At 37.8% G+C, this 71,499-nt stretch overlaps 4 protein-coding genes and 2 pseudogenes across 8 annotated transcripts in view; all 6 read left to right on the forward strand.

Annotated features, from left to right (window-relative positions):
* LOC148733022 (sushi, von Willebrand factor type A, EGF and pentraxin domain-containing protein 1-like) overlaps positions 1-1,851 on the forward strand; it is a 7,485-nt gene extending 5,634 nt beyond the window's left edge. Inside the window, exons 11-12 of the mRNA XM_088757946.1 lie at positions 299-466; positions 1,254-1,851. Coding sequence (XP_088614072.1) covers positions 299-466; positions 1,254-1,642 — 557 coding nt within the window. The 3' untranslated portion in view covers positions 1,643-1,851. The remainder of the gene's footprint in view (positions 1-298; positions 467-1,253) is intronic.
* A 9,253-nt stretch (positions 1,852-11,104) lies between these two features.
* Positions 11,105-40,310, forward strand: LOC111332875 (sushi, von Willebrand factor type A, EGF and pentraxin domain-containing protein 1-like). 4 transcript variants are annotated; one of them, XM_088756716.1, is made up of 20 exons: positions 11,133-11,315; positions 16,345-16,527; positions 17,909-18,082; positions 18,286-18,459; positions 18,634-18,801; positions 19,574-19,759; positions 20,897-21,064; positions 28,054-28,221; positions 30,026-30,193; positions 30,955-31,122; positions 31,275-31,454; positions 31,865-32,050; positions 32,885-33,052; positions 34,111-34,275; positions 34,424-34,603; positions 35,013-35,198; positions 36,034-36,201; positions 36,570-36,737; positions 38,050-38,217; positions 38,979-40,310. In XM_088756716.1, the coding sequence occupies exons 1-20, from the start codon at positions 11,255-11,257 to the stop codon at positions 39,368-39,370; spliced, it is 3,579 nt and encodes a 1,192-aa protein (XP_088612842.1). In that variant the 5' UTR covers positions 11,133-11,254; the 3' UTR covers positions 39,371-40,310. The 4 variants fall into 4 exon arrangements, with proteins under 4 accessions (XP_088612845.1, XP_088612842.1, XP_088612843.1 ...); XM_088756719.1 differs by lacking the exons at positions 38,050-38,217; positions 38,979-40,310 and adding an exon at positions 36,901-37,159 and having other exon boundaries at positions 11,105-11,315; XM_088756717.1 differs by lacking the exon at positions 32,885-33,052 and having other exon boundaries at positions 11,135-11,315.
* Positions 40,311-47,579: 7,269 nt separating this feature from the next.
* On the forward strand, positions 47,580-55,283 carry LOC148733023 (P-selectin-like). The gene is made up of 5 exons (XM_088756786.1): positions 47,580-47,823; positions 52,749-52,931; positions 53,292-53,465; positions 53,648-53,821; positions 53,977-55,283. The coding sequence occupies exons 1-5, from the start codon at positions 47,736-47,738 to the stop codon at positions 54,150-54,152; spliced, it is 795 nt and encodes a 264-aa protein (XP_088612912.1). The 5' UTR covers positions 47,580-47,735; the 3' UTR covers positions 54,153-55,283.
* Positions 55,284-55,426: 143 nt separating this feature from the next.
* On the forward strand, positions 55,427-58,599 carry LOC148733024 (protein lev-9-like). The gene is made up of 3 exons (XM_088756221.1): positions 55,427-55,475; positions 57,393-57,548; positions 57,782-58,599. The coding sequence occupies exons 1-3, from the start codon at positions 55,427-55,429 to the stop codon at positions 58,015-58,017; spliced, it is 441 nt and encodes a 146-aa protein (XP_088612347.1). The 3' UTR covers positions 58,018-58,599.
* A 3,513-nt stretch (positions 58,600-62,112) lies between these two features.
* On the forward strand, positions 62,113-64,032 carry LOC148733025 (P-selectin-like; annotated as a pseudogene).
* Positions 64,033-65,638: 1,606 nt separating this feature from the next.
* On the forward strand, positions 65,639-69,263 carry LOC148733026 (sushi, von Willebrand factor type A, EGF and pentraxin domain-containing protein 1-like; annotated as a pseudogene). Its single transcript, XR_016000364.1, has 6 exons — positions 65,639-65,720; positions 66,427-66,488; positions 66,650-66,743; positions 67,029-67,199; positions 67,713-67,881; positions 68,197-69,263. The product of XR_016000364.1 is annotated as a sushi, von Willebrand factor type A, EGF and pentraxin domain-containing protein 1-like (transcript).
* The last annotated feature ends 2,236 nt before the right edge of the window (positions 69,264-71,499 follow it).

Raw genomic sequence — 71,499 nt, forward strand, 5'->3', positions numbered from 1 at the left:
ACGTGGGATATGCATGATCCATTGTCAGTTACGCAAAGACTTCGAGATACTTGTCAGTATCGCTTAAATTAAATTTCCACCAGTCATTCGTCTCATCCCATAACTTGTCCGGATTACGTTTAATTTGTTAACTTCGAATTCAGTCTTAGTGTTGCGTGTATTCTTGAACTTGGTTTAATTCTTTCGTCAGCTATCTTTTCTTTCATTCATTCTCACCTATCGCTCTTTGCCTATCTATACGCCATACATACACATTAATCTGCTTATTTGTTTATGTGCTCATTTAATATTCTTTTAGGTGTACGTAACAAGCCAGGAATACTCATGAACGGAAGAGTAATTGGACGAAATTACAGCTACGGTTCTGTGATCAAGTTTGAATGCGATAGAGGCTACGAGTTACGAGGGTCACCCATCACAACCTGCAGAAAAGGTGCATGGGAAGGGCAATTTCCAGAGTGCGAGAGTAAGTTTAAGCGTACCGTAAACAATTAAGACAATTTCGACTTATTAATATATCCACTGCCACCCATTTGGACCGTGACTCCTACGAACCAACATAATGACCCGCTCCCACTTGGCTTTTTAACTCAGTTGGTAGAGCACTGCATCGCTATCACAGAAGTCATGAGTACCAATCCCGCACAGGCCTGAATTTTTTCAGGCATTATTTTCACTACTGCGTATGTAGTGTTCATTACTGCAAGGATCGCTCTCAGAAATATCCCCTTTCAAAAGGATCAATTCGTTCCAGTTAAAGCGATAAAAAATTGCTTAAACAAAGAAAATGAACGTTACGCTCGACGCGTAAGGTTTTGAAACTATTAACTCATTACACCCTTACATCAAAATACATATTCTCAATACTCTTCTCTCTACGTTACTTTTGATACTGGTAAGGAGTATTTGTTTTCCAACCAAGCTTCTCTGAGTTGGCAATCGTTTCCTCCAATGACCTAGCTGCATTACTACAAAGAGAAATTGGGTGATTTTCATTCTTGGGGTTTAAAAGGTTAACGGTGGCCAAGTTACATTATAGCCCTACCCCCTTTAATTTAGTTTAATTTAATTTAATTTAAATCTAATAGATTAGTTGTCTCTTCTTAGAAAGCTGTCAGGGTCGACGGTTCCTGTAAATAGGTTGAGCAGATTAAACGAACATGAGATTTTGAATAGAGTATTTATGTTCAAATTCGTAGTAACATGCTTTTTTTCCGAAGTTTTCTTATTGATAGTCAACTCTTGTTTCTTAGTATGTATCCAGGTTGGAGCAATATTTTGGGGATTTTGGGCCGTGAACAAGGGTGCAAGGAACTACTGGAGAGCTATGATCACAAGAATAAATTCGACACATGTAGGCTTTGCATTACTTGTCGATATGGGGAAAACGCGCAGTTACCTAAGGACTGATCAAGTCCTCATCATAGATAAAGTGCCATCGATAGGGGACGTATTACCTAACTCGCCAGTAATAGCCAATCAGTTCAATGATCATAACTTATGGTGGTATCGAACTGGTCATGCTACACACACTTCAACAACTTCTGTATTAATAAAGTTTGACAATGGTGAAGAAAAGTGGGTTCCCCTGGAAAGAGTACGCTTAGTTTCTCGCCCACGCTTTTGTTTTGATGTGAAGTAAATGTAACAACAATGGACTGCTAAAATTCTGCGAAGAGAAAAGATAGTTTTTCCTTCTTGGAAAAAAATTATCATAAAACCAGTACCCTGTGTAAGTTGCGGTTGAAATGTATCGAAATAAAGTAGTTTTACAATATATTTTTTTCTGAATAGCTTTTTCATTGTACTTAAAATCAAGATTGAATTAAAATTTATTAAGAGTTAGATAAAGTGACTTGACCTTTCATTTACTTTCTAATTAGACAGAAACTTGCTCATTTAAACGTTGCCATTTTTGTTGCTCAACCTTGTGCAAAATAAAAACTTCATGACCGAAACAATTCTCGTGACGAATGAATTAATGTAAGGTGGGAAATAAATAGGTTAATAAATAATCTGCAGAGCTGTAGGTTTCGGTTAAAAAGTATTAAGATCAGTAACTTAAAACTCTCAGTGTCTGGTGAGTTTCAACATCGCAATAGCAATTCAGCATATAGCGAGAAATTTTACTGCTTTCTGGGTAAAATGTCCGAATGATATTTCCGATATAGGCCCTAGATTATATAACAGGTAATAAACATTTTTCTTGGGGTCTCTGCCAGAGCAATTTCAGACCAAGAAAAGATGAAAATAACAGGAAAAGGATACGACGAAGTCGAAAGATAATCAAGATGAGGGTAAATGGCGTCAATAAAGTAAAACAATTTCGAGCTTTGTGACCCTTCGTCAACGAGGTTACCACGGGTTTCTATAATTTGGTCGAAGTGCGCTCCCTCCTTCAATTTTAGTTTCTGAAGCATACTTCAAGAGAATGCACTTAGAATAACTCATTCAAAAAATTATCTCACAAAATTGTTTTGGTAAGCGAAACCAAAACACTCGTCAAACTTAAATCTTACCAACAAGATATGTCACGGAGCGAATGAAGAGATGTACCAATTGTAATACAATCAAGAAAAATCCATTTGTCGCGGCTTTTGGAAAAATTAATTGAAAGGAACAGTGCTGTTTTCAACTTATCAAACGATTTTTCTGTGCGAAAGGAAGGGAAATAAAAAGGGGCTAAAATTCCTATCTTCGTACTAGATATAATTTACGTGCAAGCTTTAGTCCAACGCAAACGGACGGTAAATAAGCCATTTCCCACTAAGGTGATAAATTAAGCTGAGATTGTTAGTCATTACCACAGTTAAGTACTAATAACAGCCCTTGAAAGGAACTTTCACCAGCACTTCACGATCAAATGTTACTCCTGGGTTCAAACCTTTCACTGTAAAAAAAGCTATCTTTTTCAAAGTGCAGTGTCTAATAGCAATGTTGGCAACTTTTATGTTAGAAATAAGGCAGTGGTTCGAATCCCGTACAGGCCTGATTTTTTTTTTTTTTTTTCAGGTCTGATTTTCGCTATTGCTTAAATAGCGCTATCTACTGCGAGGATCGTGCACCATATGTGGTTAACATTATCATAATTGCAATGGGAACAAGAGACTTAACCAAAGCCTACTTTCTCCAACAAACTCCTTACAGGATTTACGAAAGTAAACGAAATGAGAGTTCAGTTTCCCCCTTCCCTTTATTGCAAATGTCATGGTTTACTTACTCACCATTCTAAAAACTCTGTATTAGGGGCCTGAATAGACAAAACAAACAAAAAAAGGAATAAACAAAGGGAAACAAATAGTTACCTTTGATCTGATTTGTATGTAATATAATATATAGTGAGGGACCCATGTTTAGTGGCTGGTGAACATTTTCCTGTTATAAATCAGAGACGTTTCCTTGTCAGTTGGATCGTTGTCAGGAGAAATAATGTTGTATTACTAAAGAATTTCTTCTGAGGGTTCTTAATGACCTTACGAGCAAAATCACATACAGTACGCCCGGACAGCCTTTGGTTTTTCTTGTGTATAACTATCAGAATGCTGCCTATAACGTAGGTTACACTAGCATATAAATATAATTTCCTTGCAAAAACTCATTTATAGCTTTTTTATCATTTAACTTATCTTTCTCAACTCTGAGTTCTTCACAATTTACTTTTGAATATGTACATAATGTATACACAATGTGTTAGAATTAAACAACTTCAATAAAGTTATCAAAAAAAAAAGAAGATTCCTAGATCGTTTCTTCGTTCAGTTGCTTCCCAATCCTGTTGTCTTCCTTGTGCTTGTCGTTGACCTCATCCTCCTCGTTCTCCCCCAACCCCACCCCCAACCCCACCCCAACCCCACCCCCAACCCCACCCCCAACCCCACCCCCAACCTCACCCCCAACCCCACCCCCACACCCCACCTCCTCATGTGGCTTAGATCTGATCTGTTTAATTCCAAAGAGCGCTGAGAAAAACAGTGGTAGTGAATTTGGTATATAGGTAAGTCCCTGATATCAGTCACGGCAGCTGTGCGCAGGTCGAGTGCAAATTCATTGTTAGTGGATGGTGCAATACCAAAATGAAGAAAAGAAAAAGAGAACTGAGACAACACATTTTTTAAAAAAAATTTACCCAGAACCCGATGTAGATAGACAGTTATAAAGTCACTAAGTTTGTTTTAATTAAAACAAAAAACACTCCAGATATTTCATTCATCATAGAGGTCATCAGATTTATTCAACTGTTACCGTCCATTTTTTTTTTAATTAAAACATTTAATAATGAGAGTGCGAGCTGGGAAACTAAATCAACCAGTTTGCTTCTTCTTAGCTTCCCGGAAAGAGAAGTCGTTGCAGGAAGTGGCTGCCTGACTGAATCGCTTATTTGATTCGCTTCCTTTATTCATGTGATGAAGGTAAACAACACGGCGCCTGTAATTAAATAGTATAATTATAAGACTTATTTAAGGATCCGTGACACCAAACGCTGCTGCAGATACTGCCCCTTTGATATTTACTTTCTTATGTTAAATTGCAACGCTAAAGGAAGTTGGATTGCATTGCATCTAAAAACCTGCAAACGTGTCTTTCCACATCCTTGTCTTTGAGCAACTCATATACTAAGGAAGTTAGATTTGACAGACTTCCTTATGAAACGTGTAGGGCTTGTTTCAGCGTCCTTTGTATTCTCGTTTATGATCGTCTCATACGGTGAGTACGAAAAATAATATCGACAGTATCAGTCATAACAAGTTTTAACAGAGGTACTATTGATAAAATGTTGATTAAGCACACGTTCAAAGGTCCTTACCGGAGATCTGAAGATAAATAACCCTCCATATGTTATGCCTAATAAGCAACAGTTAGCGCTAATTTAAAAGTCGAACGATGACCCACGTACGCAACAGTCTGAAATTGTAATGTTATCCCATAACCTAAAATTTTTGAAACTTGACCCATGGAGTTGACCCGTTTTTAGTAATTTAAAGAGAGAGCGTTCTACCGTTTAAACTCAGCAAATTATGTAAACCGAAGGTATGATCTTTTCAGTTACATCCTTTGACCAATACTTCACCGATTCCCTCGTACATAAATCACAAACCATCTCGCTCTTAAAAGAAAAATCACCCCGCGCAAATAACTTCGCAAGAATGGATCTTTTACCCAGTTGATCGCTGAGTTTTGATTGCCACTTGCGTTAGTTTCGATGTTAGCGATGGACGGGAAATTTCTCTTTAAAGCCTTCTTTTATCCAAATTGCTGCAATGTAATAATCGCACCCAGGGCACGAGTCAAAGACATTCAAATAAAAGCGGCATTCAAGTTCTTCGTTTCCCCGAAAGAAAAAGGGTCTGATGGACCAGGAAAAAATCGTTTAGCTGTGCCATCGCGTATGTCTTGCGTAACATAACACGCACTTACTTTACTCTACTTGTAGACAGATGTTTAACTTACAACAACGAAAAGAGCTTTAGCGCGACCCAACCCTTAATGAGTCCTAAATAGGTTCAAACATGTTTTGGAATTCGCGGTCACATGATAGAATTCTAATTGACTAAGCTATGTCGTACCCAATGGGAAATATTTGGCTCTCAGTCTTCAGGCATGTCACGACTACGTGTTTCCCAGGCCGGCCCTCCCACTCAGTTAACAAGTACCTCTTCATAAAATAAAATGTGATGTTTGCATAATTAACATTCGCAGAAGCAGTACTAAGTGATCCTTTGTTGCAACTTTGATAGCCTCCTGTCCCACCCTTGGACCAGTAAGGAGCAGAGTCGTCACACGGAAGGGAGGTGGTGAAGTTGAGATAAAGTGTCATGCTAATTATACGTTGATTGGATCCTCAAGATTGAGCTGCATAAATGGAAAGTGGAATGACAGTATTCCCTCATATGAAGGTATATCTGATGCACGAAATTCCCACCAATCTAGGATTAAAGGAAAAAAAAATTTTCACGGGTTCCTCTTGGGAGACTCCACTTGGAAATAATTTCAAGTAAAAATAAAAAAAAGTCGAACGGTGCCCCTGCAATTGACAGAAACATGAAATACGAGTCCTTAAAGCGCCACGTGTTGGATTAAATAGAACCATAAGCGGGGACCCTCGAAAGATCAAACGTAGATTGATCACGTGCAGCCGATTACAGCTGTAGCGTCTTTATAATATAATATCCATAAATTATCAAGTAACCTTAATTAAACACCAAATTCTCGTAACCAATTTATAAGGAAATGTGTAGCAGCTAAAGGGGAGAATTAACAATCAGATTTTGGGAGTTACAGGGTTAAAACAAGTTCCGCTTTCAGTGACCACAACACAGGTGGAAGACAATAAATCGGCAATTGGGACTCAGTCAAAGATGACCACAACCGTATATGTGCACGATCCTTCGCAGTAAAGCACTATTTGAGCAATAGTGAAAATCAGACCTGAAAAAAATTTCAGGCCTGTACGGGATTCGAACCACTGACCTCTGCGATACTAGTGCAGCGCTCTACCAATTGAGCTAACAATAAAGGTCTGATTTTCACTATTGCTCAAATAGTGCTTTACTGCGAAGGATCGTGCACATATACGTTTCATAACCGCAGTTCATACATATGTTTCATATGTTTGTTGTTGTATGACCACAACCGTTTGATAAAGGTTAATACTTCAGTGCTTTAGGCGAACAAATTTCCGAACTTTGACAACCGTCCTCTTAAAACGGGGTGACCGCTTGATACAATGCCGCTTAACCCTTTAACTACCAGAAGTGATTTACAAGTAACTTTTCCCTGTAATATCACTAACTTATCAGGTAACCTTGGTTGAACACCAAATTCTCGTAAGCAATTTACAAGTGAATGTGTAGCAGCTAGAGGGGAGAATTAACAATCAGATCTTGAGAATTGAAGGGTTAAAACAGGTTCGACTGTATCATAAGTCAAGTTCAACGTATGCTATTCTTTTTCTAATAATATACATGAAAAAATTTCTCAGTTCTGATTGATTAAGATGAATGCAGTTTTCAGTTAATTCAGTGCAAAAGAGGGTTAATTCAGTGCAAAGAAAGAAACTAGGCATTCTGATTGGTCAGTAATTGGTCAATTGCACCCGATGCGCGCGCTTTTCTTCTGCGTAGTTATGAGGTATTTTTTCATGTATATTATTAATACATAATCACAGGATTTTCTCGTGCAATTTGGAATGAATAAGCACTTGTAAGTTTTTTTAAAGACCACAAATTGCACTCGCTCTACGGACTTATGTAATTTTGTTAGTCTTTGAAAAAATTTACTCGTGCTTATTTATTCCAAATTGCACTCGAAATCATGTGATTACCTATACAAATTTGCTAGTTGCATGTAACAGATTTGCATGGCAAGTCATATGTTAAAACTGTACAGAAATATCAAACCTAGATACCACCCTGAAATCAAAATGCTTTTCCTTTCATTCACTGAATTTTTTTGCTGTTGTTGTTAATTATCGAAAGTTGCGGATTGTGGCCCCTTACAAAAGCCAGATCACGGAGATATAATCGAGCAAGTAGCGTTTACCTATGGAAATAGAATAGTCTTTGACTGCACAGAGACAGGTTACGAAATGAAAGGATCAAAAGTAAAGACATGTCAAAGTGACGGAACATGGAGTGGCTCTCCTACAACATGTGAAAGTAAGTAAGAATTAAATTGATAAGTTTTAAAGAAATCACGATTAGGATCACGATCATTATTTAAATAACAAACTTTGCTTTGATATAAAATTGTAACCTTACCAATTTGGCAGACTGAAAGACAGGCAGAAAGACAGACAGAAAGACAAACATACGGCGAACTGATGGATTGGTCAACAGATGAATTGATTGATCGACTAACCAATTGATCTTTACAGTTGTTCAATGTGGCGATCCTGGAACACTTCAAAACGGAACCCAGACGGTAACTAAACGTTACGTGTACGGTGGATCTGTCAAATTTAAATGCAACAAAGGTTACACTCTGGTAGGGACGCGCATCATCTACTGCCAAGCGAACAAACAATGGAGTGCAGCTGTTCCGCATTGTCGAGGTCTGAGTTATTTCTTGACATTACTAGACAGACCTACTTTCTTGCCCTTTCCTAAACACCCAACCGTGAAAAAAATTACCATAATTTAAACGAATCAAGACACCTTCTCGGATCTTCAAGGAAGCATTCTGGTTTCATACCACTTTAAATACAGTCAAAGCTGTAGTAAACGGTCAGCCACGGGCAAAGGCTGCTTTATACAGGTTGACCCCTTAGTAAAGGTTCAACGGAACAGAGGTATTATAAAAAAATAATGAAAAATTATTACATAATTGACCGCTTACTGTAAACTGACTCGCTCAAAAATACTACTAACATTGATTTTGGGAGATAAACATGGATTTAATAGAAATATTATTCTCAGTTTCATTTGATTGTTTCTTCTTTAATTGACCGTTCAATAGAGGTAGAGGTCGATCAGGGTTTGACACTAACTTTTCAACTTACTAGCCAAGTAGCTAGTGACATCTTAGATGCTACGACAATTTCAGTTTGTTTACCGGCCAAACTGACTAGTGGAAATCGAAAACCCTTGGTCAAAACTGAATTTATACTAGTCTATGGCTAGTGGGCTACCGTTAGTGTCGTGTCCTGGTTGGTTCAAACAGGAGGTTGGGACTCAGTAAACAATGACCACGACCACTTTATAGAAATGACCGCTTAATAGAGGTGAAATCTACATTGATTCAGAGAGAAAGAAAATCGGGACTTTGACAACCGACAACCTCGTTCCCGGGGGTCTCTCATCTTCCTGCCCCCTGGAGCGAGTGAGGAGAGACCCTGGTTTAGGCTGGTCACGTGTCTCCCAGATTTGAGGAGATTTCAAATTAGCGGTTTGATGGAGGGGCAGATAAGTGGGATTTTCTCTCCACTTAGTCCACTGGCGAGCGTAGCTTATAAGCAATCAAAACAAATTACATGTGAAGCCCTTCGAACCGAATCTCGAATGCCACTTAATGGCCATCACCTCTGTTGCGGAGGCGACGAAGTTTCTTTTGGCGGCCTCTCAGAAAGGTGAGTCATTTTTCCGAATTCTTCCCTTAAAATTACAAGTTTTGCGTAAAATTTGCAAACATTATTATAAAATAAATAGATTCCTAAACTGTCTGGTTCATTTTTGTTTTCATAATTAGATTTACTGAGCATATAGAGGGTTTTTGTGTGAGCGTCAAGTCTTCAGAAAGGAATCCGAAAAGCAGGTAAATCTGGGTAAATTTCCTCGGACAGTATTGCTTTATTTTTCATTTTAACCTTCATTTTTATCGTGTAAAATTAATCAGTGGCAGTTTAGGACCGCTTTAGAAAATGATTTTGCATTATTTATATTATTTTGCGCCATCTTTGTTCGAGCTAAAATCTTTCGTACTCTTCATAAGGTAATTCTAAGTTCTTTGAAAAGCTGTGTCATAGAAGAGCACGAATTCTCCGTCAGAAATGATGTGGACCAAATAAGAGCCTGTTAAAAGCTCTCGGATCTTCTTAAACGACGTCATAACAGCAAAACCGCCTGATTCCAGCAGATATTCTCTGACTAAACGTGTTTGTTGTTATTTGTTTCGGCGACCGCTTCCACAACGCAAATCTTAAGGCTCGTATTTCCCGCGCAAAGGTGGCGGTCACGACCCACGCCCTCTCGGACGTGACCGCGTTCTTAAAGGCAGCCGCGTCCAGTATCTTAAGGTCCCTAATTTATGGCCGGCCGTTGAGACAAGAACAATTTTCTCCGCATCTATTATGTAGGCCTTGAAAAGACGCTTGAAAAATGAAAAATGTTATTTCTTTCAAAACGGTGATCAGTGAAAGTCAGAGTTTTATCGAAACGGTGAAGCGATGTACAGAAATATCACAATCTGTTTCACGCACCCTGGCTATGATGCAAGGGAATCTGAGAGAAGCCGTCGTGGTCTAAATTTCGTAAAAGCACCAACGCAAATGCAGTCTTTGGCTGGAAAAGAGGTGTACGAAACCGCTGACTTGAGTAATGGCATGAGCACTTGAGGATTACCCAAAATGGGTAATCGCAAGCGGAAATTCTGTCATAAACGTCCGTGATAAACGATTCATTGCGTGGCAACTTTTATTTCCATCATGTGTTTGCTTTTGGGGTATTTCGTCTTTTCATCGGTTTCCGTTGTGATTGAAGTAATTAAGCAAGCGAAAAGCGACTTTCATGTAGGATATTTGGTTCTACATGAACTCTCCAGTTTAAAAACCGGAAATCAAAGCTATAAGTAAGCGATTGACAACAGTCGAACTATGTCTGATATACTGACACAATATGTTAGAATTAAACAACATCAATAAAGTTATCAAAAAAAAAAAAAATGAAAGATTATTAGATCTTTTCTTCGTTCAGTTGTTTCCCAATCCCTGTTGTCCTCCTTGTGGTTGTCCTCCACCTCATCCTCCTCATTCTCCCCCACCCCCACCCCTACCTCCTCGTGTGGCTTAGATCTGCTCCGTTTCATTCCAAAGAGCGCTGAGCAAAACAGTAGTAGTGAATTTGGTTTATAGGTAAGTCACTGATATCAGTCACGGCAGCTGTGCGCAGGTCGACTGCAAATTCATTGTTTGCGGATGCTGCGATAACAAAATGATGAAAAGAAAAAGATACTGAGGCAACTCATTTTTTACAAAAAAAAAAAAAAAAATCACCCAGAACCCGATGTAGGTAGAAAGTTATAAAGTCACAAAGTTTTTTTTAATTAAAAAAAAAAAAACAAAAACAAAAACACTCCAGAAATTTAATTATTCATTAAGGTGATCAGATTTATGCAACTGTTTCCATCTATCATTTTTTTAATTAAAAAATTTAATAATGAGGGTGCGAGCTGGGAAGCTAAATCAACCAGTTTGCTTCTTGTTAGCTTCTCGGAAAGAGAAGTCGTTACAGGAAGTGGCTGCCTGACTGAATCGCTTGTTTGATTCGTTTCCTTTATTCGGTGATGAAGGTAAACAACACGGCGCATGTAATTAGACAGTATAGAAGACTTATTTAAGGATCCGTGACACCAAACGCTGCTGGAGATACTGCCCCTTTGACATCTACCTTCTTATGTTAAATTGCATTGCTAAAGGAAGTTGTATTGCATTGCTAAAGGAAGTTGTATTGCATTGCATCTAAAAAGCTGCAAACGTGTCTTTCCACATCCTTATCTTTGAGCAACTGATGTACCGAGGAAGTTAGATTTGACAGGCTTCCTTATGAAACGTGTAGGGCTGGTTTCAGCGTCCTTTGTATTCTCATTTATGATCGTCACATACGGTGAGTACGAAATATTAACTTCGACAGTATCAGTCATACCAAGTTTTAACAGAGGTACTATTGATAAACTGTTGATTGAGCACACGTTCAAAGGTCCTTACCGGAGATCTGAAGAATAACAACCCTCCATATGTTATGTCTAATAAGCATCAGCTAACGCTAAAGTCGAGCGATAAACTACACAACAGTCTCAAATTGAAAGGTTATCCCATAACCTGAAAATTTTGAAACTTGAGTAATTTACGCAAGGATGCATGCCACTGAATTCTGCTGGAGTTGCTGATACTTTGTCAATGTCGACCAATGTTCATCACAGCTCCCTATTATTGACCACTGCAACAAATGAAAGAAGCGTGCTCGGGGTTTTCCATGATGAAATGAACCGTGCTTTATATTATTGTTTTGTGCATGGAATGTTATCACATTCGTGAGCGTGACAGATGATGAGTGCTAAGAATAACGTAATTATATCATATGAAATTTTTAAAAAAAGTAACTAGTAATAACCATTGCAATGGCGCAAACAAGTTTTTGGATCGGTGTCTCTAGCTGAAGAAAAAGTGACCTTTCCCGCATGCTAAGGGCAATAAATTCCTTTTGCGCTGGGGCCGGAACTAGACAGCGAGTTAATCTCAAACCGAAAGAGCCTGATCGTGACATGTGTTATCCGTAAGCATTTTGTAATCGGATTGGTAATTAAGAGGCAGATCTCCGGCTTTTTTCTGCGTTGTTGCTTTTACATATGATACACGATTCTCGCAGTAGATAGCGCTATTTAAGCAATAGCGAAAATCAGACCTGAAAAAAAATCAGGCCTGTACGGGATTCGAACCACTGACCTCCGCGATACTAGTGCAGCGCTCTACCAATTGAGCTAACAAGCCAACTGGGAACAGGCCGTTGAGTTGATTCGTAATAAATCCGTGAAAGTGATAAATATACAATGAAATATATGAAGTTCATATATTTTGAACTGCGGTATTAGATACATATAATACACGATCCTCGCAGTAGATAGCGCTATTTAAGCAATAGCGAAAATCAGACCTGAAAAAAATCAGGCCTGTACGAGATTCGCCTGCTCCCAGTTGGCTTGTTAGCTCAATTGGTAGAGCGCTGCACTAGTATCGCAGAGGTCAGTGGTTCGAATCCCGTACAGGCCTGATTTTTTTCAGGTCTGATTTTCGCTATTGCTTAAATAGCGCTATCTACTGCGAGGATCGTGTATCATATGTATCTAATACCGCAGTTCAAAATATATGAACTTCATATATTTCATTGTATGTTGTTGCTTTTATTTCTAAAAATCTGCCCGATTAAAGGAAAAGGCTGTGACCATGGAGTTGACACATTTTTACTCGGGCTTTCCTAAAGCAACGCCCGGGGTATAAATTCGGCTGAGTTTTTTTTTTTTTTTTTGTCGTTCAGTCATAAAACGCAGTTCCACTATAGCGCATGCGTACAATGCATGTGCATGCGTAGAATGAACTATGAGCGCATGGTTTAATGCAAGAAAGCAAATGGTTGCCTTGGTGGACAATTCCTTGCTTGATGTACCCGAAAGAAATTCGATGGCTATTACGCCCAATGTATATACAAAGACACACCGATCGCGGTAGAACTGCACTAATAGTTGTGGGGGGATTTGGGAACGGGTCGTTTCGCGAACTTTACGACAGATCAATTTACGAGCGATCCTTTACGAGTGAACCTTTTATCGAGAAATATCAAGCGAAACCTGCTATATCAAATCAGTTATGTCATATTATGTTTACATGCAAACACAACCGTGTATTTAGACGTGATTGAGAACCCAGTACTGATACAAGAAGCTACTCTGAAACGTCTCAGAAGAAAGGGCAGAAAACTAAAGTAATTTGTTTGATGTGCGTATTCGTCCAAGCATACCGAAGTCCTCTTGGCTACATCGTTATGTGAAGGTTAGAAGAGTTACAAAGAATATTTGTAAGCTTAATACGAAGAGGGTAAGAGCAAATAAAGTTACAAAACACGATGAGAAGTATTTGTTGAATTGTTCAGTGAGGGTATATCAGAGAATAATTTAATTGAAGTATAGAGCAAGGTGGTATTTATCGATGTTCTCTTGTAATAGACCCTTGTGTCTTTATAGGTGATTCGCACTTTCGTTTTGAAGCGTTACTGTAGCTTTGAAGGTTTCTGATGTATGGTGGCCGTTTATTTTTGTACTGGTTGTCAGAGGAAGCAAGTCAAACTAAGAAACAAATGCAGATTTTTTTAAATATTGAATAACATTTGAGAGTTAAACGAAATTTTAAATTACAATTCGTAGGGCATTCCATACATCTTTTAGATCTTTTCGTGATCTCTGGCTGACCGTTATTTTTGAATATTGGATTTTTCGCGACTTTAAATAAAAAGAGGGGTTGGTCCCCAGACTCCCTGGGACAACGCTCTGGCGCCAAAACTATAAAACACTAAGTGCAAATCAATAGGAGTCAGACAAACGCATCAAATTATTGAAAATTTCAACTGAGTTCAGATGGTGAGAAAAGTCCAGATCCTACTCCAATGTACATTGACCCTAGCAAAATAATAATGGCACCATATAGCCAAGCTAATGAGTTGGTATTTGGACAAAACTCAGGACAACAATGTGTTGCAATGAGATTATACTCTTTGATTTACGAAAACAAACAAGGAATCAATTCTGCTAATGATCTCTTGTCAATAATGAGTATTGGAAATCAGTTGTATTTAAGTTCCTCTCAGTTAACTAGACAATCATTTTTAAGGCAGACAGAATTACCCAAACTTTTAAATGTGTTCAAGACTGAAGATACTTTCAATCACTTTTATCCAAAAATTTCAACAATTTTGTCTTGATGTACTGCAGTTGCTATCTATTGTAAAAGTAATGTGGGCTTGAAAATATTCGATTCTCGTACAAGGGATATTTATTGTAAAAGCCATCCTCAAGGTACATGTGTGCTGCTTGAAGTATCATCATTGAATAGCTTGTAAGAAATAATGGTGAATGCACAGGGTTTTTGAAGTGGTTTTCAGTTTTTTGTATGACATGTATTTTTAAACCCACAAAAAGGTCAAAATATGTGTATTCCTTCTTGGTATTTAATGAAGGTCAAATGCCTCTAATTTAATATACTAAAACTGTATATAGCACTACTTCTCTTGTTGCGGCCATCAATAGTATTCAATGTTCAGAGATTTTTCTGTTAAAACAGTTATGTATGAACTACTGAACATCAATATTGCTTCAATCTACTGATTTCTGACAACTCCCTCTGGGTGATCATTTGGCAACAAACTATGAGTCAGTACCAATAATAGATGAAAAATTCCCTTCTCCTTCCAGTCAAAGGCAAATACATAACCTACTCAAGGTTTTTAAAAGCCTTGAAAGTCCTTGAAGGTGCTTAAATTTAAAAACAAAAAATTCAAGGCCTTGAAAGTACTTGAATTTGAGGACTAAGGCTTGATTTTTGCAATGCGTTTTCTAAGCAATTTTCAAGTTGAAAATGACAGTACTTTCATGGAAAAGCTGAGAAATAATATCAACTTTTAGAAATTGATTTTAAAACTGCTTATGCAAACCTTTCCAAAAGTGGTCCTTCAATTTTCTAAAACTTGGCCTTCAAAGTCATTGAAAAGTCCTTGAATTTCAACCCTTGGAATCTGTAGTAACCTACTCCTATATAGTGATATATTATTTTGATTTTTATCTAGTACTATAACAACATTCATTACACTCCAGCAAACAAAAATAAACACAAGCAAGCTTATTCATGACTGGCAAAGACGGAATTGCGTGACGTCAGTAACAATGGCAATATGGCAGTCCCCTCAAGATAACTTCAGATGTGCAATATTGAAAGCCCAAGTTCACGCAGCTATGCGCGTCTAGTTAGTAATTTAAAGAGAGAGCGTTTTACCGTCCAAACTAAGCAAATTATGTAGATCCGAAGGTATGATCTTTTTCAGTTCATGCCGTGACAGGTCGTGACACAACAAGGACCACATAGGAGGATAAGTATCTCAAAATAATTCCACAGTAGCATCCACCTTTGTACAATTTATATCAAAACTTTACCCTCTAGAAATATATTAATGGATGTGATCTGCACATTATGGATGCTTTGAGATTTTATTATTTGAAAAGAGAGCATTTTACTTTTTAACTCAAGCTTTGACCTAAGCCAAAAAAGAGCCGCTAAAATTGTGAAGCGAGCAAACTGCGAATTACGATACTTAGTTGTTCAGCTAAATGATTGAATAGACGAACGTTGGATCAGCGGAATGGCAGAAAAACTTAAAAACACGGAATGACGGCAATCTCCGAAGATTGTGGAACTGTGAGGCTTTTTAGCCTCTTATTATTATTATTATTATTAAAAACTAGATCATTGGATAATGCAATTCAAGACTTTGTATTGGCTTAGCCATTATGGTATATCAGCCAATATATAAAAACGTTAAATTAAATTATTACATTTTATTAAATTTTTAGCTCCCTTTTAATTTTAAGCTGACACGTACGCTTATCATATTTGTAGATTATGGTATATTGGCTGATATACCATAATGGCTAAGCCAATAAAAGCCTTGAATTGCATTATCCAATGATCTAGTTTTTAATAATAAACAATTATTCCACTCGCGCTTATTGGATATAAGATGATTATAGCCAACTCGGCGCTTCGCGCCTCGTTGGCTATCTATCATCTCATATCCAACGCGCGCTCGTAGAATAATTGTTAAATATACATATATTACTATTGTTATTATTATTATTAACATTATTATATTATATTAATTATTATTTATTACCATTTAATCATTGGAGGAATGCAAATTAGACAATATGTTCCTTAATCCTCTTTCTCTTGTGGAACAGGGTTCTTATAAATATGTGGGATGCGGCAGGTCTTCTAGTTTGCATGTAAGACAAATATATTACGAAAGTTTCTTCTGGCGTTATCATACAACCTCTAGGTATTTTTGATGCTATATGTCTATCTTTTTTTTTAAGGCTCTACGTGTGATCAACCAACCTCTCCTCATGGCTCAGTCATCATTCATCCTTCCAAGCGGGGAAGGTACCGAAACGGCGAAGTAATTCTGTTTGGCTGTAAACAGGGTTTTTATCTGAATGGACTGCCAATTATAACATGCAATGGGGACAAATGGACACAAACACAGTTCCAATGTCTGGGTATGGTGTAAATTCTCTTGGAAAGAAAACAAAACTTTCTAATGACCTAAGGAGTAGGTAGACCTTCGCGGTTGTCATTCGCCAAAAACATAAAAAATAAAAAAAAAAACATTTTACGCATTACTTGAGGTATAACCGCCATGGAAAGGTTATGACATGAAGTGCAGGCAGAAATTATTTCGTTTTTGTCTGATGTAATCGTAAACCGAAAGGGGTGCGAATTCATCGCATTTCAAATCTGACCGCACAAATAATACTTCTGCGCAATTTCAATCCTGAGGGGTTAGTCTTCAAAATCGTGTGGGGATTTTGCGATATTCTTATTGATTGCTTTGCAATTTATCTGTCAAGTTTGATGATCAAAATTGTACTGATACGCATTATGTCGGAGGCCACTGAGGAAGATCCATTTTGAAAATTGGAATTCTCCTATACAGTTTTCTAGGTTAGTATCAGTGTATCTTGTGAGTGTTCGGGCCAAATTTTAAGGCAGTCTGTAAAGTTTGCATACCCTTTTAATTTGTTGTTAAGTTTGTACACCTCATAACTTTGTTTCAATTTTAAAGCGTCCTAAGCACGCGGCGGCAAAACTTAATGGCTGCTGATCGAGTGCGAGCAGCGAACATTGCCTGCTTTCGGTGAGGTTCTTTCGCCATTTCTCGTCGAATATCTTTCTTTCCTGTACTGACAGCTAGCCTTCTTTTATAGTTGCATCAATGGACCTTCTTTTTATCTTTCCCCATTCACATTCTATTTTTCAACGCAGACAGATAGCAAAAATGTCCAGATGTTTATGCGATTGAAATTCAAGGATCAGGATATTTTGACGCAAGGAACCCCTCGGAAGTCACTTTGGCGGGCTAAAGAATTCATGCCACCAGTTCCGAAAAGACATTTTTGTAAATAACTCGCACATGTATCAATATTTTACCAAAAATTAGTTTCGAAACTATAGTAGAAGATAATGCGCAGTTAAAGAAAATGAAATTCAAAGCTTGTTCATCGAACGTCTATAGTATCCTTTAGATTGGCATTGTTTTGTGGTTCTTCATTTCACAGTAACATACACTGATGCTAAACATACAGTGATACTAACACGCAAAAACTGTTTTGCAGTTCAAACTTTTCGATTGCAAGGTGCACCGTTCTAGCAAAATCATAGATACAAAGTCTAAATATAAAAAGAATTCTAACGCGACAAAAAAGAGCTTTTTGCTATTGTGATCACTTGTCACCAGCTGTGGAATAAGAAAAAGATTTAAAAATTTCTGCTCAACTCAAGATAGTTTTAAATTGTCACTTTACGAAAAACGCTGGAAACAGTCTAATCAGAAGTATTTATCTCATTTCCTCGAACTATAAATTCTTTTGCTTCACTTAGGAATTTGTCCAGAGGTGCGGAACATTTTAAATGGTAAAGTATCCCACGTGACCCCACAAGTTGGCAAGGCAGCTATAGAATTTCGCTGTAATAATAAAAGTTTCCAGCTGATCGGTAGGACTAGGCTTGAGTGCATAGATGGACGATGGAATGGAAAGTTACCTTATTGTCATAGTAAGTACTTGAAACCACAGTAAAACTAATTAACTTGCATCAGAACTGCACCGAAACTTTGACAACTCGACTCAACAGTGATTAAAACTGTTTGGAACGCAGCGTTTTTACTGTATTTTTTTATTACCATATACCACGAAGATGTTATTGAGAACTGAATATGTCCAAAATTCACTTGAAATGAATCTACTTTTCTTCTGTAGAGTTGCCGTCGTGTGTTCGTCTGCAAAGTCCAGCTAACGGTACATTACATGGCAATGACAACAGCCATAGTGCAGAAGCAAAATTCACCTGTTCTACAGGCTTTGATCTATTTGGGGCTTCAACATTAACATGCAACAAAGGCGTCTGGAGTTCACGTGTTCCAACTTGTAAAGGTAAACCGTATTATTTTCACCGACCAATTGCCCTCTTTTAAAAATGACTTCTTCCACATCTTCAGCACCAAAACTTTTCAGTTAGTTTTGTCCTTCTGTTGCGCCATCTGCATCTGAGGGCTCAACAGCTTTAATGGTCACGTCATAAATCGTTGTTTAATGTTAATTTCTCAGCTTACTGCAAGAAAATTAGGGATCCTCCAAATGGACACGTGTTTGGCTCACGCTTCTCACACGGACAAGTGGTTTCTTTCAAGTGCAAACATGGCTACGAGTTGGGTGGAGATCACACCCTTCGTTGTGTTAATGGAAGATGGAATTCTTCTATTCCGCAATGTAAAGGTATACAATTCCGTGACATCCTAAAAATTATTTGTACGAGTATATCGTGACTAATTTATTGTGCATAGCATATTCTTATAATTCGGGTGGCATTGTCACAAATCTGTAGGAAATTGGACTAGATCTGTTTTAGTTAGATTTAAGTATTTTGTTTTGTTGCCGTTATGTCACTATGACGAAGACCTAGAAACACACATTGAATAACACTTTTTAGATGTTTCAAAAATAAAGTTGAAATCGATGGACCAAACATTAAAAAAAATTGTCTTCGAAGAGGATTACCAAAATGTACTCGATGGTAATTTCTGTTAAGCCCCCACACTGCATTTCCCGAATAAGCGCCCTTCCCCGAATAAGCTCCCACCGCCAAGGCGATAGAGTGAAACAAGTCAGTGACCCTCTCAAATAAGTGTCTCTCTCTCCTCTCTCACTTTCTTAAATAGCTGGGATGCAAGGAAAACCTGTTCATATTGCAATTTAAATTTTTAAGCTTCAACTATAACGGAAACAGTATAAGAGAATAGTTTCTATCTCCACAAGCTTGCATAGTTCCTTTATGTGTGTTATCTGCTTTTCACCTTTGTCCTTTTGCCAAGCTAAGTTAATAAGCCATCCCCCTTCTCGATTAAGTGCCCTCCCTTCGATTAGCGTCCCCTGCGTAGCCAAAATTTTAAACAAGCAGAAATACGGAATATGTAAAGAGTTGGCCTAAAAAACCTTTTAGAGTTAAAATAAACGGCCGTTTATGGACATTTCTCTTTGTTATTTCTAGTCATGAAATGTACAAAACCCTCTATTCCGAGTAATTCACGCATTATATATCCACGAACGGATCAAGTGAGATACACACACGGCACAACTCTTTATCTGGCCTGTCATGAAGGCCATCTTTTGACGGGAGCGCCGATGATGGTGTGTAACTATACTACGTGGCTGAAAAGGGAGTTCAGGTGCATCGGTAGGTTTTCTCCAGTTTAAAAAAATTTTATTGTCATGTTACCGGTTTGTCTTCGCTCACCCAATTCTCAGTTTATCCTATGGGACACTGACGTGTGTTCGACGTCAGCTCGTCGGAAAAAACTGTGAGCCCTGCATTCGCACGGCTCTGTTTCATTTCCCGTGGATGGGGTTTAGAAAAATGGACGTTAACCTACAACGAAACATTAACGACAAAATTAGTCGCGCTTTTCAAGAATTGTGATTTTATTGTTGTGATTTGAAAAAACGAGAACCTTTTTGTCAATTATTTTTTGTGGTCGTCCATTGTACTTCCCTTTATATGTATATAACGGCCGGGTAGCGCTAGCGAAGCGAATTGAAATATTTTACAGTTTTAAGCGATTCAAAAATTGGCATTTTTTTCCCCATTTTTCAAATATTAGTGGCGGTCGCATCAAACCAGTTATATCCTTTGACCAATACTTCACCGATTCCCTCATACATAAATCACAAACCCATCTCGCTCTTAAAAGAAAAATCACCCCGCGCAAATAACTACGCAGGAATAGATCTTTTACCCTGCTAATCTATGCGTTTTGATTGCCACTTGCGCTAGTTTCGATACTAGCGATGGACGGGGAATTTCTCGTTGAAGCCTTCTGTTATCCTAATTGCTGCAATGCAATAATCGCACCCAGGGCACGAGTCAAAGACATTTGAATAACAGCGGCATTCAAGTTCTTCGTTTCCCTGAAAGAAAAAGGGTCTGATGGACCAGGAAAAAATCGTTTAGCCGTGCCATCGCGTAGGTCTTGCGTAACATAACACGCAATTACTTTACTCTACTTGTAGACAGATGTTTAACTTACAACAACGAAAAGAGCTTTAGCGCGACCCAACCCTTAATGAGTCCTAATTAGATTCAAACATGTTTTGGAATTCGCGGTAACATGATAAAATTGTAATTGACTAAGCTATGTCGTACTCAACGGGAAATATTTGGTTCTCAGTCTTCAGGTATGTCACGACTAAGCGTTTCACAGGCTGGCCCTCCCACTCAGTTAACAAGTACCTCTTCATAAAATAAAATTTGATTTTTGCATAATTAACATTCGCAGAAGCAGTACTAAGTAATCCTTTGTTGCAACTTTGATAGCTTCCTGTCCCACCCTTGGACCAGTAAGGAGCGGAGTTATCACACATGTCACACGGAAGGGAGGTGGTGAAGTTGAGATAAAGTGTCATGCTAATTATACGTTGATTGGATCCTCAAGATTGAGCTGCATAAATGGAAAGTGGAATGACAGTATTCCCTCATGTGAAGGTATGTCTGATGCATGAAATTCCCACCAATCTAGGATAAAATGAAAGAAAAAAAAATTTACGGGCTCCTCTTGGGAGACTCCACTTGGAAATAATTTGAAGTACAAATAAAAAAAAAAAAAAAGATGGTTGAGCGTCTCCGTTTAATACAGTGCCCCTGTAAGTGACAGAGCATGAAATACGAGTCCTTAACTCGCCACATGTTGGATTAAATAGAACCATGACCAAGGATCCTTGAAGGATCAAACGTAGACTAATCACGTGCTGCCGATTACAGTTGTCGCGTCTTTATAATATAATATCCATAACTTATCAGGTAACCTTAGTTGAACATCAAATTCTCTTAACCAATTTACAAGGAAATGTGTAGCAGCTAGAGGGGAGAATTAAGAGCAAATGTTACCAAAAATCAAACAGTTTTAAAATCTCCTGGCGACAACTCAAAAATCAATTTGGCCCATAATCTCATGTTAGGTAGACCTTAATGCAAAACAAAACACTGCATAGTTCATGTTGCTAAATATCGATTAGTTTTGGAGAAAATCGATAATCACTGAATTTTGTGAAAACGCAGCTTTTTCAATTCGAAAGTTAAGGGCGATTCACGGCGCCTCGCGTTGCAAAATAAATCCCTCTAGGGCAATAAAATCAAACACATATTGTAGCACGACGTCAAAAGACACCGTGAAAACAGTTTTTAGCAATTCTCGACAATTTACTTTTGTAATCTAATTTAATTTGATCGACCTATTTTTATCGAGAACAAAACTTATCTAGAATTAGCCTATTATTTTAGCTTGTGATACTCCATTACCCCATATACTTTGTTGAAAACCAAGCGTTTAAAAGCCAAAGAGTTGTTCTTTTAGAGCGCTAAGGGTTTTTTCGGGGAATTGATTCAGAGCGAAGGAATTGATTTTTTAAGTTGGATAAATTGTGCTGTCGTTTTAACTTGTCCTTCGCGTGACATAACACTGCAATATAGCTTTTGTTGTGCGTATTCATTGCCTCTATTTTCCTCAAAAATGGTTTTAGAGTGCCTATCGTTAAGTCTTCTTTTCCGAAACATTAGTTTTGATCTGAACAGTAAACCAAAGCGGAACCAAGAGACCTCAAGTCAAAAACATACGTTATCACAAAGTGAAATCTACAACTATACGGAATTGGAACGTAGAACAAATGACGAGTGGATCATAATGATTTTTATTAGATATCAGCGAAGTAAAAATTAAGACTAACGATACCCTGTTTAAAAAACAAATGAAGGTGAAAGAGTGACAAATGTGATCGCTGTAGAAAAATCATCACCTGAGGAAACAACAAAAGTTTCGCGACGTTGCCCAAGGGAAACCTTGTGAAATGATAAAAACGTCGTCGCTATAATTTGTAATAAAATGAATTTAATTGAGAATGTCGGTGCTAATTTAAAAGCAGGAGTCGGTTTTGTTTAAGCGAACTGAGACAATTTTTTTGTAGTCTAAAAGTTGGGAACTTTCTTCAGCTAAACAAACAGAAGTATGTAAGGAATTTATTTAAAGTCAATTACACAGGGAGTGATTGCCCAGATCTCCCGAGACAGAAGTGATTGACAGAGAAAATATATGAAGCGTTTTATATATATATACAATATCAAAAAAAAGGTTATTCGATAATAAATATAATATATAATGTAATGAGTTCATGCAATTTATATAGTGGCAACAAATCGTTGGAAATGATAAATATCAATTTCAACAATTGTTGCATTGGCAACGGGGAAAATCGAGCTTGCTAATTGATCTACGAAAAAGTGATACATTTTCAGCAAAATTTTCAGGCGAAGGTAACTGATTCCAATTTCGAGAAATAATATGTGAAAAAGAATTGTGCATGTTTTGAGTACTGTAAGAATTCTGTTCAACATTATGGCCCCTGTTACGTAAATTGTAAGTTAGAATACGGGGCTTAAAAAAATTGCTAATGTAATTTGGGCCATTTTCCTTGAAACATTTATAAAATATGACGAGCGATTGTTCTATGCGTCTATTTGACAATGATCTCATGTCGATTAACTTAAGGGCAGATTCATAAAAACCTGAGTTATTCAGGTTTAAAACTGTTCTTAGACCATAAAGGTTTGCCTTTTCTAATTTATTACTTAACGTTTTTGTAAGACCATTGAAAAGAGGATTGCAGTATAATGTATTCGAAATGAGGTAGAATAAAGCTTCTGTAGAGAGCTGTCATTGTGTTCTTTGGTACTAAGCGTTTTATCCGTCTCAGTGCCTCTACTTTTGCGTAGAATTTATTAAGGATATCCTTTATGTGTTCCTGGAAATATAGTTTATTATCCAACTTTATTCCCAGGATCTTGAGGTGGTCTTTGGTTTCAATAACACCGTTTTCAAATAGAAGTTCATAATTGTACTTTGATTTACCATTATCATTCCTTGCATTTTGTCATCGTTAGATTTCAGGAAGTTTTCTTTTTGTTAGTTGGAGAGTTGAGCCATGTCTTGGTTCATAATGTATTGTGAGACTATTGGGCTTGTGCTGGAACCATAGTGCGTTATATCATCTGCGTAGAGCCTTGGGAGTGAAGATGAAATGAAGTCGTTCATATCATTAATATATATGTTGAACAGCAAGGGGCTTAGAAGGCTTCCCTGAGGGACTCCACATTTGAAAAGGGGCTAGTCAGATGTTTTTTCATTGCATTTTACTCTCTGTTTTCGTTCATCTAGGTATGCTTGTAACAACTTAAGTTCGGAGTCTTTGAAGCCATAAGCTTTTATCTCTGCGACGAGAAGGTTGTGACAGACGCTGTCAAATGCTTTTGCCGATAAATCAATTCCTACTGTTGCTACATCGTTCTGTCGTTGAGTGCAGTTCTCAGTCGTCTGTAAGTTTAATCAGAGCAGTAGCGCATGCGTGACCCTTAATGAATCCAGACATGTTCTGTGAGAGGATAGGGGTAAAGATAGCCGAAAGTTGGTCGTAGATTACTTTTTCAAATAATTTTGATATACCAGATAGAACGCTCACTGGCCGGTAATTTTTTTTTTGTTGGTTGACTCTTCCTCTTTGTAGATCGGCGTGACATTACTTAGTTTCCAGGCGCTGGGAATAGAGCTCGACCTGATGCAGTAGTTGTATAAAGTTGTCATGGAAGTAGCTAATGCATGTGCTGATAATTTTAGTAGTTTGGGTGAGAAGCCGTCCGGGCCTGTTGCTTTGTTTGTGTTGAGCTTTGTAATATGACCACCAATAATCTCGGCGTTTATCTCTTGGAAGTCGAATTCTAAATCATAATGTTTGTTTTTGATGGCGGTAATACTAAGATGATCAGAGAAATCTTCCACTGATAACTGTAAAACTTGTATGTCGATTCTTGGTTGAGCGAAGAACTTGTTGAAAACAACACTGGGATCTGGTACAACCTCGCCGTTTTCAATTAGGTTATCATTCATGCTAGATTCCCTCTTATTCGGTATTAAAGGCTTCATCAACTTCCAGAATTGAGCATTGGATGTTATTGTTGATGATGCTGCGTCGTTGCAGAATTGTTTTAGCGATTTTCTTTTCAAGTTAGTCACCACGTTACGTTAAGTTACGTATCTTTCTACGTTACGTTGAGTATCTTTCTCATAGCCAATGCGTAAAGTAAAGCATAGTAGCGGCTCCAATATCTTCGACATGAGCAACTATCTCACACCACAACAAATAGCACGATTTTTTGTCGCTTGTCAGCAAAGAAAACGCATAGCGTGGATCAATCCAGTGAGGAAGAAGAACTAGAAAGGAATGAACTGATGACAGAGAAGGCAATCGAAGAACGGTCCGACGAAGTAACGAAGCGTTAGCTCTTCAGCATCCTATTATGTACGTAACATACAACATTTGGGCGATCGTAGATCAGTCTAAACTGGCGAAGTTTTCGATACGAACACTGCAGAACATCTGTGCAGCCGTAGAACTACATGTAGCATCCACGACTATCAAGCGCAAGCAGCCTTATATGGAATTATTGAAGGCGTTGTGGCCATGTGTGGCTGCAAAACCGGTACGGAGTTGTAGTAAGGCTGACGAGAATATGTAGAGATTAATCTACGAAACAATCAGTGATGTCGAGAATGTCTTTCTTGCGGTGAAATAAAATTGATGGCTCTGTTTTGTGTTATGTGTGTCGTATAAAGAGTTTTTATGGAGGCACTAATTTAACGGTGACCACTGATGGGGGTTGTAAAGTATATCGTCAAAATCATCCTGGTAGCTTTTACGATAGAAGCCGGGGAAAAGCCAACAAAAAAAGTGTAATAGGAAATGTAATAATTTTTCATAAACTAGTTAAGTCTGTGAAGAGAAAGGAATCATAGCTACGCCCACAATGGGAGGATCTTGTACATCCTCAAGTAGATAAAAGATTTCTCAGAAATTTTGAAAAAGGTTGGTATAATGTAAAATATTTTCAAGCTATCCCATGAGTTATAATTTAAGGCCAATCATAAGAAATCTTCCAATTTCATTTTCAAAATTATTTTAACTACGTCATGTTATCAACCATTTTTTAGCGAGAAATCCTTCGAATTGAAACGCCCACTGGACAGAGAACAAACCGTTCTCGTCTTTTAGATCCAAACAGGGGCAAATAATACTCTTCTTGTGAAAACGGTCGGAATGAAAAGAAGTCATAAGCGTCTCGTCCTGACGAAAACCTAAGTTAGAGGAGGACTGGCACCAGTCAATGAACACCAGATGTACCTGCCAGTTGTAATGATTCGGGGACCATTCTGAGCTGATTCCACACACACTTTGTAAGTCAGTGCTTTGATAAAGAAAAACCGGACCTGTACGTTTAGAACTAGTGGTGGGAATCGTTAGTTACAATTTTCGAACACTGAAGGCTAAAGGGTGAAGTCAATCACGCGACCAGGAGTCCTTATGGGCTCCTGAAGTGACCAGTTAATTTGGATTTCTTTTTTCAAGTTTTTTTTTTTTTAATTAGGTTTGTCATCTATCATTCCTCGTGGATGTCTGTTACTATAGTATTTGGAAAATGTGCGTAAAGCCATCTAGTCTTTATTAAAATTAGTTTGTCCAGGAATTCATTGTCCTTGACCAATCGTGTCCAGGTGATTCCGTTTAACCCACTGAGACAATAATGTTCTTACCCTTTTCATAGCTGGTGACCATCATGAACGGGCTGAATCATTTGAAAACAAAGCTACGTGATGACAGTTTTGAAATTGATTCAGAGGCTAGACCTTGTTTTCCGAGTGGTTCATTCACTTTACGAAGAAGATGGTTTATGTGAATTATCACCGTAGAATGGAGCTGAGGGTATGAAATGTAGAAATTGATATTGAAACTAAAAAGAATCGTTGGTTTGAAATGTTTAGCAGCAGCATTATATCAAGGGTTCATGATTTTCTAGCCACAGAAGTCCGTACGGGTGAACTTCTGCTCTCAATTCCGGAAATAAAAATTGGTCACGTAACCGTTAAGCGGTTTCCTTGCAGCATTACCGTAGATACATGTTCGGCGAATCCAACAGACTGAGAACGCCCAGCTCCGTCCGCAAAGGAAAATGTAAGTTGTTATTATACTCTGAAAATTTGAAAATCTTAATATGCTGGTAAAGAAGGTCAAATGAGCCTTTAATTTCATGATCAAAAGATTTGATTCTTTCCCGAAATTGTCCCTGATTTAAGACAGGTTTCCAATGTGTCAGTTTTTAATAGACGGCTCGTTAAATTGTTTGCCTTTGGTTTGCTTATTGGTTCGAATTTGATTTGATTTGATTTTGGAGGAAAGACAAACGAAAATTACTTTTAAATCTGATGTCTGATCTTAAATTCAGAGATAAGGTTGGGAAATCTTCACACCAAAACATCTCACGTCCGGTCTCACGCTGGCGTGTGACCAAACACTACAGCTGCGTTATCTTTAAAAAATTATCTTGTAGTTTGAGTGAAATTTGTATCAAACGAAGTGACAGCAGAAATAAAATCTATCTCTTTGATATTAAAACATTTTTTTAAAGTTTTTACGTCAATCCCGCTTTTGATTGAAAGCTATTTTTGAAACAATTGTATTTCTGTGTGTTACTTCATAAATTGGAAGATCGGTTAAAAACAGATAGTTTTATCCAACTTTAAAATTCAATTTCTTCGCGTTAAATCATTTCCCCAAAAAATCCTTTGGAAATGTAAGGTTATTTTTTAGTAAGTTGTCATCTTAATCAGTGAAAGAGGGTTCGCGGAAAGTAGTTATATTTTCAAAGTAAATGGAAGAGAATTGTTCAAATTCCTTTTCACACATTTTGGCATCATTCTACAATATTCAGTAGATTTCATTTCTCTACAGTGTGTTATTTCGTTAAGCGAAGCCTTCTTTTTCGCCCTAAATTGTAAGCTCAAATTATGGCAAATTCTTAGGATTCGGTTATTATCGATTTTCTCGAAAACTAGTCGATATTTAGCCAAACAAATGATGCAGTGTTTTCTTTTACATCGAGGTCTACCTAACCTGAGAATATGGGCCAAATTGAATCTTGACCTGTTGCCACGAAATGTTTGACCGATGGTAACATTTGCTCTTAACAATCAGATCTTGGGAGTTAAAGGGTTAAAACAGGTTCCACTGTATCATACGTCATGTTTATGTACTGTGCCATAAATTTGTGAACAAGATATGCTATTCTTTGTCAAATTTGTTACTTGCATGTAACTCAGGTTTGCATGGCAAGTCATATGTCAGAACAGTAGATCAACAATAAGTCTACGTAGAAATATCACTTTGCTAACTTACACACCGAGCTGAAATGGAACTGCTTTTTTTTTTTCATTCATTATATGTTGTTGTTGTTGTTGTTGGATTAAATAAAACCATAGCCTGGAACCCTTGAAGGATTAAACGCAGATTGATCTCGTGCAGCCGATTACAGTTGTAGCGTCTTTCTTGCGTAATTAACCATCTAGTTCTCTCATTGATTTATATTTCCCCAAACAGCTTCTTGCCAAGACCCTGGCGATCTTTTACATGGTAATAAAATTGGAGACAACTTTAGTCACGGCCAAAGAGTATCATATTCTTGTAATGGAAACTACGTCTTGGAGGGTGCGCGTACGAGCAGATGTTCGGACGGCCGATGGAGTGACAAGATGCCAAGTTGCCGAGGCAAGTTTTGACCTCCTTTTTTAACAAGTCAGATCATTTTTTTTTCTTTATCAAGATATCAGTATTAAAACATGTCAGTTATCATCCGGGTTTCACAACAAACTAGAGAAATCTCTTTTTGATTCCGAGGGCACCAAACACGAGAGGAATCACCTTTATCTACCGAATGACAGCTAATCGACCAAGTAACCTTTATCTAAATAAAGGTTCTACAGAACAGAAGTATTATAAAAACACAAAGAAAAATTATGACATAACTGACCACTTAGCGTAAGCAGACTCAAAATACTACTAACACTGATTTTGGGAGATAAAAATGGATTTAATAGAAATATAATTCTCAGTTTCATTTGATTGTTTTCGCTTGAAGTGACCGTTCAATAGAGGTAGAGGTCGATACAAACAGGACGTTGGGACTCAGTAAACGGTGACCACAACTACTTTATAGAAGAGAACGCTTAATAGAGGTGAAATCTACAGTGATTCAGGGAGGAAAAAATTCAGAACGTTGACAACCGACCGCTAAATACCGGGTGACCGCTTAATACGGTGCCGCTTAATAATGGTTCGACTGTAGTTAACAGAAACGTGAAATGCGAGCCTTTTAACGCGCGACCTGTTGGTTTAAATTGAATCATAAACTGAGACCCTTGAAGCTATCGCATCTTTCTTGCATAAGTAAATGGAAAATGGAAAGATTGCAAAAGCGCGCGTTGCGGATAATACTCCCAACTTATCCTATGCAGAGGCTCTGGTAGCTCTAGACATTACGTCACTATACGAGAGGAGGGAGGCTTTGAGTAACACTCTATTCGACCAAATTGTAAAGGACCAAAGCCATGAGCTCCATAATATGCTTCCGTCACGCAACGAGTCCACTTATTGCACCCGTAGCCAGAGGTACTTCAAACTACCGATTTGTAAGACCAATAGGTTTGTAACTGACACTCCGTTACAGTTTGAAATACGTACCTTTTTTAATCTCGACGATTCACTTGTACATAACACACACAGAAAAAATACAGCATCAACAATGCGAACTTAAACCCAACGAAACTAAAATACAACGAAAGGAATACGAGAAACTACAGGAAAATACAAACGAAAGCGTAACTACTTACAAGATCTGTACGGCACTCCGGAATAACAACGACAGAATGAAAATCACAACTACGATGTTATATAGCGGATAAAAGGCTAAAACAATAGACTAAACAAGGCTACACAATACTCAAAGGCGATTACATGAAACAACGCTGACAAACTTAATTTACATTTTGACAGCACGAAAAAATACAAACTAATAAATTCAGAACTGAACTATCGAGACGAGAACTATTTACACTAATTACAATTAACAAAGACGAACGACAGAACTGATAAGAAAAAAAAAAAAAAAAACTCTCTTGGCTACAAGGTTTAAAAACAGTTTTATTATGGCGAACAGTTCTGACTATTATTATCAAACTACACCTAGACGAGTACAAATAACGCCATAGACGAGTACAAATATCACGCGGTATTGGCGCGTCTGATGAGATATATTTAGTAGTAATCTTAATTATTAGTATTATGGTATTGATACCTCCCCTTTTGTATTTTATTGTAGGTTAAATTTTACACTTTTGTTCTTTTTCAGTAGTTTATCATATATTTATAGATAAGGTTTAGTTTCATTGTAAAGTAAGTCACAGTTCAGCCGGTCCGGAGGCTGCAATGATTTTATTCTTTAATAAAGCTATCTCTATCTCTCTCGATAAGTAATGATCTAGTTCTCTCACTGATTCTATATTTTCCAAAACAGCTTCTTGCCAAGATCCTGGCGATCTTTTACATGGTAATACGATTGGCGACAACTTTAGCCACGGCCAAAAAGTATCATATCTCTGTAATAGGAATTACGTCTTGGAGGGCGCGACAACGAGCACATGTTCAGATGGCGTGTGGAGTAACCAGATGCCAAATTGCCGAGGTAAGTTCTGACTTACTATCTCAACAAGACACAGCATTTTTTTTAAAACACATCGATATTAAATTAGGTCAGTAACCATACGGGTTTCACAAAAAAACTAGAGTTTTTGTTTTATTTCGAGTGCTTCAAACAGGAGACGAATGACCTTTATTAACCGATTGACCATTATCGACCGAACTAATCTAAATACCTCTAAAACAAAACAGGAAACCCTTGGCACTTACATCAGCGTCCACAGGACAATGAACCTTGAATAAAAATCAGCATATTACTGCTCTCAGGCAATGAATGTAGAGTTGCTTTTGCAACTTCCAGAATTAAGGAAAGGACGTGAAGTAATGATCAAATATTGCTTTTTATGATATCATCATCGAAGTAATAAATAAAATTGTTTGTGTATGTGCATTGATACATCAAACAATTGATTGTAGAAAAGAGGAAACCGTACTAAGCATACTTAAAAAACCCATTTTTTTAAGGATCAATATTGAAAATAAAGAGTTTAGTAACTTTAAGGTAGCTACTTCAGCTATTTCCAACTACTGTCACTAATTACTGAAAATTCCTCTGGTGCACAAGAATGCATCTTTATTTTTAAAGATGACTGACTTGCTCACATCTAGATATATATGCAACGTTTTAGGCACGTTTACCCACCCCCCTGTGATGCTGCATAGCATTTCCTGAATTAAATTACAGCATAACGATGGTGATAAAAATGTAAGTTTCTGTTTTAAATCGAAAGTGATTTGACTCCATAGCACCATGTGCCGGACCTACCGCACCTCCAAAAGGGCAAATAGTGGGCCGAGATCACCGACATGGAAAATCTGTAACGTTTTTATGTTTTACTGGCTATACAAGAGTTGGCTCCTCCCCCATCAAATGCTATGATGGGCAATGGGACAAACCATTTCCAGTCTGCAAAGGTTAGGGAAGCTTGATTCTTATGTTTTCAAAAACTTAATTGCATTCTTAAGATAAAAACTGCTATAGCTGCTAATAATAGCTGTTTTTATGTTTGCGAAAACTAAATTGCACTTTTTAAGATAATAACTGAAATTCTTTTATGATCAACAAGGCATTTGTGGCACTCTGAGAAATCCCTATAAAGGAAAAGTGCGCGGGAAGAATCCTTCCGGCCGTTTCCTTGATGGAGATGTAGCAACGTTCTCTTGCGACAATGGTTATGACTTGTTTGGTAAAAAGAGAATTCGTTGCGTTAACAGAGTATGGGACTCCACCGTACCTCAATGTAAAGGTGAGTGTATGTCGTACACATGCTGATGGATACGCTTTGATGATTTTTCAGAGCGACTTACTGAAAAAATGGTTCGCATGATGTTAAATTCAAGTATAATGGCTTAAGGTAAGGAACAGGCCAAAACACCCATTGAACTGAATAAGAATGTTGAACAAATTTGTTTCTTTCAAATAAAAATTATACTTAAATAAAAAATACTCTATTTTCACTTCATTCACGAAAAAGACATGAACCTTAAGGGTTCTTTTTTTTTTTTAACTTTTAAAAGGAAACCTATGAGAACTATCAGGTCTCAGTTTCTGATAACAAGACGGATCTTCCAGACATAAATCGCATGTATTCTTACTGACTGTTTTTAGGTAATACCTAAAGACGCAGATTCATATCGTTTGACTCCTTCTTTGCAGCTCGTTACAGAGGTTCGAGAAGACCCGTTAACGGTTATGTCAAATTAGGCCTACAAAATATAGGGGAAATGATTAAGCATGGCGAAAATATCACTTACGGCTGCTTTGACTTTTACACCATGGAGGGCAGTGGTGCTCAAGTATGTGACAATGGTCGATGGACGAATGTTGTTCCTAAATGCAAAGGTCTGTATCGATTTAGTTTAGAAAACGTACTCAGCAAGCTCTTAAGGGACTTTGTTAGCTACAAAACACTTAAAAACCTTTGGTGCAAGAGAATGCTTTCGAAATGCTTACAATATTCTACTGAAATCTTTGGGAAACTTACAAATTGGCAGAACTTATAAACATAGTTGATAAACGCTGTTTTTCTCCTCCTGCCTACCTACTATATAGTATTGAAGAACAGTCATGGGCATATGAAGACCCAAATAATAACGATCCGGTTTTGTTGATGTACCAGACCAGTATCACCGAATTTGATCTATAGATCTACTGAATACTGATTTATTTCACAAATAGATTCCAAGTTTCTGTGCGTTGTTAAAGTAATAGCCAGAAATGATTTCAAAATGTGGCTGGAACAAGAAAGTGGCAAACGAGGCGCAGCCAAAATTGTCACCGATGTTCTTACCACATTTTTTACGTCTATTGTAATCTTTTACTCTACAGACCCTCGGCAACATGAAATCTTTTTGTATATATATTATATATAATTTTATGATTAAAAAGGAACGTGACAAAGTTTTGTTGATGGTGATGACGTGTTTGCGTCTTTCCCCAATAGATCATGAGTAGGAACCAATCAAATTGCGCATGTAATTTCGCTTAATTATTTCATACACGAACCTTACCCTGAAGTGAGGCATCTCTCTTTGAGAAACAGGGGATGGAAAATTTGGTCCAATTATGCATATGAATCACTGGTTTACTGATCGATAAGAAACCTGTTGCCTTTCATCGACAAGTTCGTATGATAATGAGCTATTTATAAGTCTTTCCTATGGCTAACTACTGTAGCTTCATGTGTACCTCCGCTGGACATACATAACGGACGAGTACTTGGCAAATATTTTGGCCATGGAAAAACTATTGACTACCGATGCAATGGAGATTATACCCTCGAGGGGCTAAGGAGATTGACCTGTGAGAATGGAAAGTGGATCTCCAACCCTCCAGTGTGCAGAGGTCAGTCAGAAAAAGAATCATCGAATACCCGTTGGTACAATGGCACAAAGAGAAAAAGAATTTTTAGAAGCTACACATTTGACAAATAGGAGCTTCTGAATAGCCATTGCTACGGTAGCACAGATAAAGAAGATGTCATTGTAAAAAAGTATTGAGATTGGAGCGAAGACAGCTGTTCATTTACGAGATAAAAGGATAAACTAATAAACGTAACACGTGTCCGTTCTTCGCAAGTTACATGTAATACAAGCATATATCAGCTAGAACTATTTTCCACTGGTTAAAACTTGCAATCAGAGTTTTAAATTGTTACTCTTTTAGCATCATGCAAAGATCCAGGATCGCCAGCTAATGGAAAAACAGGTCAACAGGGCTTAGGCCACAATGTCTTGGTTCATAATGTATTGTGAGACTATTGGGCTTGTGTTGGAAGCATAGTGCGTTATATCATCTGCGTAGAGCCTTGGGAGTGAAGATGAAATGAAGTCGTTCATATTATTAATATATATGTATATGTGCACGATCCTTCGCAGTAAAGCACTATTTAAGCAATAGTGAAAATCAGACCTGAAAAAAATTCAGGCCTGTACGGGATTCGAACCACTGACCTCTGCGATACTAGTGCAGCGCTCTACCAATTGAGCTAACAAGCCAACTGGGAGCAGGTCATCAAATTAATTCAACATAAACCCGTAGATGATAAATCAAACAACAAACATATGAAATACATATATATGAACTGCGGTTATGAAACGTATATGTGCACGATCCTTCGCAGTAAAGCACTATTTAAGCAATAGTGAAAATCAGACCTGAAAAAAATTCAGGCCTGTACTCCCAGTTGGCTTGTTAGCTCAATTGGTAGAGCGCTGCACTAGTATCGCAGAGGTTAGTGGTTCGAATCCCGTACAGGCCTGAATACTTAAAAAACCTTTTCTTAGTATTACCCACCCTTCTCTGATGCTGCATGGCATTTGCTAAAGTTACAGTAAAGTATAACAATGATGATAAAAAAAGATAATTTTCGGTTTTAAATCAAAATTGCTTTGACTCCATAGCACCGTGCGCCAGACCTGCCGCACCCACAAACGGCAGAGTAGCGGGTGATTTCAGACATGGAAAGTCTCTAAGGTTCTTTTGTCGTTATGGCTATGCAAGAGTTGGCTCCTCTCCCATCAAATGCATTGATGGAAAATGGGAAAAACCTTTTCCAGTCTGCAAAGGTTAGGAAAGCTTGATTTTTGTCTTTCCAAAAGCTAAATTGCATACTTGAATGAAAAAATGTTATAGCGACTAATATCTCTTCTTTTGTTTGCTAAAACTAAATTGCACTTTTAAGGTAATGACTACAATTCTTTTACAATCAACAAGGCATTTGTGAAACTCTGAGAAATCCCTCTAAGGGAAAAGTGCACGGGAAGAATCCTTCCGGCCGTTTCCTTGACGGAGATGTAGCAACGTTCTCTTGCGACAATGGTTATGACTTGTTTGGTAAAAAGAGAATTCATTGCGTTGGCAAAAAATGGGACTCCACCGTACCTCAATGTAAAGGTGAGTGTATTTCGTACACATGCTGATGGATACACTTCAATAGCTTTTCATAGCGACTTCTGAAAATGGTTCGCATGATGTTAATTTCAAGTTTAATAGCTTTATTTAAGGTAAAGAACAGGCCAATGCACCCATTGAACTGATTTAGAATGTAGAAAAATTCTGTTTCTTTCAAATAAAAATTGTACTTAGATGAAAAAAAACCCTATTCTCACTTCATCCACGAAAAAGACAGGAGCCACAAAGTTTCTTTTTTTTTTAACTTATAAAAGGAAACCTATGAGAACTCTCAGGTCTTAGTTTCTAACAAGATAGATCTTCCAGACATAAAATCGCATTTATTCTCACGGACTGGTTTTAGGTAGTACCTAAAGACGCAGATTCATATTGTTTGACTCCTTATTTGCAGCTCGTTGCAGAGTTTCGAGAAGACCCGTTAACGGTTATGTCAAAATAGGCCCACGAAACATAGGGGAAATGATTAAGCATGGCGAAAATATCACCTACGACTGCTTGGACTCTTACACCATTGAGGGAAGTAGTGCTCAAATATGTGACAATGGCCGATTGACAAATGTTGTTCCTAAATGTAAAGGTCTGTATCGATTTATTTTGGAAAACGTACTTAGCAAGCACTTACGGGACTTTGTTGGGTACAAAACACTTAAAAACATTTGGTGCAAGAGAATGCTTTCGAAATGTTTACAATATTCTACTAAAATCTTAGTGAAACTTGAAAATTGGCAGAACTTATAAACATAGTTGATAAACTATGGCAATCGTTCGCTGTTTTTCCCTTCCTGCCAACCCACTGCAGCATTGAAGAACACAGTCATCGACACATGAAGACCCAAATAATAAGGATCCGATTTTGTTGATGTACCAGACCAGTATCTGATTTATAGATATACCGAATACTGATTTATTTCACAAATAAAGCCAAGTTTCCGTGCGTTGGTAAAGTAATAGCCAGAAATGATTTGAAAATGTGGCTAAAACAAAAAAGTGGCAAACGAGGCGCAGGCAAGATTGTAACCGCTGTTCTTACCACATTTTTACGTCCTATGTAATCTATTACTCTACAGACCCAAGGCAACATGAAATCTTTTTGTCTCCTGTTTATATAGTTTTATGATTAAAAAGTAACGTAAAAAGTTTTGTTGATGGCGATGACGTGTTGGCGTCTTTCCCCAATAGATCATGAGTAGGAAGCAATAAAATCGCGTGTGTAAATCGGTTTATTTATTTCTTACATGAACCTTACCCTGAGGCGCGGCATCTCTCTTTGAAGCACAGGCGATGGTAAATTTGGTCCAATTATTCTTGTGAAACATGAGTCTACTGATCGATAAGAAACCGCTTGGCTTTCACCAACACGTTAGTACGATGTTGACCTCTTCATATATCTTTACTTTGGCTAACTACTGTAGCTTCATGTGTACCTCTGCGGGACATAAGAAACGGGCGAGTATTTGGCAGAAGTTTTGGCCATGGAAAAACTATTGACTACCGCTGCGATGGAAGTTATACCATTGAAGGGCCAAGCAGATTGACGTGTGATGATGGAAAGTGGAACTCCAATCCTCCAGTGTGCAGAGGTCAGTCAAGAAGAATAATTGTTGTTACTCATTTGACTAATAGGAGCCTCTTAACTGAACACGTTGGGACAGTAGCACAAAGAGAAAAATCATCTTTAGTAGTAATACTTTTGACAAATAGCAGCCTCTGAATAGCCATTGCTACGGGAGCACAGAGGTGGCAGATGTCATTGTAGAAAAGCATCGATATTGGAGCAAAAAAATTTGTTCATTTAAGAGATGAAAGGATAAACTAATAATTGTAACACGTGTCAGTTCTTCTTACGGTACATCCAATACATGCACAGGCTAAACATATTTACCGCTGGTTAAAACTAACAGCCAAGGTTTTCTCTTTTTTTTTTTTTTTTTTTTTTTTTTTTTTGTAGCATCATGCAAAGATCCAGGATCACCTGCTAACGGCAAAATACAACAACAGGGCTTTGGCCACAACTCTTTGGTATCGTTTTCCTGTAACAAAAATTATCAGCTTGAGGGCGAAAAACAGATTCGATGCAACGATGGCGCTTGGAGTGACAGTCTTCCGAAATGCGTTGGTGTGAAAAATTTTTTATGTTTTTTTTTTTTAACTTAACCGATCTAACGAAACCGTTGTAATATTATGCCATTCATTCAATTTTTTACATAACTTAGAATTAATGTTTCTCTTCTACTTTTTCCTCTCCAACGTGTATTACGGTTTCTCTCTTGTTACTATAGCCGTGTGTCCAGATCCCGGTATTCCGTCTAAAGGCAAACGCTTTGGCGACAATTTCAAGACCGGAAGTACAGTCACGTTTAAGTGCAGAATACTGATGAAAAACCAGGATTTCTCTTTTTACTAAAAAGTCATATCTTCACCGCGCGCAGTGAAGATACTATTTTTATCTTTCACGTGTGAGGATATTGGTGTGGCCATGGTTACCAACATAATTACCCAATTGCTGTTTCGAAAATGAATAAAAAAAGTTGTCTTTTATGTGGAAGTTTTGTCAGTATCTATATAATAAAAAGAACATTACATGGCCGGCTGGGGATACGAATTTTATCTTCTCGTGCTAAAAGTATCTCTCACTCGTTCGCTGCGCTCACTCGTGAGAGACACTTTCACACTTGAAGATAAAATTCGTATCCCCGCGCGGGGATATGTTTAATTTAACTTGCATTTGTTACCTTTCAATAAATGACTGTTGTAAAAAGGGGTGCTGGTATCAAGATACGTTATATAAGTGACTTGTTAGAAACTTATAAGCCTACTAGGTCTTTGCGATCATCGAGTAGGAAATTTTTAGTGATTCCTCGCTCCAAGTTGAAATCTTATGGCGATCATGCCTTTTCTGTCTCTGAACTTAAGCTATGGAATGACATTCCTAAAACCATAAAATGTACTATAGATCTCAACACTTTTAAGCGTAATCTAAAAACTTATCTTTTTAAGCGTTATTTTAATGAATGATTATGTTTGATTATTATTTTACTTTTCACCTTGATTTTGAAGCGCCTTAGAGCTTTTGGATAGGGCGCTATATAATTTGTCATTTATTTATATTTATTTATATACGTAAAGCGATACCGTGACATATGCACGATCCATTGCCAGTCATACAAAGACTTTGAGATACTTGTCAGTATAGCTTTAAATTCGATTTCCATCAGTCATTCGCCTCATCCAATAACTTGTCCGGATTGCGTTTTATTTGTTAACTTCAATCTCAGTGTTGCGTGTATTTTAGAACTTGGTTCAATTTTTTCGTCAACTACCTTTTCTTTCATTTATTCTCACTCGTTGTTCTTTGCATATATACACGCAGTACATGGACATTAATCCGTCTGCTTCTTTGTTTTTGAATTTATTTAATTTTCTTTTAGGTGTATGTGACAAGCCAGGAATACTCATGAACGGAAGAGTAATAGGACGAAATTACAGCTACGGTTCTGAGATCAAGTTTGAATGTGATAGAGGCTACGAGTTACGAGGGTCACCCTTCACAACCTGCAGAAGAGGTGCATGGGAAGGTCAATTTCCAGAATGCGAGAGTAAGTTTGAGTGTACCGTAAATAATAAAGACAATTTTGATTCTACGGTCCACTTATCTGGACCATAATTCTTACGAACCAACATAATGACCAGCTCCCAGTTGGCTTGTTAGCTCAGTTGGTAGAGCACGGCTCCGGTATCGTAGAAGTCATGGATTCAAATCCCGCACAGGCCTGAATTTTTTCAGGCCTTGCTTTCACCAATGCTTAAGTAGTGTTCATTATTGCGAGTATCGCTTTCAGAAACATTCCCTTTCAAAATGATCACTTCGTTCCCGTCAAAGGGATAAAAAATTGTTAAAACAAAGAAAATGAGCGTTACGCTCGACGCGTAAGGTTTTGAAACTATTAACTAATTACACCTTTACATCAATAGACATATTCTCCATAGTCTTCTCTATACATTTCTTTTGGTACTGGCGAGAAGAATTTGTTTTCAAATCAAAGTTCTTTGAGTTGGCAATCATTTCCTCTATCCTCATGATCTTAATGGGTGACTCAAGCTGTATTTCTACAAAGAGAAATTAGGTGACGGTTTAAAAGGTTAACGGTGGCCAGTTTACATTATAGTTCTACCCCCTTCATAAATCTAATGGATCAGTTGTTTCTTCTTAGAAAGCTGTCAGGGTCCACGGTTCCTGTAAATAGATTGAGCAGATTAAATGAATATGAGATTTTTGATAGAGTATTTATGTTCAAATTCGTAGTAACATGCTTTTTTCCCCAAGTTTTCCTATTGATTGTCAACTCTTGTTTCTTAGTATGTGTCCAGGTTGGAGCAATATTTTGGGGATTTTGGGCCGTGAACTTGAATGCAACCAACTACTACAGAGCTAGGATCACAAGAATAAATTCGACACATGTAGACTTCGCGTTACTTCTTAACACTAAGAAAACGCGCAGTTACCGAAGGACTGATCAAGTGCTTATCATAGATAAAGTGCCATCGATAGGGGACGTAGCACCTAACTCCCCGGTAATAGCCAATCAGTTCAATAATCGTGACTTAAGATGGTATCGAGCCGGTCATGCTAACCACACTTCAGGCGACTCTTTTGTGTTTGTAAAGTTTGACGATGGTAAAGAAAAATGGGTTCCCCTGGAAAGAGTACGCTTAGTTTCTCGTCCACGCTTTTGTTCTGATGTGAAGTAAATGTAACAATGATGGACTGCTAAAATTCTGAGAATAGAAAAGATAGTATTTCCTTCTTTGAAAAAAAAAAAGATGAAAAAAGCAGTAGCCTGTAAGTTGCGGTTGAAACGTATCGAATAAAGTATTTTTACAATATATATACTTTTTTTTCTGCACAGCTTTTTACTTGAAATTAAGACTGAATTAAAATTTTATTAATTTTTATAACCTTCAAGACTGAAGCAATTCTCGTGACGAATTAATTAATGTAAGGTGGGAAATAAATAGGTAAATAAATAACCTGCAGCGTTGTAGGTTTCGGTTAAAAGTATTTATTAGTTCTTATTAACCGAGCGGGAGGTCTTTATGGGAGAATCTTGACCAAGGTCGCCAGTACAGACCTCACTGCGTTCGGTCTGTACCAGCGACCGAGGTCAAGATTCTCCCATACAGACCGACCTAGCTCGGTTAATAATATACTTATTATATGGCTGTGTTTTATATGCCATTTTTTTTATTCTTTGTACCTTTTTTTTTGTAGACCGGTCTAGATGCCGGTCTAGATGCCGGTCTAGATGGGAAAATCTAGACCGCTTTCAATATTGATTTCAGCCAATCAAATTCGTGAATTCGGTAGTTCCCAGTCCGTGGGGGACACAGCCATATAATAAGATCAGTTACTAACAACTTTGTCTGGTGAGTTTCAATATATACAATTCAGCATATAGTGAGAAATTCTTATTGCGTTCTAGGTAAAATGTTTAAAAGATATTTCCGTTACAGGCCCTACATTATGTAACAGGTAATAAACGTTTCTCTTGGGGTCTCTTTGCCAGAGCAATTTTAGACCAGTAAAGGCTGAAATAAAAGGAAGCAAAAGGATACGGCGAAGTGGAAAGATAATTAAGATAAGGTAACAAAATCGCTTCAACGGCATCAATAAAGTAAAAACATTACGAGCTTTGTGGCCCTTCGTCAACAGAGTTGCAACGGGTTTCTAGAAATTGGTCGAAGTGCCCCTCCTTTAATTATAGGGAACTCTACATCGGGAAAGGGAGCTAAGGAAAGGAGTACCCTGTTTTTGGTTTCTGAAGCATACTTCATGAAAATACACTAAGAATTACTTACTCAAAACATATTCTCATTGACAAGATTGTTTTGGCGAGCGAAACCGAAACACCAGTAAAACTTAAATCTTACAAACAAAGATCTGTCACCGAGAGAATGAAGAGATGTACCAACTGTAATGCAATCAAGAAAAGTCCATTTATCGCGGCTTTTGAGAAAATTAATTGAGAGGAACACAATGCAGTTTTCAACGCATTAAACGATTTTTCCGTGCGAGAGGAAGGAAAACACCAAGGGGCCAAAATTCTTATCTTCGTGTTAGATAGAATTTACGCGCACGACCTCGAGTCCGACGTAAACGCGCGGTAAATAAGCAAACAAAGGCCATTTCCCACTCAGGTGATAAATTCAGCTGAGATTGTCACTCATTATTACAGTGAAGTACCAACAACAGCCCTTGAAAGGAACACTAACCCGCACTTCACGATCAAATGTTACACCTGGGTTCAAACCTTTCAATGTAAAAAGCCATTTTTTTCAAAGTGCAATTTTCATGTTCGAATAAGGCGCCGGCTCCTACAGTTATTAGCGAGATAAAGTAAAACTAGTAAACCAAAATTTTTTGTGTCCTCCATTAGCTTATAGCTGAAAACATAGACACTTAAATAAAGTTTCTCATTCATTCATTCAGGACGGGAGACAACAAGGGGCCAAAATTATTATCTTCGTGTTAGATAGAATTTACGCGCACGGCCTTTAGTCCGACGCAAACGCGCGTTAAATAAGCAAACAAAGGCCATTTCCCACTCAGGTGATAAACTCAGCTGAGATTGTCAGTCATTACTACAATTAAGTAGTAAAACAGCCCTTGAAAGGAACACTCACCCGCACTTCACGATGAAATGTTACTTTTGGGTTCAAACCTTTCACTGTAAAAAAGCCATTTTTTTCAAAGTGCAATTTTCATGTTAAAGATGAAAATAAACATTTTTTAAAAATCGAGTTTCGAGATGGGATTTGAACCCACGACCCTCCGTGATCTAGTCGGATGCTCTAACCACTGAGCTACAGGAGACTCTATTGTGAGCAAGTGTCAATTATTGGGTATTGACTGGAACAGCATCACGCGGCTACACAGCCAAACATCATTTAGCGCATAGAAGCTCACTAACAGCATCCCGCTGTCACACCAAAGCATCACATGTATTAAAGCATCAGTGGTTAGAGCATCCGACTAGATCACGGAGGGTCGTGGGTTCAAATCCCATCTGGAAACTCGATTTTTAAAAATTGTTTATTTTCATCTTTACATGCTCACTTTGGAGGCTGGTTGGCTGCATGTGATGCTTTAATGCATGTGATGCTTTAGTGTGACAGCGTGATGCTGTTAGTGAGTTTCTATGCGCTAGCTAATGTTTGGCTGTGTAGCCGCGTGATGCGGTTCCAGTCAATACCCACTAATTGACCCTTGCTCACCATAGAGTCTCCTGTAGCTCAATGGTTAGAGCATCCGACTAGATCATGGAGGGTCGTGGGTTCAAATCCCATCTGGAAACTCGATTTTTATAAATTTTCATGTTAGGAATGAAAATTGCACTTTGCCGGCTTCTACACTTTTATTAGCGAGATAAAGTAAAACTTATGAACCAAACGGCAAAAGTTGGATTTCTACCCGGCTGCGTTAGGCCATTTATACATTAGAGTTAACATTATCATACTTGTACTGGGAGCAAGAGACTTAACCTAACTCCATTTTCTCCAACAAATTCCTTACAGGATTTACGAAAGTGAATGAAATCAGAGTTCAGTTTCCTCCTTCCCGTTATTACAAATATCATGTTATACTCGGTGACCTCGCTAAAAGCTCTGTTTTAGGGGCCTCAATAGACAGAATAAAAAAAAAAGGAATAAACAAAGAGAAACAAACAGTTGCCTTTGATTTGCTTTGTGTTAAATCTAATGTAAAGTGAGGGAAACCTGTTTAGTGGCTGGTGAACATTTTCCTGTAATAAATCAGAGACGTTTCCTTGTCAGTTGGTTCGTTGCCAGGAGAAATAATGTTGCACTACTTAAGAATCTCTTCTGAGGGTTGCTAATAAGACAATTTTGCCATGCAACCTAATTGACGAATGGTGGTGAACAAATAATGCATACCAGGGCTCCACATAACTTTTCAGCTTAATAACCAAGTGGCTAGTGACAACTTGGATGTTACAACAGTTTTAGTTTGTCTACTAGCCAGTGGCTTGTGGAAATAGAAAATCACTGGCCAAAACGGAATTTCTACTAGGCTGTAGCTAGCTACCTTTAGTGTTGAGCCCTGCATACGAACAAAACAAAATACAAAGAGAGAAAACATAATAAAAGTAATAATAATAATAATAATAATAATAACAAATAGATAATGGATGCTATGACCCCTTAACTATAAAATTCAGAAACCAAGCTTCTGTAATATCAGGTAAAGAAGCTCAGCTTTCTTTAATCTTATCAGTCGAGTCTTGTCTTAGGGAATTTATTTGTTGGATGAAGTTTTTCCCCTTTCTAGTTTCAACTTGTATGTCGCAGCATCCATTTTCTAGTATGGGAATATAAAAAAATTGGATATAGTTATATTATATTTGACATTTTTTCCTTTAGAGCAGTTAAATAAAGCTGATAAAGATGAATTAACCACCACACTTGTAATGTAAAACTAAGCCTTATGATTTGAGCAATACACACACACACACAAATGAATCACAGTTGTCCACAGCAGTGTTAAATAATAACTCAGTATAATATTATTTTACAACAGTCCATACTTTAATTAAATGAAAATAAAATCTAGGGTCATTTATAAATAGTGTGGCAGGCAAGGAAGCCCAGGATGTAAATAAACAAGTATCCTAATTCTTAAAACACAGCATCAAGCTGGATTGAAAAACCAGAAAAATGTAAAGTTTGACAATCCGTGAGTATTCTCATGAGGTCATCAGTTACCTGCTTGGTGTTAACAGTCAAACCATTGGTACTCAATTTCTATCAAACTGAGACCTTGGAATGACGCAGATTGGGTTCAGTAAACCAAGAAAAAAATGACTCTCTTTTCCTGTGAGACTGATCACTGACTCAGTCAATTCAATTTAATTGAGAGCAGGATGCTCATTCTCACCCTACAAAACGTTACCTTTTCTATCTAATAGTCTCTCTTGTAAGCAATTTTCATCATCATCATCTTTATTTGCCTTATTTTAACAATTAAAAAATAGTTAATTACAGCGATAACAGTTAGAGGGCGAGGAGACCCAAGAAGCCACCTCACTTACAATAATAAATTAAGCAAAGAAAAAGTGCTGCGAATGTGCGGTTCGGCCAATTCAGTGATTATTTAAGTAAAAACTCTTGCAATTTCGTTTTAAAGCTGAGAAAGTTTTACGAACGAGTGACTGAAATAGGGAGAGAGTTCCAAATTTTAGGACCTTGGTAGAGAATTGTAAACTGCTTGACATTTGTGCGGGACAAATGCTTTCGATAATTACTGGCTGTTCTGGTACCATAGTTGTGAATTTGGCTATTCCTTACAAAAAGATCGAGAAGCAATGGGGGCAATAAGTTATTTTTGAAATAGAACATAAATTTGGCGATTTCAAACGTATTGACTTGGGAAATATCTAAAATTCCTAGTTTGGAGAATAAAGGGGCAGAGTGGTCTCGATAGTCTGAGTTGGTGATAGCCCGCATAGCTCGCTTTTGCAAATAATAAATTCTATTTAAGTTAGATACGTATGTGGACGACCAGACGGAGTTACAATAGACGATATAAGGATAAACTAAGGTGTAATATAAATTGAGTTTGGTTGTGGAGGATAGGGAAAAGCGAGACCTAAATATAATACCTATTGACTTAGCGATTTGTTTACATACATAGCTGATATGGTATTTCCAGGTGAGATGATCGTCAATATAGACCCCAAGGAAGTTAGTTACATTAGCTTGTTGTAGGGGTTTACCTCCAAAGGAGAGAGAAATGCTGGAGTTAAATTTGTTCTCTCTTGGTTTAAAAATTATATAGTTGGTTTTCTTTATATTAACTGAAAGCTTGTTAAATTTTAGCCAAACGTCAGTGTCACTTTGGAGTTCATCATTAAGTATGGATTCTAAGCAATTTAGATTTGAGTGAAAATAAAAGATACTGGTGTCATCAGCGAAAAGTAGAGGTTCTGATAATTCGGAGTCATTAGGAAGGTCATTAATGTATAGAATAAACAATAGTGAGCCTAAAATGGAACCTTGAGGGACACCACACTTGATGGTTTGCATCGGAGAGCAAGCTTGATTGAATTGGACAAATTTCTGGCGGAAAGAAAAGTAGCTTTTAAACCACTACAGAGCCACGTCACGGATATCATAGTGCTCTAATTTGGCAAACAAGATTTGGTGGTCGAGAATGTCGAATGCTTTGGAAAGATCTAGGAAAACACAATTTGACTTAGCAGCAGCAATACTGACCTCAAGAAGAAAAGGGAAAGCCCCAATAATAATTATTTGATTTATTTCATCAGTCCTACAAGCACATAGATTAGCCAGTAAGTCAAAAAAATTGACTAATAATTGGCTTCATTGGCATATTACTCAGCCTGTGTCCATCCACCTCTTATGATAAATTTTCTGCTTGCAGATGCACAAATATCTATGCTTTATCTATTGAGGCAAGAGAATATATTGTAGAGCCAACTTCTTAAAAAATGATCTAATGAGTGACAAATTAAAAGGGTAATTGCCCATTATTCACACAATAAATCTTTAAAATATTATTCCTTTCTTTCAAACAATGACTAGCAAAAAGCATTATAGAGGACTCTTAAACTAGTTACTGTTAACTGCTCACATCAGCTCACATCACATTGCAGGTTCAACTTGATGTCTCACTTGTTAACTGCATTGAGACATCGAGTTGAACACTCGAAGAGAAATTCCCTACCAACACACACCCATGTATTATTCTCCATTTACCCTCAAGTTAGACCCCTAGCAATGCTTAGCAAGAAAACAAAACTATAAACAAATAACAACAAAGAAAAGATGATATTTAAACCGTAACCCAGCAGCATTACTTTTTCTGAGTGTGACGAGTCATTCGCTTCATTTCTTGTACAAAACAGAGCCACATACTCAGGCACGTAACCGGGATTTAATGTGGAGGGGGGGGGGGGGGTGCTAACAAGGCCAAAGTGGACCAAATGACCAAAATGTATTTTTTATGGTCTGATCCGTTTATTTAGGGAAGTAGCAATACATTAGAAATTGTAACAGCGATGTACACGGTAGGAACTGAATTAACATTTGTCGAATACAACTTTTTGAAAGTTAAGTTACAAAGGACTAATTTCACGATGTAAAATGTACATCAAAATACTGCAGAACTAATCCCTCAGAATAGTCCCGAGCTCCAGCCTGCTTGGGTTTTTGGTGGCAAACAGACTTACCACCTCATCCAAAACAATTTTAACTTGATAATGTACGTGCATTATTGCGAGGGACGACAGCCTTTCCTGGCCCATACATACCTTGTTATATGTATGTAGCTGCTTTAAAGAAAGAACTCGCACTTCTTTCACATTCACAGCTCGTTGCAGGGATTGTGGCGCATATCTTGAGTGCATATATATTTGGAAAGAGATCATCATCGCACTCCTTAAGAGCTTTGTGTTACTCGGTCGCCGAATAAACTTTGAAACTATTGAACCATGTGCTTTCTTTATTCTCTCGTCTTCTTCTTGTTACCGCAAGGGCTTATGGGTAAATACACTCACGGGTGCTCATGGGTTACGGACCTCACATTTGGCTGCTGTATTTGGTCTGTCTTCCTTCAGTTTTGAGGGGTATATGAAAGAAATAAGAAACAATATGCACTGTTATCTCTCACTTACCCATTTGTGGAGTTTGTTGTGTAATTTTGGAATATCCCAAGCGGTATCTTGACGAGTCCTCCTCTCCCAAAATAGCCGGAAAATTGATGACAATAATACACGTTACTTTAAACTCCCTTTTGTCGGCTATTATTCTAAAATAGCGAACCTCAAACTCCGATAACTCACTAAGCGCTTTTGTAAATCGGACCTAAATATCAAACTAGTTTTCACTTCTTTTAAAATTAAAAACATGTTCAGTGTTAAAGATCGTACTCCTGATGCTCTAAAATCCATGGTAGTTTATCAATTTTCTTGTGCGGGATGTAATTCCCGTTATATTTGCGAAACTAGTCGCCACTTCTCTACTAGGATAAAGGAGCCCATGGATAGTGATAAAAACTCGCATATTTTTAAGCATTTCAACACATCTTCTTGTAAGAACAAATACTCCCTTTCTTGCTTTAGTATTCTGGATTCTGCTAACAACTCAATTGGTAAAACTCAAAGAAGCTTTTCATATAAATAAGATCAAACCTGAACTTAACAAACAATTACAGCATTATAACACTTTTGTAGCGTTTTAGTTCATTATTTACAAGTGGAAAATGCAGGAAGTGGCTACTTCGCTGAATCGCTTGTCTGCTTTACTTCCTTTCTTGATCAAGGTAAACAATATGGTGTATTCACTTACATACTGTAGAAGAATAATTTGCTTTTCAATGCACAAACCAAATCACAAACCAAATCATAAAGATTCGTGACACTGAACGCTGCTGGAGATGTTGCACCTTTGACATTATTATTCTTATGTTAAATCACAATGCTTAAGGGTGTTAGAGTGCATTCGTCTAGAAAGCTGTTAACGTGTCTTTCCACATCTTTTTCTTTGAGCAGCCAAAGGATCATCGTAGAACTGAGTTTACAATCTCTTGGAACGACCCATTTCAGTTAGAAGGTTAGATTTGACGGGCTTCCTTATGACACATGTGGGGTTAGTTTCAACGTCTTTAATATCCTCGTTTGCGATCGTCACATATGGCGAGTATGAAAAATAATATCCACCATATCATACCAACTTTTGGAAAAGCGTGTACAAGTAATTAATTCTCGATTAAGCACATATCAGAAGAAACAAAACCTATCTTAAATGGTTTGTTCAATAAACTTCCCTTGGCATTAAAGCTGAAATATGAGCAACCCGGTCCTCTCAAAAGGAAAAAAGATACCATGCGTCAGCTTTCAGCATTTTGTTGAGACGTTAATATACAAAGGCCCTTGCCACTAAACTCTGCTGGAGACGCTGCTCCTTTGGCAAATGTAAACTGGTGTTTCATTACAGGGAGTTAGTTTAATCAGTTTTGTCACACAGAGAAAGGAAACGTACCTTTACATATCCTTCTTCTTGAGCAACCCAATTAGAATAGATGATTTTCAGGGTTTTCCTTTACGAAATGAAGAGCGCCTTGTTAGTTTCTGTATTGAACATTCTTTTGCTTGCGATCGTCACATATGGTGAGTACTAAAAGTAACTTACTTATATCGCATTTCACGTTAAAAAACTTATTGGCGATAAATTTTGATGGCGCCTTCATGGTTTGGGATCCGTGTCTGAAATCTCAATGAGGAAAAGTAATCTTTGCCGCATGCTAAGAGCAATAAGCTTACTTTCGCGTCGAGGCCGGAAAATAAACAACACAGTACACTCAAAGCAAAAGAGGTTGCTATGTGTCATCCGTCAGCATTTCGTCATCAAAAACGCAAAATTGTGAGACATCACGCTTCCATTTCAAAGAATCTGCCTGATTTCCGTAAATTGAAACAAGGTTATCCAAGTAAGGGACGAGTCTGGGACTAATGAATGGGCATGAGGGTTAGTAGAAATCGTCAAAAAAAGTTCGCTACCGCAACGGTCAGTCCCAAGGCTCGTCAGCCAGGTTCTCACGGGAGGATCTGTACGTCCTATTAAACCATTGGAGGCATAACATCCGATATCTTCGAGACAATACGTGACTTGGCTGATACTGCGTTAAAATAGGTCGGCATTAGATAACATGGGGTGAAGTAGACCCGAATGATTATCATTTTCCGATCATCGTAGTGACGTCATCTCCCGACCGTACTGCAAACTTCGGAAATTAACATGGCGACGTAAGCGTGAAACCAGTATGTTGCGGGCGATTGTAGGCTGTAAGCTCAGACCAGGCCACGCATCGTTTTGGTTTACGTTTGTAGACTAATAAGCAGTTCAGCAGTTCTCGGGACAAACAGATGGATGTTTCCGGAGGAACTCACGAGCCGACCTATTCACGAGCTACCTCACCCGATGTTATTTGGACCTTTTGCACAGGACAGTACATAACATGGGGTGAGGATTATTGTTATTATTTTGAGAATTCTAAGTTATGTAGTTCAGTGTCTATCATAAACACTCTGTTTTTGGCCTTCTTTGTTTAAGTGATGGAACTTTATGCAATATTAGTGTTATTTTTCTATTCCAAAACTTCCGTCAATTTTATAAGCTTACATTTATCTTAATATTATTAATTACTTGAAGAACATTTGAAAAATTGGTTAAGAGCAACAAATTCAGAGCAAGTTATGTACCACTCAAATCATTGCCTCTTCACCTTGATTGTATGCCCGCTGGGCAACCCTGAATCTAACTGATCGTTATGTCTCTGGGGTATGGATTTTGTACTGATAATTGTATGAATGTGAATATTAATGCAATTAATGATTTACACCATGATTTCCAAAGTCCGTGTCAGCCTTGAAACTGGAAAATTTTTTCGTTGTTCGTCGTTTCATATTTTGAAATCATCTTTTTGGTATGATCCAAAGACTGAACGTAACCGATTGTTTCGGAAATTTCCACGGAAAAAGAAGATTCTTTCGCTTCTTCCATTGTAAACATAGATATTACATTCAATTTTCCCGCCAGATTTTCTTGCTTGAACAGGCAGCTCAGCGGAAGAGGGGAGTTAAAGTTTAACTGGCGAAACCATCAAGACTAAGGGGTGAGGGGATGGGAAGGTTACTCTTCTTTATTTATAGCCTTTTTATATATATAACTGGCTTTTCGTACGGCGTAAAACGGTAAACCTCAAAGATACTTGCAACACTCACAATTCTATTTATATTGGTTCTGATGTTAGCCTTCGATGAGATAGTAAGGAGAGTAGTTGATTTTAAAGTACACATCTAGCCCAAGCACATGATCATGAATAAATGTGACTTAACTCAAAATTGCTACCTTTTAATATGTTACTTTTAAGGACTTCATTACTAGCACCCTCTTTGAACATAAAAAAAAAAGTATGGCTTGGTTTTATCGTATTGCTTCAGACATCATTAGGAATAATCCTCACCCTACGTTATGTACTTATATATTGTCCTGTAGTACTGAAAAGTAACATCGGGTGAGGTAGCCTAGAGTCCTTCATTTAAGTAATTAGGTCCAGAAACATTCTTCTGCTTGTCCAGCGAGTTGCTTATTAGTCTGCAACTCCGTACACTAAAAAGATGCGTGGCCTAGGCTAAACTTAAAGCCTGCAATCGTCCGCAACACGAACTACTAGTTTCACCCTTACGCCGCCATGTTAATTTCCGAAGTTTACAGTGCGGTCGGAAGATGACGTCACTACGATGATCGGAAAACGTTAATCGTTCGGGTCCACTTCACCCTATGTTATCTAATGTCGACCGTCAAAATAGATGCTAGGATTAGTCGAGCCCGTACCAGGTCGCTTAGCAGGCATGTTGTCTCGCGTAGCCTCGATCTTTGTTGTTGTAGTATGAGATGTACATCCAAAAACGCTCTGCAATTTCTCTTGAGGTTGTGCGTTTGCAAACCTTTTTCTTTCCATGACGGGCCGAGGAGATCTTTAATCTGTGTGGGATTCCGTTCCATTCCATTTCACGCGGATCCTTTTGTTGTATAGTCTCGAAAAGCTTCACAAAAGTCTAAAGAAGAATGTATTTGAAACCCTCTTTCGCTCTATGATGAACCGGGGAGAACATGCTGCAATAAGTCTTTTCTAAAGAAAACATTAATGTCATATCTATTGTAGATATTTTTTATGACTTTCCAGAGATCCCAACATGTTCACGACCGAGAAATAAGGATAATCCAAACGATTTTAGATCTGCTGTCTTCAAAGGTTAGCCCTGACTAGGATATCCTTTAATGACTTTCCTTTCCAATTCATAACTGGGGAGGTTAATTTAGATTACCTTGAGCGCAGTTGGTTTCACACAGCATGAAATGATGAATTTACGTATCTTTAGCATTTGCATAAAGATCCGTAAATATATGGCGTTTTCTTTACGGAAAAGTAACGCATTCCGTAAAGGCGCGTAAATGCAAGGAACGCGTAAAGAATACGTAAACAATGTTACATATTCGTAAAGAATATGGGTCAAAGATGGATACAACTCACTGCTTTCTAATTAGTAACCCCCCAAAAATTGACATAATCGTGTTTCGTCTGTCTTAGGTAAAACTTTATGTATTTTGAGCAATTTCGCTGGTGACACTTCGGATTAAAACTGAAGAAAACGGAAAACTACAAAAGCTTTACAGTCGCCGTAAAAATTAGCAAACATCCTTTTTACGAATTTTTACAATAGGCGTAAAGACCGCCTTTCGAAACACTTTACAATCACCGTAAAATATCGTAAACATTTGCTTTACGATTTTTTACAATACGCGTAAAGAAACCGTTTATAGTCTCATTACGTGATCTTTATATTCAACCGTTTACATCGAGTAAAGACTTTCTTTACGAAAGTCTAAAGAAGCTCGTAAAGATAAGTAAAGAGGATCATAACGCTTTCTTTACGACGTCTTTACGGAACCGTAAATTCAAAATTTCATGCTGTGTCAGAGACAGCCAAATGATAATGCCGGCATTACATTCGTGCAAAACGCATATTTTCTTCTGTGCGCTATTTTCTTTGCTTTTGAGTGACCTCTTTCTCTCAGAAATATTAAACTCAGATATCAATATTTTCAAAATTTCATCTGGGTATGAAATTTTGATCGCTTTTTGAAAATTTGTACGTGTTTATCAAACGTGAAGCGTGAAAAGTGTAGCGCTTCTCTATTTACGAATTCTTTTTTTACACCTACAGGATGAAGCGAATAAAAATTCGTGTATTGCGGGTCTTTGCCTCTTTCTAATGCGTTTCTACTTCGTTGGTCGATTTCTTCTTAATCTCTCGCCTTTGTAAATTTTTGTGTCCGAGAACTACAACTTCTGACGCAGATTTATCAATGGTCGTAATGAATAAGTTCATCTGTCAGTTGTTCATTTGACGGGTTCCTGATCTGCTGCTTGCGTGACTCTATCTTTTATCCTTTTACCTTTGCCTCTGTGTTCTTTTTCGATTTTTAACTGCCTTTATCATCATTTGGGTTTTGTTTCGCCCTTGTTGTTCGTTTCTGAGAAGGCAGAGAATGCATTTTGCAGGTTTGTGCTCTCAAATTTCCAAGATGCTTATCGACCTCGTTTAGCCTAGCTTTCTATTCTGCGCCTAATTTTTTCACATCACTCGCTTTAAATGTTTTGAGTCCATGGCCATTGACTCTACGTTCTTTGAAAGTTTAATCACATTTATCTCTCTAGTGTTTGCTTGCTCTAGTTTTCTGAACTTTGTTTTAAGTCTCTCAAAGCTTCTGCGGTGAAATTTTACCAGCGCTCCCACAAGGTCATGCTCTACTTTCTTTCTAATGGAGCTTTGATACCGATTTAAAATCTTCATTGACCGCGACGTTCGCCTTCATCTCGAGATGAGCTTTTAGGAGTCCGATAGATTTCTTTCTCAGTAGTTTCGGGGATCTCTAGACTCCATTTCATCGAAGCTCCACTTCCGGCGCTCAATCGATTTCCTCCATCTCTGCGTCATCTTCCGATAGATAAAAAGCTCCGATTGCTTCGGGGTCATACAGTTACTATCCGAGTTTGAGTGTCTAGAAGACATGGCTTTCTTTAAGTATTTTATGAAAAGTCCTTGATGTTTGAAGAAAGGGACATTCCCAAAAGAATTGTTTGTCGTTGAGTTTTTCATTGCAGTCTTGTAACTTGGTTCCCGGGATAACATGACAGCCCTTCCCGACACAGGTCCCAAGATGCGCGGTCGTGAACAAGAAAATTGAGCTTTCACTGCTTGTAGAATCGCTAGGTTTTACCGATTGTGATAATTATTTCACTATGATGATCAGTAAAACAGGGAAACCCCTTTGATTGAAAAAAATGTTGGAGTTAGTGGCACTCGTAATAGGTCACACTGACCAGTTCATTGTCTCTATTGGCATAAGGCAGAAACTATTTCTTCTCAACCCAGGTCACTTTCTGTAAAGGGATTGCACATTGTAGCATTAACTCACCATTCGTCTCGAAATCTTGACATCAGCCAAATGTCTTTTTTTGTTTGAGGCTCCAAGTGTGGTCAACCAATCTCTCCTCATGGTTCAGTCGTCACCCATCCTACTAGGCGAGAGAAGTACCAAAACGGCGATGTTATTCTCTTTGGCTGTAAACAGGGCTTTTATCTGGATGGAATGCCAATTATAACATGCAATGGGAACAAATGGACACATACACACTTCCGATGTGTGGGTACGATCTGTTTAGAAAAAAGAATAAACCTTTCTAACTTCAGATCAGCACTGTTTCGTGGCTCTGCATTTTAGAGCTAGTCTGTAATAATGTTTTGCATGTCAAAATTCTCAAGGTGCAGCTTTCTAGCAATATGAAATATAAAAACACCAAAGACAACAAGAGTTCTAAAATGAAAGAAAAGAGGTTTGTTTTCTATCCTGATCACTTATTGCCACCTGCATGTGAAATAATGAAAAGAAATAATGCTTTTTGCCCAAGACAAGATAGTTTTTCATTGCCACTTAGCGACAAAAACTGAGTACTATCACAAGTACTTATTTCATTTCCTTGAGCTACAAATTCTTTTGCTTTATTTAGGGTTTTGTCCGGATGTGCGTGACATTTCAAATGGTAAAGTATCCCACGTGGCCCCACACGCTGGCAAGGCTGCCATAGAATTTCGCTGTGAAAATAAAAGTTTCCAGCTGATAGGGAGGACAAGGCTGGAGTGCATAGATGGACATTGGAATGGAGAGTTACCTTACTGTCATAGTAAGTTTTCGAAACTAATTAACTTGCTTTAAAACTGCATAAAAATTCGACAACAATTCGACTCAACATTAACTGGAATTGTTTGGAACGCAACTGTTTTTTTAATCATTTACCACGAGGATGTTATTTAGAATTGAAAATGTTCAAAATTCACTTGGAATAAATCTATTTTTCTTCTATAGAGCTGCCGTCGTGTGTAAGTCTGCAAAGTCCGGCTAACGGTAAACTACATGGCAATGACAACAGTCCTAGTGGAGAGGCAAAATTGACCTGTTTTACAGGCTTTGATCTATTTGGGGCTTCAACATTAACATGCAACAAAGGCGTTTGGAGTTCACGTGTTCCAGCTTGTAAAGGTAAACCGTATTATTTTCACTGACCAATTGTGATCTTTTAAAAGTGGCTTCTTCCAAATCTTCAGCACCAAAAATTTTCAACTGATTTTATTCTTCTGTTGCTGGTCCTTCTGTTGATGGTCCTGTCGTAAATCAGTTCAACGTTAATTTCTCAGCTTATTGCACAAAGATCAGGGATCCGCGGAATGGACGCGTGTTTGGTTCACGTTTCTCACATGGACAAGTGGTTACTTTCAGTTGCAAACATGGCTATGATTTGGTTGGAGATCGCACCCTCCGTTGCATCAATGGAAGATGGAATTCTTCTCTCCCGCTATGTCAAGGTATATAATTCCTCAACAACCCAGGAATGATCTTTACCAGATTTAAACCATTTTTTTTAAATAGATGATTAGAATAAAAGCAAAAGTTCTAGTTGCTACACTAACATCGGTACTGTCCATGCTTTTGTGATCATGTCATTCTAATTTATTACTAACAATCTCAACCCACATTACGCTCCAATATATATTTTTCTTGATACTTTTCACGAATCATTTATCCACGACCGGATCAAGTCAGATACCCTTTTATTCTTGGTGCTGATAAACGATCTTGAGTTACCTGATGGGTCGTTTGCTATGTGGAAATTTGCCGACGACACTACTGTTTCGGAAATAGTACTACCATCCAAACAAAGCGCACTTCAGCAAGCTGTCGACTTTATTAGCACCTGGTCTCAGGAGAATCGCCTGCAGCTGAATCCATCTAAATGTAAGGAACTGCAGTCATGCTTTAAGAGATCTCCTCCAATTCATTCTCCAGTTGAACTCGATGGCTTTGCTTTCGAGTCTGTTAACTCGGCTAAAGTGCTCGGCGTTACCATAAGAGATGATCTCAAATGGAACGATCACATCTTTAATGTAACCTCAAAGGCTGCCAAAAGATTGTTCCTCCTGAGTCAACTCAAACGTGCTGGTATCTGTGCGAGTGATCTTGTTTTATTTTACTGTAGTACCATAAGATCGGTTCTAGAATACGCATGTCAAGTATTTCACTCCAGCCTTCCGTTCTATTTATCCGAAGAGCTGGAACGTATTCAGAAGCGCGCCTTGCGCATTATCTTTCCTTATGCAAGCTACAACAGCGCGCTCAAAGAGGCAGGCATCTCCTCTCTTTACGACAGGAGAGCATCTCTATCGTTTGATCTTTTTAATGACATTGTTCTTGACACTAATCACAAGCTCGCTGGTCTGCTCCCACCTAAAGCTGAGCACCACAGGCAGCTGCGCAGCAATAGGAAGTTTAACGTGCCAGTGTGCAAGACTGATCGTTTTAAAACATCCTTTATTGTTAGCCATAGCCTAAGGATGTAAATATATATGTTTAAGTATGTATATTTTTTTAACACAAGATCATCCTAAGTGAAACTTTTTTATTAGATTTGTATATTTTTATTATTAAGATTTTCAAACCATTTTAACCATGAATTTTGTTTCTTGTATTGTATATTATACACGTAATTCAGTCTTCGGACTGCGAGGTGTTTCTTTTTAATAAACGATTCATCTATCTACTCCTTATCTGGCCTGTCATAATGGACATCTTCTGACGGGATCGCCCATGATGGTGTGTAACTATACCACGTGGCTGGAAAGAAAATTCAGGTGCATCGGTATGCATATACATCTCCCTTGTAAAAACAGAAAAATCAAAACCATTTTCATATGAGCAGTCCGAACCCGCTCACCTGCAATCCTATGGGAAACTACGTGTATGACAAAAGCTTAAGTGTGTAGGATTGTCGTTAGCCAATTGTGAATTCATCGTTCTAATTCCAAGAAATGAAGACTTTCTATTGTTAAATATCCTTTGTCGTCTTCCAGCGCGCGATGTTCTCATTTATGCAATATAGCCCTATCCAAGTTCAAAACTGTTTTTAAAAAGTAGTTAAGACTTTGTTTTCTTATGATAAAATACTCATTTACTGAGTTTAGTTGCGCCGATCGCGGAAATATATAGCTCTCCGTCATCGAGCTCGACGGACTTCGTTGCGCTCGGACTGTACGTCAGGAATGAATATTTTCACGTGGGCCCTCCCACTCAGTTAATAAGCGCATTTTAGTAAAACATAAATTTTACATCACAACTGTGTAAAAGTAGTCATAAGTACTACTTTGCGGCACCGTAACTTTGACAGCTTCCTGTCCCATCCTTGGACCAATAAGTATCGGAGTCATCACACATGTAACCCGGAAAGGCGATGGAGAAGTTAAAATAAAGTGCCATGCCAATTATACGTTGGTCGGATCCTCAAGATTGAGCTGCATAAATGGAGAATGGAACGACAGTATTCCTTCATGTAAAGGTATGTCTCATACATTTAATTCCCACCAGTCAACAATTAAATGAGAAAGCAAACTTTCACGGCCTCCACCTGAAAGACTCCACTTGGAAATAACTTCTGATACAAATAAAAAAGTTAAACGTCTGTAAAAGAGTTTTTTTCTTTTTTGTCTTTTTTTTAAACTAAAACATTTGGTTAGATGCAATTTAACCCACTATCAAGTATGGCTTTCATGGTAACTTCCGGGAAGGGAGTTGGGACTTAAGTTTGTATCATATCGTTGTCAAAGCAACAAATAAAACTTCTTAGCTTTTAATGATCCATCAAACAATACAACGTAAAAAAAGAAGAAACCTTACTGAGTGCCCATATGAAACCATTATTTTTATGTAGAAAGTGTGGATAAAGGGGTTATTAACTTTAGTAAACTATTTGTACTGGAAATAGCATGGTTTCTAGGGGTATTTCGGATAACGATCAAATGCTATGATGAAAATGAGACAAACCTTCCATTCTTCAAAGGCTAGGAAAGCTTCATTCTTGTGTTTCCAAAAACTGAATTGCATTCTTAAGTTAATAACTGTAATAGCTGTTAATAATAGCTTTGCTTGTGTTTTCAAAAACGAAACTTGACTTTTAAAATGATAACTGATAATTTCTGAAGATTAAATAACAAATTTGTAAACACAAGTAACACTGTTATTAAGTAGGAGATTTTAAACTTGACCTTCTCCAATACAATCAATCAACCTTAAGTATTTGGTAAAGATTTCGGCCATGGAAAAACTATTGGCCATCGATGCGATGGAAATTATACTCTCGAGGGACCAAGCACATTGACCTGTGATGATGGAAAGTGGAACTCCAACCCTTTATAGTGTGCTGAGGTCAGTCAGAAGAATCACTGTTGTTACTCATTTGGACAATAAGAGCCCTCTGAATACCCGCTGGTTCAGTAACACAAAGAGAAAAATCATCTTTAGTAGTAATACTTTTGACTGATATCAGCCTCTGAATAGCCATCGCTACGGGAGCACAGAGGTGGCAGATGTCATTATAAAAAGCATCGAAATTGGAGCAAAAAAAGTTTGTTCATTCATGAGATAAAATGATAAACTAATAATTGTAACGCATGTGTCAGTTCTTCCTAAGGTACATCTAATACATGCACAGGCTAATTGAACATATTTACCACTGGTTAAAACTACCAGCCAAGGTTTTCTTATTTTTTTGCATCATGCAAAGATCCAGGATCACTTGCTAACGGCGAAAAAAAACAGCAGGGCTTTGGCCACAACTCTGTGGTATCGTTTTCCTGTAACAAAAATTATCAGCTTGAGGGCGGAAAACGGATTCGATGCAACGATGGCGCTTGGAATGGTAATCTCCCGAAATGTGTTGGTAAGGAAAATTTTTTATGTCTCTTTTTAAACTAATCCTACATAAAGAAACCGCTGTAATTTAATGCCATTCATTCATTTTTTACATTACTTAGAATCAATGTTTCTCTCCTACTTTTTCCTCTTCAACGTGTATTCCGGTTTCTATCTTGTTACTATAGCCGTGTGTCCAGATCCCGGTATTCCATCTAAAGGCAAACGCTTTGTTTTTATATTGATTTAATTTTCTTTTAGGCGTATGTGACAAGCCAGGAATACTCATGAACGGAAGAGTAATTGGACGAAATTACAGTTACGGTTCTGTGATCAAGTTTAAATGTGATAGAGGCTACGAGTTAAGAGGGTCACCCCTCACAACCTGCAGAAGAGGTGCATGGGAAGGTCAATTTCCAGAGTGCGAGAGTAAGTTTGAGCGCACCGTAAATAATAAAGACAATTTTGACTCGATGGTCCACTTATCTGGACTATAATTCTTACGAACCAACATAATGAGCAGCTCCCAGTTGGCTTGTTAGCTCAGTTGGTAGAGCACGGCACCGGTATCGTAGAAGTCATGGATTCAAATCCCGCATAGGCCTGAATTTTTTCAGGCCTTGCTTTCACCAATGCTTAAGTAGTGTTCATTACTGCGAGGATCACTTTCAGAAACATTCCCTTTCAAAATGATCACTTCGTTCCCGTTAAAGGGATAAAAAATTGTTAAAACAAAGAAAATGAACGTTACGCTTGACGCATAAGGTTTTGAAACTATTAACTAATTACACCTTTACATCAATAGACATATTCTGCATACTCTTCTCTATACATTTCTTTTGGTACTGGCGAGAAGAATTTGTTTTCAAATCAAAGTTCTTTGAGTTGGCAATCATTTCCTCTATTCTCATGATCTTAATGAGTGACTCAAGCTGTATTTCTACAAAGAGAAATTAGGTGACGGTTTAAAAGGTTAACGGTGGCCAATTTACATTATAGCCCTACCCCCTTCATAAATCTAATGGATCAGTTGTCTCTTCTTAGAAAGCTGTCAGGGTCCACGGTTCCCGTAAATATGTTTATCACCTAACTCGTCAGTAATAGCCAATCAGTTCAATAAACGTGACTTAAGATGGTATCGAACTGGTCATGCTAATCACACTTCAGGCGATTCTTTTGTGTTTGTAAATTTTGACGATGGTAAAGGAAAACTGGTTCCCCTGGAAAGAGTACGCTTAGTTCCTCGTCCACGCTTTTGTTTTGATGTGAAGTAAATGTAACAATGATGGACTGCTAAGATTCTGAGAATAGAAAAGATAGAGTTTCCTTCTTTGAAAAAAAGATAAAAAAAACCAGTAGCCTGTAAGTTGCGGTTGAAACGTATCGAAATCAAGTATTTTTACAATATATATACTTTTTTTCTGAATAGCTTTTTACTTAAAATTAAGACTGAATTAAAATTTTATTAATTTTTATAACCTTCAAGACGGAAGCAATTTTCGTGACGAATGAATTAATGTAAGGTGGGAAATAAATAGGTAAATTTACAACCTGCAACGTTGTAGGTTTCGGTTAAAAGTATTAAGATCAGTTACTCAACAACTTTGTCTGGTGAGTTTCAATATATGCAATTCAGCATATAGGGAGAAATTCTTATTGCGTTCTAGGTAAAATGTCCAAAAGATATTTCCGATACAAGCCCTAGATTATGTAACAAGTAATAAACATTTCTCTTGGGGTCTCTTTGCCAGAGCAATTTCACACGAGGAAAAGCGGAAATAAAAGGAAGCGAAAGGATACGTTGAAGTCGAAAGATAATCAAGATAAGGTAACAAAATCGCTTCAACGGTATCAATAAAGTAAAAAAAATTACGAGCTTTGTGACTCTTCGTGAACGGAGTTGCAACGGGTTTCTAGAAATTGGTCGAAGTGCCCCAACTTCAATTTCAGGGAGCTCTACATCGGGAAAGAGGGCTAAGGAAAGGGGGTACCCTGTTTTTGGTTTCTGAAGCTTACTTCAAGAAAATACACTTAGAATAACTTACTAAAAACATTATCTCACTGACAAGATTGTTTTGGCGAGCGAAACCGAAACACCAGTCAAACTTTAAATCTTACTAACAAAGATCTGTCACCGAGAGAATGAAGAGATGTACCAACTGTAATACAATCAAGAAAAATTCATTTGTCGCGGCTTTTGAGAAAATTAATTGAAAGGAACACAGTGCAGTTTTCAACGTATTAAACGATTTTCCCGTGCTCGAGGCAAGCACCATCCTTTTCTAGTCATACTTGTGACTGGAATTGGATGGTGCTTGGCTGCCCGCAAGGCTCGTCCTTTGGCCCCCTTCTCTGGAATTTGTTCCAAAATGATATGTCATTCCATATAAATAATGCTAATTTGAGCATGTATGCCGACGACCATCAGACGTATTTGATGGGGAAGAAGCATGACGTTGTCGCGCAAAGTATCAAGATACATGGAGAGAAAGCTCTCTCCTGGTACAAGAACAACTGTCTCTCAACCAACCAACCAACCCAGAAAAGTTACAGCTATTAACGATCAACCCGAGAATTGTTGTCAAAGACAACGATAACCAAACTTTTTCTGTTGCTGGTCATACTATTGAGAGAATGGGGGAAATACGGCTTTTAGGAGTTCAAATCGATGAAAAATTGAGTTTTACTAGTCATTTCAGTGATCTATGCTCTAAGGCCAGTCAAAAAGTAGGGGTCCTAGTGCGGCTACGCAATTTGATACCCTGTAATGCTAAACTATCACTTTACAGGTCTTCAATTCTGCCCCATCTAACCTACTGTCATCTAGTATGGCACTTTTGTAATGCATCGGATCAGAGAAAGCTTGCGCGGATTCAGGAGCGAGCACTTAGGGCGATGTACAAAACTAGACCAGCGTCCTATCAAGAACTGCTAAGTCGCGCCAAACTACCGACGTGGTACAATCGGCGCCTACAAGACATTGCCACTTTGATGTTTAAAGTTAAGCACAGTCTCGTACCCGAGAATATTTCTGACTTATTTAATATAAAGAAAACTCAGTATAATTTACGGAACAGTGACTTCGAACTGCCAACAACAACATTGACTTTATTTTTTAAAATGAAAGAAATAAAGGCTTTTGTAGCCCTCAGTTAGCAAAGCTATTCTAGGCGGGCTACCTAAACAGACAATGTATAGGCTCTCACACATACACACACACACACACACACGTGCGCACACGCAGCAATGAAATAGATAAATAAATGAGCAAATAAAAATAAATAATAAATAATAGTAGTGATAATCATGTTAAAAGTTTTAACTGAGCCAGTCACACAAGGGAGTTTTTAACAGGTCAAAATTCGAAACTGTCAGATTTGGTAGGAATTTTATTAAATATATGGGACCTCTCATCTGGTGGAAGTTACCAAGACACCTAAGAACGATAGAATCTCTAAATTCGTTCTAGAAGAACATAAGAAATGTCGACCTTTCAACTCTCGTTGAAATTTAAAACTTAACTAAACAACTTTATAATCTTTTTAACTATCTACTGTAATTAACTATTATCTACATATGTAAATGTATTTGACTTTTAAATTTTTTAGTGTCCTCCATTAGCTTATAGCTAAAAACAGACAATTAAATACAGTTTTTCATTCATTCATTCAGGACGGGAGACAACAAGGGGCCAGAATTATTATCTTCGTGTTAGATAGAATTTACGCGCACGGCCTTTAGTCCGACGCAAACGCGCGTTAAATAATCAAACAAAGACCATTTCCCACTCAGGTGATAAATTCAGCTGAGATTGTCAGTCATTACTACAGTTAAGTACCAACAACAGCCCTTGAAAGGAACACTCACCCGCACTTCACGATGAATTGTTACTTTTGGGTTCAAACCTTTCACTGTAAAAAGCCATTTTTTTCAAAGTGCAATTTTCATGTTAGGAATGAAAATTGCACTTTGCCGGCTTCTACACTTTTATTAGGGAGATAAAGTAAAACTTATGAACGAAACGGCAAAAGTTGGATTTCTACCCGGCTGCGTTAGGCCATTTATACATTAGAGTTAACATTATCATACTTATACTGGGAGCAAGAGACTAAACCTAACTCCATTTTCTCCAACAAATTCCTTACAGGATTTACGAAAGTGAATGAAGTTAGAGTTCAGTTTCCTCCTTCCCGTTATTACAAATGTCATGTTTTACTCGCTGACCTTGCTAAAAGCTCTGTTTTAGGGGCCTGAATAGACAAAATGAAAAAAAGGAATAAACAAAGAGAAACAGACAGTTGCCTTTGATTTGGTTTGTGTTAAATCTAATGCAAAGTGAGGGAAACCTGTTTAGTGGCTGGTGAACATTTTCCTATAATAAATCAGAGACGTTTCCTTGTCAGTTGGTTCGTTGCCGGTAGAAATAATGTTGTACTACTTTAGAATCTCTTCTGAGGGTTCTTAATAATACAATTCTGCTATGCAACCTAATTAACGAATGGTGGTGAACAAATAATGCATAACAGGGCTCGACACAACTTTTCAGCTTACTAACCAAGTGGCTAGTGACAACTTGGATGTTACAGCTAAATATGCCGACGAAAAGCATTGAATCTCGCAAGCCAACGCCGAGACCAGAGCGTCGCCATGATCTAGCAGATTCAGTTTGCACTGACATCAACTCAGATGTATGCTATGAAACATTATCTGAACTGTGCAAACGAATCAAGAACTTAAAATCACTTGATGACTGGAGTTCAAGAGTTGTGTCGGACCGCGTTGTTTTCAAGAAAGAGGTAAGTCCGTATCTCATTCCTAAATTTGAGATCGTAGTCGATGATAGCCTGGGATTCACCATTTGGGCTATGTTTCACCCTTATTGTTCATTTTTGAGGAGGCAGAGAATGCGTTTTCCCGGTTTGTGCTCTTAAATTTGCAAGAAGCTTGTCGACCTAGTTTAGTTTAGCTTTCGGTTCCGCGGCTAATTTGTTTACATCACTCGCTTTAAATGTATTGAATCCATGACCACTGACTCTACGTTCTTTGAAAGTTTTATCACATTTAACTTATCTGTCTAGTCTTTGCTTACTCTAGTTTTCTGAGCTTTGCCGTAGGTCTCTCACCAGCGCTCTCACAAGGTCATGCCCTACTGTGAATTCTTTCTAATGTAGATTTGATGCCAATTGTAAACAGGGCTTTTATCTGCATGGAATGCAAATTATAACATGCAGTGGGAACAAATGGACACAGACACACTTGCGATGTCTGGGTATGATGTAAATTCTGTTTTGAAAAATACAAAACTTTCTAACTTCATATCGGCACTGTTTCGTGGTTCTGCATTTCACAGTAATACATAGTCACACAACAATGCAAAAATGTTTTGCTAGTCAAAATTCTCAAAGTGCAGCTTTCTAGCAATATCATATACAAAAACACCAAAGACAAAAAGATTTCTAATATGATAAAAAAGAGATTTGTTTTCTATCCTGATCACTTATTGCTACCTGTGAAACAATGAAAAGATATAATCCTATTGTCCAACACAAGACTGAGTTTTCCATTGCCACTAAGCGACAAAAACTGACCTACAAATTCTTTTGCTTCATTTAGGGTTCTGTCCGGAGGTGCATAACATTTCAAATGGTAAAGTATCCCACGTGACCCCACAAGTTGGAAAGGCTGCCATAGAATTTCACCGTGAAAATAAAAGTTTCCAGCTAATCGGTAGGATAAGGCTGGAGTGCATACATGGACATTGGAAGGGAGAGTTACCTTACTGTCATAGTAAGTTTTTGAAACCATCGTCCTACCACTTAACTTGCATGAGAACAGCATCAAAACTTTGACAACAACTCGTCTCAACACTGACTGGAATTGCTTGCAACTTAACTGTTTTTTATCATTTACCTCGAAAATGTTAATGAGAATTGAAAATATGAAAAATTCACTTGAAATAAATCTATTTTTCTTCTATAGAGATGCCGTCGTGCGTAAGTTTGAAAAGTCCAGCTAACGGTACATGGCAACGACAACAGCCATAGTGCAGAGGCAAAATTTACCTGTTTTACAGGCTTTGATCTATTTGGGGTTTCAACGTTCACATGCAACAAAGGCGTTTGGAGCTCACGTGTTCCAACTTGTAAAGGTAAACCGTATTATTTTCACTGACCAATTACCCTCTTAAAAATAGCTTCTTCCAAATCTTTAGCACCAAAACTCAGTTGATTTTGTCCTTCTGTTGCTGGTCCTTTTGTTGCTGGTCCTTCTGTTGATGGTCATGTCGTAATTTATCGTTCTACGTTAATTTCTCAGCTTATTGCCCGAAGATTAGGGATCCGCCGAATGGACACGTGTTTGGTTCACGCTTCTCACATGGACAAGTGGTAACTTTCAGATACAAACATGGCTATGAGTTAGTTGGAGATCGCACCCTTTGTTGTACTAATGGAAGATGGAATTCTTCTCTCCCGCAATGTAAAGGTAATCCTAGGAATGATCTTTACGAGTAGAGCGTGGCTAATAAATTGTGCACACCATATTCTTCAGAAGCATTTTTCCTGGAGAATAAAGCTATCGGCAGATTTAAACCATTTCTTGTAATGGATGATTAGAATAAAAGGATGAGATTTAGTTGCTACACTAACATCGTTACCGTCTATGCTTTAATTTGTAATCATGTCATTCTAAATTAATACAGTCTCAGTCAAAAATCAAACCCCACATTAGGTTGTGATACTTTTCTGGGTACTTTTATATCAATTAAGTATAGCGACACATGACTAATGTATGTTAAGGTTGGAAAAATCAATTCCTGTCTAGAGTTCCAGTCGCAAAAGCTAATTCTAAGTTTTAAAATAAACAGCTGTCTTAATTTGTTACTTCTATTGATGCAATGTGCGAAACCCTCCATTCCGAGTAATTCACAAATCATTTATCCACGATCGGATCTAGTCAGATACCCTCACCGTACGACCCTTTCTGTGGCCTGTCATAAAGGACATCTTCTGACGGGATCGCCCATTATGGTCCATAACTATACTACGTCACTGAAAAGAGAATTCATGTGCATTGGTATGCATATATATCTCCCTTGAAAAAGAAAAAGAACTCCATTTTCATCTATGAGCCATCCGACCCCGCTCACTTGCAATCCTATGGGAAACTCCGTGTATGATGAAAGCTCAAGTGTGTAGGCCTAGGGTTGTCGTTAACCAATTGTAAATTTATCGTTCTAATTCCAAGAAATGAAGACTTTCTTTTTTTAAATATTTTATTGTCATCTTCCAGCGCGTGATGTTCTCATTTATGCAATTGAGCCCTAGTCAAGTTCAAAACTGTTTGTAAAAAGTTTTAAGTATTTGTTTTGTTATAATAAAATGCTTATTTACTGATTTTGGTTGCGCCGATGGCGAAAATATGTAGCTCCGTTTCCGGTCCGTCATCAAGCACGACGGACTTAGTTGTGCTCCGTCTGTATGTCATCAATTAAAATTTTCACGTCAGCCCTTCCACTTAGCTAATAAGTGCATCTCAATAATAACATAAATTTTACATCACAAGTATGTAAAAGTAGTCATGAATACTACTTTGCTACACCGTAACTTTGATAGCTTCGTGTCCCATTCTTAGACCAATAAGGAACAGAGTCATCACACATGTTACGCTGAGGGGCGGTGGTGAAGTTAAAATAAAGTGCCATGCTTATTATTCGTTGGTCGGATCCTCAAGATTGAGCTGCATAAATGGAAAATGGAGCGACAGTATTCTTTTATGTAAAGTTACGTCTCACACATGTAATTCCCGCCAGTAAAGAAGTAAATAAAAAAGCAAACTTTCATGGCCTCCACCTGGAAGACTCCACTTGGAAATTATTCTAGCACAAAGAAGAAAGAGTTAAATTTCTCTAAACGAATTTTTTTTTTTTTTTTCAACTGACGGGAGTTTGGACTTAAAGTTTGTATGATACCGTTGTCAAAGCAACAAATAACATTTCTTAGCTTTTAATGATCCATCAAACAATACATCGTAAAAAAAAAAAGAAACCGTACTGAGTGCCCACTTAAAATCACTATTCTTATGAATAAACTATGGAAAAAGGGGCTATTAACTTTAGGAATGGCATTGTTTCGATCGGGGTATTTCGGAAAACGATCAATTGCTATGATGGAAAATGAGACAAACCTTCCAGTCTGCAAAGGTGAGGAAGCTCGTCTCTAATTAACAAATGGTGAACGGCATAGCGTGTACTATTGAGTTATGGATGCACGCGGGAGGTTGTTAAGCACGAAAGAAGCGTAAGAGTCGCACTCGGCTATCGCTTCGTGCGACTCTAGCTTCTTGCATGCTTCGCAAACCTCCCAAGTGCATCCATAACTCAATAGCTAGTGCACGCTATGGCGTTCACCATTTGTTTTATAACATAACATTGAGACATTGGAAGAACAGAAGTCCTTTTATTGAGCTATATCGCGAAAAAAATGTTCGTGTAGTCTTACATGACAAGAGAAAACAAGCGCGCGAAAATTCATTCATAACAACCGACTGCATACCAGCAACTCGATAAAGTCTAATCACGCTTCCTGAAATACCGACCAAAATCCTCTTTATAAGCTCTGTATCCAACAACCGGTGAAAGAGTTCGGCAGAACTATGAACAAACCGTGGTGCTTACCATTTGTTTCATAACAACATTGAAACATTGTAACAAGCTAAGAGTTCCCTTTTATTTAACAAATCTTACGTAATCAGAAAAAACAAACGCGCGCAGAAAAATAGTCTTAGCATTTGCTCACGTCAGCAGCATACACCCATTGGCAAATAGTCGATGCTGAATTAACCAATCAGAGCGCGCGCTTTGCTTTAGTTATGTTATAAATAAACATGAATTTTGTATTGTTTCGCAGCATCGTGTAGAGATCCCGGATACATCGATCAGGGAAACCGGATTGGCACAGACTTTCTGACGGTAAAGCAGTCACATATGAACGTGCTAGTCAGAGCTATAGTTTGATGGGAAATCCTCAATTGTCATGCCACGACGGTAAATGGGATTCAGCTCCTCCAGGTTGGAAACGTGAGTACATTATTCTACAATGGTATAAATTTAGCAGTTTTTTATTTTTCCAGATGATAATTAAAGATTTTTTACCCTTTACACAATTGCGCTATTTCCGTGATTGTATCAGCTACAAAACCGACAACCCACCATGTACTATACAGTGTATTTGAATTAATAATTAAATAATGAACAATTGGATCTAATGCAAATACATAGAGTCCTTTAGCCTACAAACTTAACCATTTTTACGTTCTTGTCCACTGTAAGCCAGAGGCACGTGATACTCAATTGTCTTACTCCTATTTTCCTTAAAAGTTACGTTGTATCATAATCCTTTACTTAAATTTGACATAATTACTACGTCTTTTGATTGTAACAAAAAGGAGGCCTCAGTGCATGACTATGTTCTGAATTAATTTTTTACGAATCGTTTTGCCCATCATACAGCGCCTTGTGCTCCACTGCCATCGTTCATACTGAATGGAAAAATCCACAACAGTAGTGTCAGTCATGAAGCCGTGGTCTCCGTCTCCTGTAATTCAGGATTCCAACTCCATGGGCCCCAGCAGATCAAGTGCCTCGATGGAAAATGGAAGGGAAGTACGCCGAGTTGCAAAGGTTCAGTAAATCTCTTTTCTCTATATCACTATTGTCATTACGATTATCGTCACGGTCATAAACATCATCATCATAAGCAGTGTCATCACTATTGATACAATTGTAATTATTTATCAACGTTTTCTTTCAAATTCACTCGACACTTTTAACGATGGTGATTGTTGTCAATAAGGGCATAATCAATTTCCTTAACTCGGCGTTATCAATAATATAAAAGCTTTAAGTTTAATAGATGCTCCATTAACAATCACGCAGAGATAGGTCAGTATCGCTGAACTACAATTTCCATCAATTATTTGTCTCATCCAATAATTTGTCCCGGTTATGTTTAATTTGCTAGCTTCAGTCGAACGAATACCTCAAGACTTGGTTCTCTTCCTTCTCGACCATTATTTTCTGGTCACTGCTTTTCAGTTATTGTTCTTTGTCTATCATGGTCTAAGCCATATTCATTCATTTGCTTGTTTGGTTCTGTATTTCTTTATTTATTTATATTCGTATTTTGTCTTTAAGGCGTCGGTAACAAGCCAGGAAGGCTCATTAACCGAAAAGTTATTGGAAGAAATTACTGCTACGGTTCTGAGATCAAGTATGAATGCGATGACGGCTACGTGTTACGAGGTTCACCCGTTTCAACCTGCAGAAACGGTGCATGGCAAGGTCAATTTTACAGAGTGCGAGGGTGAGTTTATAGGTTCAGCAAATAATCATGTTAATATTGACATTTCAATACTACCACTACCACCCAGCTGAACCATAATTTAGGTAGTACCGATCATTTTCTTTCAGTAAAGCGAAAGAAAATTTATCCAATTTATTGGAGAAATTTTTTTCTAAAACTGTCAGGTTAAATTATCTGAGATTTGTATGGAGTGTTTACGCAAGCTCGCTAACATCCATTATTTTTCTAAACTGAATTTTTTGGCTCGCGCGACGGAATTCGTCGACAAGGAGGAACCGCACTTATTCTATTGATTGTAAATTCTTGCTCCTCTAGAATGTGTCCGGGTTGGAGCAAAGTTTTTGGGATATTGGAGCCGGAATCTAGGAGCGGACAACTACTGGAAAGCTAAGATCGAAAAAATAAACGCGACACATGTAGACTACGCGTTAGAAGTTATATAATAGAAATCTAAGACCCAGCCACCGGAGGACCGATCAAAAGCTCACCATAGATAAAGAGCCAACAATAGGGGATGTATCACGTGACTCGCCAGTAATAGCCGATCAGTTCAGTAAGGAAGGGAGGTATCGAAGTGGGACTGCTATTGGTAGTTCAGGTAGCTTCTCTGTGCTCGTGAGGTTTGATGATAGTAAAGCAGTGCTTGTTCCTCTTGAACGTGTACGTTTACTTTCTTACCCTCGCTTTTGTTCTGATATTAAATAAAACATAAATAATGGAATGCTAAAATTTTGAGACTAAAACTGTTTCCTTGAAGAAAAAAGAAACTGCATCCGCCGGTATAAGTTGCAGTCAATAGCTATTGAGATAAGTTTGTGACAGTGTTTACTTGTGAATACCGTAGCCCTTTCTGCATAATCCAGAGTGAGTCAAATTTGTATTCAGAGTTAAATTAAGTGATATCACTTTTCATTTACTTTGTATTTCATAGAAACTTATTTTTACATTTCTGTTTTTGTTGCTCAACGTTGTGCTAAATAGAATCTTCAAGACTGAAGCAATTCAGGCGACGAATGAACTACTGCATAGAGCTAAAAAGAGTGGCACTTACTTCACTCGAGACCAGAATCGTCTTCGCGTACCAAGGTATGAGTCAAGATATATGAAAGACTCTCTCTCATATAGAGGAGCTTCGTTATGGAACTTTGTTAACTACAATAATAAGGAAGCATCGGTGACCCTCAATTTCAATCAGCTCAGGAAGCGATTCAGTTCTGAAGATTATTTTAAAAACTTTAAGTTCAAATGTAAATCTGCATCTGCTATAAGATGCAGACAACATAATTTTATATATTATTGATCATTGTGTCCATGCAACATTTAAAAATTATAGATATGTTAGCTTAATTCTTAAACACACGACCCCACAAGCTTTATAGCTTTAAAAATCATCAAGTTTAAATAAAGATTGTGTATATGTGTGTACTGTTAGATGAAGTATTTTCCCTTCCAGTTTCAACAGGTACACTGAATGTACAGTGTAGCAGTATCTATTTTCTAATTTGGGAAAAGGTAAAAATTTGAATTATATTTCGTTTGAACTCTTTCCCTTAGGGCAATTCCCTTTTTTTTAACATAAATCTGATAAAGATGAATTAACCACTGTAGCTGTGACATAAAATGATACCTAATGTTTCCAGCGTTTGTTTTTCGTTAGAGTAAAGTGGTTACCTTGGTGACACTAATAGGCTGTAATGTCACAAGTTTCGGTGGGTTTCTACGAAAATGTTTTCAGGCAAAGAATACATGCCCTGCATGTAATCCTCAATTTTCCCTAGGGAATAGACAACAACAACATATAACAAAATAAAATTAAATTCTTGACATTCATCATCAAGACTACATTGAAAAACTAGAAATGTAAAGCTTGATTATCAGTAGGCTTCTCAAAAGGTTATCAACTGCTTGCTTGGTGCAAACAGTAAAATTTCCTTCTGAATATTTCCCATAGAGCTGTTAGGTTTAGAGGATATATATAAAGGTAGATCTACTCGTCCAGGCGTTTCATCACTGTCTAAAGAGAAAGGTGCCATTGTTGGAGGACGATCCGACATTCCATGCCAATATTCGTTGTTTGTATGCATGTCATTCTTTCTGGGTGACTTGTCCAGATATGATCCAGACACGTTCCAGAAACCGGCCTTGTAACTTCTTTGACAAGATGGGTTAGATGTAAATTCTTCAGCGTTTTAATGAGCTTGTGTTTGTTTGACTGATTTGAATTTAGGAGGTTAACATTAAAATCTCCCAAAAGAACCATTTCTTTGTTCAAAAAGTTGGCCTTTTTGATTTTTTTTTTGCGTTAATTGTGTCATCTTGACATGTCGAAGACGGAGGTCTGTAGACACCAACAATAAACAATGAGCGCTTGGATTTGAAAGGACATACTTCAATCCAGAGTACTTTGATTTCAGTTGTCATCAAATCATGGCGGGTTTTAGCATGCAGATTATCGTTCACATAAATTATAACTCCTCCCCCTTGCTTTCCAACTCTGTCTTTCCGGAATAAGTCATCTCCAGGTATCTGGTAAAAGGAGTCTGGTCTTTTACTGTTGCAAAAAGTATCCGTTAGATGAGTACATCCACTCTAACATTTGACTCTAGTCATGTTAGCATCACCCTGACCTCTTCTAGCTCGCTATCTTTCAAGTGTTGCACATTCTATTAACAGATTCGCAGACCATTTGGGCTCTGAGCTTGACTGGGACCAGGCTGAACCTCTACATCATTTGCCAGTTAAATGAATAGTAGTTAAATAGAGGCGTTCAACCATTAATCGACATCCGAGGAGAACTCGCGTTGAGTTTGACACAGACCATTTGAAGAAGACCCTTTGAAGAAGAATTTGAATTGAAATAAAATAAATTGAGAAGAAAGGGTAAGAAGAAGAGAAAAAAAAAAAAAAAGGTTGGCACGGGTAGGGTTCGCACCAGATGCCTTTGGAATTGAAAGGGTACATGATCCAAGATGCCAGGTACGCACAGCGTGCGAAGTGGCGTAGGTTTGTATTGACATACATTTGATGGACATCCAATAAATGTAGGTATTCTATTTTAAATTTCCTCTCCTGTTCCAGGCCGGTCAATTGACCAGTGTACAGACTCTGCTCTAAGGGAGTCCTCCTTTTGTCACAAGTTTGGCGTCGACAAGAGCTGCCCATTAACCTCTCTATATTTTACACCACCAAGCTTTTTTACTGCAGCACTCTGCAACTATACAACAGAAGGCTCATACAGTCATAGACTGCCTTGTATCCATATAAGCAAGTGAATGATGTCAGTCACGGCGGATGTACGCAGGGTCAACTGAAAATTTTTTATGGATGATGAGATAAACAAAATGAAGAAAAGGAAACGATTATTGAGACAACATTTTTTTCGATGTAGATAGCATTAGGTTTTTTTCAATTAAAAAACACTCCAGGAATTTAATTCTTCATTGCGGTCATTAATAATTGATTGTTACCATCCATCATGTTTTGATTAACACATTTTAAAGTCAATGACAGTGCGAACTGATTAGCTCGCCGGAAAGAGAAGTCATTGCATATTATCACGTTCGGAAAATGAAGGATATGGTTGCCTGACTGAAGCGATTGTTTGTTTTGCTTCCTTTC

This window comes from Stylophora pistillata, chromosome 4 (genome assembly GCF_964205215.1).
Source record: "Stylophora pistillata chromosome 4, jaStyPist1.2, whole genome shotgun sequence".
Classification (NCBI taxonomy): domain Eukaryota; kingdom Metazoa; phylum Cnidaria; class Anthozoa; order Scleractinia; family Pocilloporidae; genus Stylophora; species Stylophora pistillata.

Coding starts and splice junctions, on each gene's coding strand:
- LOC148733023 (XM_088756786.1), top strand. CDS start 47,736: ATGATTTTCAGGGTTTTCCTTTACGAAATGAAGAGCGCCTTGTTAGTT. Junction 52,932..53,291: donor TACACACTTCCGATGTGTGG/GTACGATCTGTT, acceptor TGCTTTATTTAG/GGTTTTGTCCGGATGTGCGT. Junction 53,466..53,647: donor AGAGTTACCTTACTGTCATA/GTAAGTTTTCGA, acceptor TTTCTTCTATAG/AGCTGCCGTCGTGTGTAAGT.
- LOC148733024 (XM_088756221.1), top strand. CDS start 55,427: ATGGTGTGTAACTATACCACGTGGCTGGAAAGAAAATTCAGGTGCATC. Junction 55,476..57,392: donor AAGAAAATTCAGGTGCATCG/GTATGCATATAC, acceptor CATCATGCAAAG/ATCCAGGATCACTTGCTAAC. Junction 57,549..57,781: donor TAATCTCCCGAAATGTGTTG/GTAAGGAAAATT, acceptor ATTTTCTTTTAG/GCGTATGTGACAAGCCAGGA.
- LOC111332875 (XM_088756716.1), top strand. CDS start 11,255: ATGAAACGTGTAGGGCTGGTTTCAGCGTCCTTTGTATTCTCATTTATG. Junction 16,528..17,908: donor AACACAGTTCCAATGTCTGG/GTATGGTGTAAA, acceptor TGCTTCACTTAG/GAATTTGTCCAGAGGTGCGG. Junction 18,802..19,573: donor TTCTATTCCGCAATGTAAAG/GTATACAATTCC, acceptor TGTTATTTCTAG/TCATGAAATGTACAAAACCC.